The sequence below is a fragment of the Drosophila serrata genome, unplaced genomic scaffold, assembly GCF_035046125.1.
Source record: "Drosophila serrata isolate PLE 108 unplaced genomic scaffold, ASM3504612v1 contig_347, whole genome shotgun sequence".
NCBI classification, from domain to species: Eukaryota; Metazoa; Arthropoda; class Insecta; order Diptera; family Drosophilidae; genus Drosophila; species Drosophila serrata.
In genome coordinates this window covers 332291-402451 of record NW_028257245.1, presented here as the reverse complement: position 1 = coordinate 402451, position 70161 = coordinate 332291, and the positions used below count along the sequence as shown (strand labels likewise).

General features: G+C 33.0%; 2 protein-coding genes across 4 annotated transcripts; both read right to left on the bottom strand.

Moving 5' to 3' along the window:
- Positions 1-12060: 12060 nt before the first annotated feature.
- On the bottom strand, positions 12061-14234 carry LOC110179047 (endothelial lipase). The gene is made up of 4 exons (XM_086838499.1): positions 14032-14234; positions 13029-13183; positions 12494-12970; positions 12061-12434 (listed from the first exon to the last, which is right to left on the bottom strand). The coding sequence occupies exons 1-4, from the start codon at positions 14232-14234 to the stop codon at positions 12061-12063; spliced, it is 1209 nt and encodes a 402-aa protein (XP_086694625.1).
- Positions 14235-39596: 25362 nt separating this feature from the next.
- Positions 39597-43472, bottom strand: Idgf4 (Imaginal disc growth factor 4). 3 transcript variants are annotated; one of them, XM_020946397.2, is made up of 4 exons: positions 43261-43472; positions 41688-41811; positions 40468-41028; positions 39597-40394 (listed from the first exon to the last, which is right to left on the bottom strand). In XM_020946397.2, the coding sequence occupies exons 2-4, from the start codon at positions 41803-41805 to the stop codon at positions 39745-39747; spliced, it is 1329 nt and encodes a 442-aa protein (XP_020802056.1). In that variant the 5' UTR covers positions 41806-41811; positions 43261-43472; the 3' UTR covers positions 39597-39744. The 3 variants fall into 3 exon arrangements, with proteins under 3 accessions (XP_020802056.1, XP_020802057.1, XP_086694326.1); XM_020946398.2 differs by having other exon boundaries at positions 43257-43326; XM_086838200.1 differs by having other exon boundaries at positions 43152-43286.
- Between the last annotated feature and the right edge of the window lie 26689 nt (positions 43473-70161).

The window sequence follows — 70161 nt, the reverse complement described above, 5'->3', positions numbered from 1 at the left end:
AGGATTAGCAGATATTTACAGAAACTGTGGAAGTCTATTTTTTTATTTTTATAAATAAATTATATTTTAAATAAAGCAGGTATTCATATAAAAACATCTTCTTAAAATAAATACAATTTCATGAATTACTAATAACAATTTTTTAACTATTTTCAAGATCCTTTTCTCAGTAACAAAAAACCAATTTAATAATCTCTATTTTATTGCCTTGTTTATGGGTTTAAAATTTGATAAATAAATTATATATAGAAGATTATATCCTTGCCCATCGTCCTTATTCCCTGTGGGTGTATTGTATATTTGTATTTCATATATATATTTTTGTTTTGGGCATAAATGAAATATGCATAACGTAATATGCAGTTGGTAAAATGTCGGTTTTTGGTATTTGTTAAAGTATTTTGTCGACCTTTTCATATTATTGTTTTTACTTCCGATACACATTTTCCCCCCCTCTCTCTCTTGCTGACAATAAAAGTTTATTCCTCAATATTGCTGCATATTTAAAATATATTAATTTTCCAGCAAAAGATAGAGAGAGAGAGAGAGAGAGACGGAGAGTAAAATATATATAAATGTGCCAAATTCGTGAACAAAAACCCAGCAAGTTGCAATTGCAACTTTTTGTTGCGCACTTTTCATTAGATTTCCATTTGATTGTCGAACAAAAATATGTCCCTTCCTGTTTTTTTCTCTTCTTTTTATTTTTAGTCACATTCACATTTATATGTGAATGTATATTTCATGTCATATTTTTGCTAAATAAAAATACGCCAAAATTCTTAGGAATGGCCATAAAATTTCATATTTGGCAATTTACATTTAATTGGTTGAATTATGAGGCAATTTTGCTTAAGGCATTGAAATGTTTGTCGACACATTGATATTGAAGTTGATAATTTATTATTTATTTTTCTTTTGAGGTTAAAAAAAATATTTATTTAATAATAACAATTTAAATAGATATTTTTAATATTTTTGCTGGATATTTCATTCAAGAAGTTCTAGTAAAAATGCGTGCTAGGTGTCGTAAAGCTAAGAAAAATCAATGAAATTTTTAATGCTCTGCTTTTTAAATTTTTATTATTTTAAGGTATATTATTTATTAAGAATTTAAGCTTAAAAAAATTAATTTTTAAATAATTTAGTTAATGTTTTTATGGAACTTTCCTTTTCACCTTAAAGCACACTTGCTTTCCAGGATTTCCACGAACCACTTGTTGCTCTGCTTCTCTCACTCTCTCTCTCTCTCGCTTTCTCTCTTTCTTGGAACTCACCACACCTGTACCCAACTCCACCACACTGACAGAACACACGAAGCTGAGTCCTTTGACATTCATTTTCAGTTGCTTGGAACCATTGAAGCAGGCAACAAGCAGCCAGATGATAATTCCCGGAAATTCTCACAATGTTTTTCCCATGGTTGGGAAAAGCGTGTTAGAAAATCGAGCGGGGGAAAGTGGGGGGACTGCGACCCCCACAACGTAACAATGAAAATATAATTTTAGTGCCTAGTAAAAATCCATGGCTATGGATAAAAATGTTCGTTACGCTTCGCTTTTCCTTGCTCGATTTTCCTTTTGCTTAGTTATCCTTTGCGTGATACCAAAAAAAAAGGGGGACATGAAAAACTGCCAGCAAAATGTAACCAAAAAAAAATATTTATATGTATGCTGGTCATATTATTAAAAAAGAAAATCGAGGGGGGAAAACTATGAAAATTTAGCTGAAAATGATATCGAGGCAAGTCAAATTTAATTTCACGCTTTCCTAGTTTTTCGCTTATGCCCCTCAACCAGGAAAAGTATTATTACAAATGAAATTCTAATAAAACATGTGGGGAAAAAAGGTTTCTGGTGATGGAAAAGAGGGAAAACTCTAGAATTCAGAAAAAAAATTTATTTATTTAAAATATTTTAAAAGGAAAGAAGTATAATTGAACTTTTATAGGGAATTAAGATTTCTTTCTTCAAGAAAAAATAGAACAAAAGCTCACCTTTCTCTTATATTTAAAAAACGTTTTATTTTGTTTTCTAAATTTTTTAAAAATTCTCTTATAAGAAACTATGGAAAACTTGGCCTCATTGAAATAGTTTTTCCTTTAACCGAAATTTTTGGCAATTTCGCTGACGGAATTTGGCGAAAGTTGCGGATGAAAGTGAAACTAATTTTTATTTATGCGCGGCGTGGCAAGGACGAAAGGCTGCAGGATAAGTGCCTGGCAGGAGGCGGAGGCCTAACACAAAATTGCCCAGCATTATGCCAAAAGCAAATTGCAAACACAATGAGGAAGCAGGCAAAAGGACACTCTCACACACACATGTAGAATCCTGGCCGTAAACAATGAAATTTGTTGCTCACTTTTATGAGTTCCTTCCCCAGCCAAAAGGGGGTAAGGAGTGGGAGGACATCAACATACTCGCCTCTTTGGCTGTTGAGTCCTTTTAGCCAATTTTAGTGTCTTACAATTTTCCGCATTGTCTCCGTTCTGGCGCTTATCCTTCCTGCCCGCACTTTCCATGGCCACTTTCACGCCACTGTCATTTGCTAAGCTTAAGTTGTAGCAGCATTTTTGCCTGACTCTCTCACTCGCCGGTTTGGTTGTTGGTTAAAAGCATCCTTAGCGCCCAACCAGCAAAAAAAAAAAGGAAAAACAGGAAAAACCATATCAACTCGACAGGACAATGCGAGTGGTTGGAGAGCGCAGATTGAGCGCAGCAGGAGGCAAATCACATGTATTTTTGGAGATGGAAACGTGATGGATTATGGAAATCGAATGGGAAATATAATGTTTTGAAGTATTTTTATAATAAATATTAATAGTACGTTTAAGAAAGGGATGTGGAATTATACAGTTTCTTAGATAAATTAATTTTAAAATGTTTTTAACTGTCAAGATTACTCTTGGAACCTTTAAAATTATATATAAGCAACAGAACTTATAAAATATTCTGATGAAGAATATTAATAATTATTAAATATTTTAAATATAAAAATTTGTATCTTTCCCTAAGCTAAGTTAATTTTAAAATGTGTTTAACATTCAATAATACATTTTGAATTTTTTAAAATATATTAGCAACAGAACTCATAATATATTCTTAAGAAGTTTACTATTAATTATTAAATATTATAATGAATATTCAAATGTATATAATATTATATGTTTATATTTTATACAAAATATGATATATGATATTTTATAATAAATATTTACAGTAAGTTTAAGAAAGGAATGTGAAATAAGAGGTTTGATAATATATATTTGAATAGATAATTATTTATTATTAAATATTATAATGAGTATTCAAATTTATATCTTCCCCTGTCTAGATTTATCTCTTTTATGCTTTTTATATTTTCCCCTCTACCAAAGCTTTATGATACATTTTTATAATAAATATTTATATTTAATTAAAGAAAGAAATATGATATATACAATTTGTTAAATAAATTTTATATATATATATTTTAAAATGTGTTCAATAATTAATATTACTCTTGTAACCTATTAAATTATATAAAGAACAGGTTTAATAATATATATTTGAAAAAATAAGTATTAATTATTAAATATTCTAATAAATATTCATATTTATACTTTCCCCTGTCTAGATCTATCTCAATTATGCTTTTTATATATATATATATTTTTCCCTTCACCTTATCTTCATGCTTTCACTTATATTTTTTTATAATAAATAAATACAGTCAAATTAAGAAAAGCGATGTGGAATATAAAGTTCTTTATAAAAATTGGTTTTAAAATTTGTTAAAGGTGCAATATAACTTAAAATTATATTAAAAACAGGTTTAATAATACATATTTGAAAAAATAAATATGTATTATTAATTATTCTAACAAATATTCATATTTATATCTTCCCCTGTCTAGATCTATCACTATTATGATTTTTTTATATATATTTTCCCCTCCACCATTGCTCCATGCTTTTACTTATATTTTTTTTTATAATAAATAAATATAATCAGATTATAAAAATGATGTGGAATATAAGGTTCTTTATACAAATTAATTTTAATATTTTTTTAAAGATTCAATAATCCTCCGGGAACCTTTAAAATTATATTGAGAACAGGTTTAATAATACATATTCGAAAAAATAAATATGTATTATTAATTATTCTAACAAATACTCATATTTATATCTTCCCCTGTCTAGATCTATCACTCTTATGACTTTTTTAGATATATTTTCCCGTCCACCATATCATACCTTCACTAACCTCAACGCTCAGCACTCACCACTCTCTCTCTCTAGGCAGGGTCACGCCTCCTTTTAGGCTCTCAGGCCGATCCTGTGGAATCATTTCAGTTACTGTTTCCCGTTTCCAGTTCCCAGTTCCCAGCTTCCCAGCTCCCAGTCGTAATCTGCTGCGTTTAGTTTATTGCTCGCCATTTGTTGAAACAAAGGCAGGCGGGAGGAAATAGAAATAGTATTTATGATGTGCACCGCTTAAAAGTTATTAACTAAATTGTGTGCGCTTGAAATTGAATGCCGGTGTGAGGGGGGATTGGGGAAAGGGTCAGGGGACCAAGGATTCTTCTGTGCTTTTGTCCAGCCGCTCACGGAAATTTAATCACCTCAAGTGCTGGTGGAGCTCCTGGCAAAAAGGAAAAGCCAGAGTCAGGTGTCCAAATGGTCAGCATGGAAAAGTGCAAATGCAAAGGCAAATGATAATCAAGGAAAGCTGGGCAACACAATATTTTACAAAAAGGAGTCCCTAATGAGAAAATAGCGGCCTTAAGGAAAGCAACGCTGGATTTTTTTTTAACAGAGAAACATTTTGGGGGTTTACTCCTTTCACCACTTGAGTTTTCACTTGCACACCTAGAACTACCTATATTTTAGGTATTTTTTTTCTATTTGTTTGAGGGCTCACTGTATCCTTGCCCCCCTTGCAATTACAAACTCTGCCGCCATGGAGGCATGCCCCCCCTTGAGGGGTGGCCCATAACTTGTGTCATGCATCGCGGTCATATTGCAGCATGCCACACAGGGGCGGCACTCAGAAATGTTGCCAATGGTCAGCTGGGGAATTCACAACTCAAAGGAGAATGGAAAAAGGCTGAGAATACACTGGAAAATATTAAAAACAATGTTTAAAAATATTAAAAAAATATTTTACAAGATTTTTAAAGACCTTTTTTAAAACTTATTTAAAAGATTCTTACGAAAAGTGTGAAAGAAACTCGTGTCCAAATTTAATTACAGTTCACTCTCTATTTTAATATATTTATCTAAATACACTAAAAAATATTAAAATATTTATATATTAAAAATATGAAAGAATATTTTTTAAGATTTTTAAAGAGTTTTAATACTTAATTAAAAGCTTCTTTTGAAAAGAGTGATCTTACAACAAACTTTTCTCTTGCCTTACTTTATTAAAAGTTCACTACCTATTTTAATATATTTATCTATCTATTTTTTTAATGGAAAATATTTTAATATATTTTATTATATTTATTAATAAATATATTTAACATACATTATAATAATGTAAGCCCTGGACATTATAATTTCTTTCAGAAGTTTGGGAAGTTTTGCCCCAAACAACATACAAAATTAAGTATACGTACCATTGTCCCTCAGACCTCTGTTAATCTTTCCATTAAATATCTAAAAATAGTTTAGTGACTGATTTTGTAACTGGCAAAAATTAACACCCAATATAAATAAAAAACATTACGTATACGTAACATTGCCCCACACAACGTAGAATATTACGTATACGTACCATTGTCCTTCAGATCAGGGATCTATGAAAATATTTAAAAATAGTCTTACTTTTAGTGATTTATTATGTAACTGGCAAAAATTAAAACCCAATACAGAAAAATTACGAATACGTAACATATAAAACATCACGTATACGCACTATTGTCCTCTAAACCATGGATTATCTCTCCCTTAAATATCTAAAAATAGTCTTACTTTCTTTGTAATATTTTGTAACTGGAAAAAATTTGGAACCTAATATAAATAAAAAAAAATTATGTATACGTAACTAACATGGAATATCACGTATACGTACCGTTGTCCTCTTTTAAATATCAAAAAATTGTCTTACTTTCAGTGATTTATTTTGTACATATCTGGCAAAAATCAAAACCCAATATACATTTAAAAAAAATTACGTATATGATACGTAATATTTCCCTAACCAACATAGAATATCACGTATACGTACCATTGTCCTACAGACCCCGGATAATCTTCCGTTTGAATATTTAAGACCTTGTCTTTCTATTAGTGATTTATTATGTAACTTTAAAAAACTAAAATTATAAATTATAAATATAAAAAAATTACGTATACGTAACAAACATAGAATATCACGTATACGTACCGTTGTCGTCCAGATCGAGGATAATCTTTCCATTAAATATCTAAAATTTAGTTTTACTTTCAGTGATTTGTAACTGGCAAAAATTGACAGCAAACGATTATAGGAAAGGTTTTCGAATTTAAATTAATGATGTTTTGGCTTTGTTCTGAGTTCTTTTTTTTTGTTTTAATTTAAAAATATAGATTAATATCGATTCAAAGAATGCTAATATATAAAGCCATGGTTTATAAACTTGAGATTCCCCAAGTTATTTTTTCTTGTTTTCATATTTAATGTATGTTCTTATTATTTTTCCAAGTGCACTTTTTAGCTGGCCAACTTGCTGACTTGACCAAGTTCTTTTTGGCCTCCTTTTTTTTTGTGTTGCCGTCTGTCTCTTTTGGCGGATATGCGCTCTTAGCGAAAATTGCATTTGGCCAAATGAGTGGAAGAAGACCAAGATGGAAGGATGTTGATGCCCCCAGGAGGAGCCTGTGGACCAAAGTCCAAGACAGACTCTTAATATTTCATCTTTCATGCTCATTTGCACTTATGCGAGGGGAATCCACGCGAAGAAGTACAGGACGAATTACAATGGTTAGAGACACACTGAATATAATGAAAAATAGAAATTAAGAAATAGGAAAAACAGTATTACTACTGTACTCTTTATCAGTAATAAAAAGTACTGGAAAAAATTGTGAGTATTGAATAATGAAAGTTAATAATGTTTAAACACGAAAGGAAGCTTGATTCGGCACGCCGAAGTTTGTATTCCCTTTCAGATTAAATTAATACAATATAAATTATATATATTTATGTTATGCTTCCATTTCATTAACTGTTTTTCATTTTCGTCTATTTTTAACGATTGTTTGTATTACATCTATGTATGGTAGGCTGATTTTCATAAAATTTTAGAATATATATATATATAAATATGTTGAAATCTGGAAAAGTTCTAATTTTTTTCTTAAAATTTTCCTATCGTTCCTATGGCATCTATATATACGCATATATATATATACATGGTCCGATTTATATACTAGTAAAATTAAATAGAAGAATAACTCCATAGTTTCCATCAAATAGATTGCTCATAAATTTGTTATAAAATGAATCTCGCACATGTGCGCTTATAATTCCTAATTGGTTCTAACATCCCCGGAACGAAGTGACTGCTGCCAGTCAAGTCTCAGAAATGTGTTGTGTTACAAAAGTTGCAAGTCATTGTTTACAAGTGTTTAAAGTTAGTAACTGATCATACATACCTACTGGTTATAGGATCCCCAAATATTAATATTAAAATAAAAGGTCTTTTCTGTAATGATAATATTTTAACGGTCGATCAAAATTATATTTATATCCTAAAATAAAAATGTTTTACTCTCTATATTATCATATTATTCCTTAAGACTTTATCCTTTGCATAATTCCAATTTGTTATATTTTCCTATTGGCTATTTTATCATCTTGTCTTGTATTTTCTGCCTCTTTTTTTTGATCAATTTCCTTGACAAAATGTAGACAAATATGCCTTATAGCTATGTATATTTTTTATATTATTTATTTTTGTATAGATATTATAACCATTTTATTTGTTGGTAGACCACACACAGAGCCAAGTTAAATCGATATCTGATGTTAGTTTTTCTTTTTCTTTTTGAGCTGTGCAATTCTTCGGTGGCTCGCCTGTATTTCTCTTGGTTTTTTCCTGGATATTTTCCTCTATTTTCTCCTCTATGATTCTGCCGGGTTGCCCTTCCATTGACGACGTCTTCAGGCTGTTGGACGAAGGGCGAAGGACATGGAACCTTTTGCCGTTGGATGAGGAGGACGGCACCTGCTGCGAGTTATTTACAGCCACTGGAGGGCATTCCTTTCTTCTTTCTGACTTCCTTCACCTCATCGCTCCCGTTTTTCTATATATATATTTTTTTTTTTTAGAGCTGGATAGCAGGAGCAGAAGCAGGAGCAGCTCGTCCTTGTACAGCTATTACACATTGCCGGAAGCATTTGAATGTGTTTATGTGTAAGCGTCTATCGCTCAAGTTTGCCCGCAGCTGGCCCTCCATAACAGCAACTAAAATGTTTCCGTTATTAAGCTAAAGAAACACTTAACTTTGCGCCAGGATCAGCAAGGACGACGACGTCAAGTGCAATGAATATGCAGGTGGTAGCGGATAATAAGAGGGGAGATGTGAGAGGCGAGTGCGAGTGCTACGAACATGAAACTTTTGAGGTGTTTAAAACGTTAATTTGCTTTAGATTTTACAGGGAGTTACTCCTTTCTTCCCCACCGTCCAGGATATGCACCTGTGTGTGAGTGATTTTCGCATTAACGCTTGCCACTTTGGCGGTTCGAGTCAACGGAGCACAAAAAACTGCTGCCATTCTCTACTTATTTTTCCTTTTCCCTTCCTCTGCTTTTCTTTTATTTTATATATATTTATTTTTTTGCTGCTTTTGTTTGCTTGTTCAGAAATTAAGCGCAATGAAATTACTCACACACTCCCCCTTCCTCCACCAAGTGCATTTTTATTGAGTTTAAAGGGGAAAGTCTAGGAAAACTCTCAGTGGGCTTTAAGAATTAAATGCAAGGCATCGACAAGGAATTAAGTTTTAATTAATGAAATCATTTTGATTGGGTTTTCTTCATTAATATACTTTTTGTGCACATTTAAATGGGATTCTTAAAGGTTATAGTTATTTACTTTTAGTTTGTAGTTAAAGCTTACCTTAATTAAAGTCTGATTACTTTTTCCAAGTAATTTTAAATGCGTTGGTTATTTATATACCCTTCTAACGATATTATAATTTCAGTCAAAAGCCTAAAGGAGTCATTTCCGATCCTATAAATTATATATACTTGAGCAGCATCAATAGCAGAGTCGATTTAGGCATCTTTGGAAGAAAAAATAAATTTTTAAAAAATTTTCCAAAATTTAGTTAGGAGTTACATCGTTAAAACATTTAAAATTTGATTAAGTATTTTGTATTCTTAATGTTTTAAATTGAGTATGCAGTTTTATTAACCTAATAAAAAACTAATAAACAACAGCTATCTAAATTAAAATAATGCTTTTTTGACTTTATAAATTTCTCAAACTCTGTTAAAAAATAATTGTCAAAGAAAAATATCGATTCAAATAGTGCGAAGAGTTGAAGCTTAGTTATTATCGATTTCCGGATTCAATTCTTTTATTCTTTTGTAAACTTTAAGAGTATGTGAAATAAGCCTTGCAGAAGTTAGTTTACTTTCTAGTTTAAGTTTATAATTGCACAGGTAACGTTTTAGTTAATGAAAACTATAAATAATTACCTCATCAATCTGATAAACAATTTTATTAATTCTTTTACCATGCATATAAAGCCTGAATAATTTTCTTAATTATTTTATCATGGAAATTAACTTAATTTCTAGAAAAATAAATAAATATTAAGGTACAAATTAATCTGTGTATATTTTGTGTAGATATTAGATCGATTATGGAATATTTTGAAGCCAAATTAATTATTTTAAGTAAATTTTCCTAAGACTATAATTAAGTTTAAATTTTTCAACACCATTTCTGAAACTACATGTATATGATTTGTACATGATTGGTTGAACAATTTTCTTCATTATTTTACCATGCTAATTATACATAAGCATAAGCATAAAAGCTCCTAAATATATAACTCCTAAAAAGTATTTTCCGACTGATAAATATATGTTCTCCTTTCGACTTGAGTCAATTGGTAGTTTCACGAGTACTTAACAAAACCCGACTCCTTCTGCCACTTGACCAGGACTCACGTTCATTCGCATTCCTTGGCAGTCCTTTGCCCTTTCTCTCTCTCCTTCTTCTCCTCGAAATCAACTTTCATAATTAAATGGCAAGTCCGAGCTTCCTATTAGAACCTGGACTTGGTCCTTTTTCCACTCTCCTCCCACACACATACACAGACAGACACACACATACACACGTGCATGCATAAAACAATTTAACACTTAACGTGGCCAGGAGCTGAAATAAAAAGCGCATAACTCATGCGAGAAGTCGACGGTGGCTGAGACGCGGGCAGAGGCGACGACGGCGCCATAAATTTCAAAAACAGCTACAAAACAGGAAGCAGCCGGCGGAGCAACAAAAGCAACAACAACAACAATAACAACAACAACAACAACAACAACAATGGGGGAGAAAGAAGAAATGCTTTTTGAATAGATTCGATATCATTATACCCTTGTTGAGAGGTTAACTATGGTTCGATTTTACTTAAATTCCACACAATAGATTGAATGCATTAAATACATCAATACCTAAAATTTTAGATCAATATCTTAAAATGGATTTGAGTTATTTAAGATATTTGAAATGTTTTTAAAGATTTTTTATAGCATATTGGGTACAATATCTCTAAACCTTTAAAGAATAGCTCGACAGACTTAAATACATATATCAATCAATATCTTAAAAAAGCTGTTCAGTTATTTAAGATATTTTTATACGAATTTTTGATAAAATAACTTTATATTTTTATAGAATAACTAATAATCATAAAATATTATGTATTTAGAATTTCAGATTAATATATAAAACAGTAACTAAGCTATTTCAGTTATGCGAAAGGATTTCAGGAATTTTTGATGAACTTCATTATGGAATATCCCTTAAGCATTAAATATATATGTCTCTAGATTTTCTGATTAATATTGTAAATGGTCAGAGTTATTTTAGGTATACGAAAAGTTACTATAGAATTTTTAGTGTAATTTTTTTATATATTAAAAGAACATTTTGAAAGCCAAAGAAATGGGAACTCTCTTACGATTTCTTAAGATGTAAATAGTTACAATATAAAATTTAAAAACTGATATATAATAACTTTAAAGATTTTGTGTTATAAATTATTTTTAAAACCTCCCTTAAACATTTTTAAATTAACTTCTTAAGTATAAATTATTTACAGGGTCTCTGATGATATTATATATATTTCCCTTGAAAGGGTATTTACAATGTAGAAACACCAAGAACAACTCGAGTGGAATGTACTAGAGAAAGAGAGGGAGATACATAGAGAGAAAGAGAAGGCATGATTAAGACAGAGAGAGAGAGGGCGCGAGGGCGACCCGCAATGGACTGCAAAAATATTAACTACCTTTTAGCAAAAAGCGGGCCAAGCTGACGTCAAGTTTTGTAGAAAATTATGTTTTACAATGCGAAAATTGAATTCCAGTTTATTGTTTTCTGCTTTTACTTCAACCGCTGGGTTTTCCCTCTTACTCTCTTTTGTTGTTGTTGTTTTTCTTATTCGCTTTTCGCAGCATTTTTGTTTTTTACGATTAACTGTTAAATGCAGCCGACTTTTCACCAATTTTGTGGCTGCAAGTCAACGACTTTTCCATGTGTGCTCGGGTTTTTCGGGGTCTTTTCGATTTTCTTATTACTTTGCTGGTATTTATATTTAAATTAAATGAAAACGTTTTGTAGTAAAAACGATTTAAAACAAAAGTAAAATAGTTACACTTTTCTAATGTGTTAAATTTTGTTTATTTCCTAATTTGTAGCATATTTTCAGGCTTTGGGGCTGCGCTTTCCTCGTAGCCTTGGTGAAAATAAAAGAAAGCATACACTTGGGCTGCATTTTATTACAATGCCCTTATAACACTAACAAAAAACACACTAAAAACTAGAATTTATAAACTAACAAAAAACTATTTTAAGCACAGAGACTTCTGCTCCAGGTCCGCTGCCTCTTCCGCTCCCGCCGCCGCCTATTTGTCCAGAGGCGGAGCACAAGGGGGCGGCTTACGATCTGACCTTGACCCCTGCCGGTGGCCATGCGACCCACCCCACTTAACCAATTGGCCTGCCGGTGCTCCACATAAGGTTGCTGTGGTTCCGTGCGGAAGTAGAAGCTACCCTTTGCCCTCCTTTGCGAATGGATCCCAAAGCGGGCTCTCCGATTGCCATCACAATAGCCGGCGGAGAATTCGCGGTAGGAGCCACACTCATAACCCACAAAGGGATACTCCGGATCCATGGATTGGCGGAAGAAGATAGCCGCCGCCGAGTGACTGCAGGCAATGGGATCTAAGGGATATAGAAGATATATTAACTCTTAAATCGGAAAACTATATACTAGTACTCACTGGAGTTTTGCATATCCCGCAGATTGGCAAACATTTTGCAATTCGTTTGCGGTGCTCTTCCTCCATTTGGATAGAAATCAGCATGACCACACTTAAGACTTGTGCCCAGTGTTCCACCTGAAGTGTGAATCACCTGTACAAATTGAGCATCACCAGGATCCAATCTGTACTTGGGGGCCACCTCTGCGGGCAGGGAAAACAAAGGTCCTGCAGGATCCAAGCCAATGATCTGCTCCACCTTTCCCTCGAGCACAGCACCCGCATAGCCGGCAGCATGGGCACCTAGGCTATATCCTGCCAAGGTGACATTGCTGCGATGAAAGTGACTCGGCCGCAGTTCCTCCAAGGCCATGATAATGCCAGCCACAGTGAGACCCACATCGAAAATGGACATTGAGGCGCTTTTGTAGTCGTTCTGCGACAAATTTCCCCAATCCACCACGCAGACATTGTAATTGGAGGCAAAGAGGGTCCAAGCTGGGAAGGATATTATAGAGTTGAACTAGGAAGAAAGGAAGATGGATCTATATCTTACTAAGTAGCAACTCTTGCACCCAGTCCTTGCTGCCCTGATCATTCCAACCATGTAGAAATAAAGCCAACTTCTTCTTAGGATCCAAGCGACGAAAGCCACGTAAATCGCCAAGTTGCAAGTTGAAGTGAACTTCGTTGCCAAAGTCCTTGGCGGAACTGAAATAAATAGCAAAGATTTATATAAAATAAGATACATAAGCCGAAAGATTAAATAAAGTCCTTGACGGAACTGAAAGATATTAAAAGATTTATATAAAATAAGATACATAACACGAAAAGAGAGGTATGAGATTAAAAAAAGTTCATGGCGAAACTGAAAGATATTATAAGACCCATATAAAATAAGATACATAGCACGAAAGATGAGGAATTAGTTTCTTTAAGAAATTTTTTAGAAACAAACTGAAAGAAGCTTAAAAATTTAAGGTAAATTAAAAAAATAAATATTGAACATTTCTACAAGCAATTTTTAGAAAGAAAATCTATTGAACTATCCAGAAAACTTGCATTTACTTGAGCTACTAATAAAAAGTGAATTATTTGCCTTATATTTCCTAGACTGATATTATCTCTATATTGTTTTTATGACCTTGAAATCTTTATAGTTTGGTTCGGATAAAAGCAAAAACCATTAAAATTGCACTTACTTGAGCTTTGTCTTATATTTTCTAGACTGATTATATGCCTATATTATCTAAATTATCGCTATATCTTTATAGTTTATATTCTCAAAATTCAAACTAATAAAAATTACATATTTCATATTCCATTCCTCTCTTTATAATCTTAATATTATCTATATTCTATAAATCTTTATAAATCAAATTTTGTTTTTAAAAATCATAATAAACCGATACAAGAACTATTTCGATTCTGTAAGATCTTTTACATCAAAGATAGCAAATTTCTTTTAATAATCAGTTAATTCTTAGTTAATAACCATTTGAAAGCTTTAAATAAATAATTAAAATATGTTATTTAACCCTCTAAAACCTCCATCTCACATGGTTCGGCACTCGAAGACAATCCCATGGTTAAGATGTGCCCGTTCCAGGCTATTTCGAAGCATCGTCTCCTGGAGATACCGGAAGGCCTTCATCATGGGACTCCAACGGTGTAAAGCCTCGGTCGCCGGGACATGGCCGAGCAGGACGAAGAGCAGGCAGGAGAGGCCAAGGAGCTGCAGGCGGGACTCGTGACCGGGCATGCGGTCAGTGGATATACGAGAGCAGCCACCGGAAAGCTGGAAGATTTTGGATAACCTCCACACTCCACAAAAAAGCACGCCACCAAAAAAAAAAAGTAAAGAAAAACCGCCGAGGGGAGGGGAGAAGAGGAGGAGGAAGAATCTCGAGATAAAAAACGAAAGACACTCCGCTCTGGACCGCTTGGATGACTACTGACTACTGAAGAACCGAAGAACCCGAAGCGCTTGTAACTCCAACAGACCCGTGAAGATCCCAATGATCGTGATGCAAAAGGGCACTGAGAGAAATTGGGGGGTTAGCTCTTAAATATTATGAGATATTTATATGTATTATATAAAGAAAAATCATATCTTAAGGGAAATTGTGTTAGGCTTTTTATTAAAGAAAATATTTGCTTTATTAAGTATAACAATCTTTAAAAAAAATATATATTTAAATAATAATAGAAAAAAAAATCTATAGGTACACTAAACTAATAGCTAGCAATTTAAGATCATATATATAGTAAGAAAACTCAGATCTCCAAGATATATTTTCTAAGAAACTGTTAACGGCATTTTAGTAAAGAAAAGACTTGCTTTAAAAATTCGAATAATCTTCACATAAATATAAATAAAATAATAAATAAAGAAAGTATCTATAGATACATTAAATCAATACTTATCAATCTTAGAGCATATATAAAATAAGAAAAATTCAATCTCAAAGATATATATTTGTAGGAAATTGGGAAGGCTTTCTTTCCGAAAGAAACCTTTTCTTAAAAATTTAAATAATCTTCAAAAAATATAAAAAATGATAGTAATAAAAGGAAATATCTATATATACATACATTAAACCAATACTTAGCAATCATAGAGCATATATTATTAAAGAAAGTGCTGATCCCGAAGATATATTTTTATAGAAAATGTTGAAAGCTTTATACTTAAAAGGAAACTTGCTTTAAAAACTCTAATAATCTTTAAATAAATATATTTGTGTGGGAAATGTTGTAGGTTTTGTACTTAAGAGAACACTTGCTTAAAAAATTAAATAATCTTTAAATAAATATATTTTTGTACAAGGCTTTCTACAATAGAGAAAACTTGCTTAAAATAATCAAATAAGCTTAAAAAAATAACTAAATAAAATACTAATAAAATCAATTATCTATAGCTACATAAAATTCCTAATTAAAATAATATCTTTCTCCCCCCAATTTTCTCCCAGTGTAACTACCACTGATGACCCTGCTCTCTGGCGTTCTTGGCCGCCTGTTTGCACAAGTGAAAGTACAGAAAATAAAAGCTTGTAACGACTTTGGTATCTTTGAGACTTCGATTTCGATTTCTTTTGGTCCGGAGTTTGTCGGTTCTTTGGTATTTGGTTATCGGTATTCCGGTATGTATATGTATATCCACTCCACTGATCTTGACATAGAAGCCACATGCTGCAAACGGTAGCCACACACAAATTTTTCTGACTTGTCACGGTTACTCTTTGCCGGAATAGTTAACTTGGCCAGCTGAGCAAACCAAAAACAAAAAAAAAAAAAACGATAATAAAAGCGAAAGACAAGGCGTCGCATTCAGGCCTCATCTTGGATCGAATAGGTTTATTTTAGTGCAGCCATAAACTTTGAAGGGAGTTGATCTGGGGAGACGCTTTCTCAATGCACTTGGAGAAATAGAAAGGAATTTATTGGAATATATTAAAATATGAAGAGTAAAATATATAAATAAATGGAAAAAAGAAGAAGTGTAGTGGGATGTAAAAAAGACTAAAATATAGAAAATTAATATATAATATAGAAAAGGTCTTTCAGAATACAAAATATGGAAAATTAAATATATAACTAAATATAAATGGATAATAAAAAGGGCTATTATAAAAATGAAGATTAAAATATATAAATAAATGGAGAAGAGAAGTATAGTGGGATGCCAAAAAATAAATAATAAAATTTATGAATAAATAAATAAACATAGAATAAAAGAAGTCTATTAGGATACAAATAAATTAACGAAGAAAATGAATAAATGGAAAATAAAATATATATAAATAAAAATTAATAAATGGAAAATAAAGAAGTCTATTTAAAAATGAAGAATAGAATATATAAATAAATGAAGAAAACAAGAAGTGTATTGGATGCAAAAATGGATATTAAAATATATAAATAAATTAATGGAGAATACAAGTGTATTGGGATATAAAAAATAATATTGAACTATAGAACAAAAAATAAATAAGTGCAAAAAATTAAGAATAAAATATTAAAATAAATAAATGGAGAATAGAAAATAGAAAATAGAAGAAGTCTAAGGAGATTGAGGAAAAAATAACTAATTAAAAAAGTAATAGAGTAAAAGAAGTCTATTTGGATACAAAAATTGGAAATAAAATATTTGAATAATTAAGGTTAGAATATTAAAGTCTATATAAAAATTAAGAATAAAATATATAAGTAAATGGAGAATATAAAATGTGTTACGGAAACCAAAAAATGGGACTAAAAATATATATAAATAACAGCAGAATAAAATAAGTCTTTTGGGTTACAAAAATGCTAAATAAGATATATAAATAATATTCAAGACCATTTAATTTGTAATAATTTTAATGAATATTCTATTGATATTTAATATATCAACATATATAAACCAATATTGTTGATTATCCAGAAACATGTTAAAAATCTATAAAATTTGTTAGAGAATATTCTTAGAATTTTATTTTAAGATCTTAATTTTTTCCAGTGCACCCAAATGGCGGACAAACTTACAAACTTTGACCCAAAACGCGCTGTTTTTTATGTCGCGCTCATAAAGTATGTTCGGTTTACAAGAGATAAACCATAAAATAATGCCTCCCGCCTTCCCGCCCATTTGCCCCTTTGCTTTTTTTTGTCTTCTTCTGCGGAGCTTTCTAACCCATATGTGTTGAGCGTTAGAAAGAGAGAGAAGAACGCTAATGATGCGCAAGTAAAGTGCCAACCGAATTTCGTTGTCTTCGCTTTATTGTTTTTCATATTTCCAGAGAGAGATAGAGAGGGAAGAGGAAGCTCCAGATCGAATCTTTAGCCATTTCTGCTCTTTCTTCTGGCTTTGTTTTGATTTCTTCGCCGGCGATTTCTGCTGTCTTTTTTGTTATATATTTTTTTTTGTTGGCATTCGATTAATTTGCATATCTTTCAGTTCGCTTCACCTGCTGGCTGGCCTCAATGTCAACTTTATGCTCAATACTATCAATCCGGGCAAAAGATTTCGCAGAGTCAAAAAAGATGGAATGTATCTCCAAGTGGAGAATCAGAGAGAAGACAGAATAAGATTTAAATTAGTTTACAAAAATGAAATAGTAAAGAATTTAAAGAATGTAGAAATGCCTAAACGAAATCAAAGGGAATTTTAAGTATTTACAGAAAATCTAAAGGTGTTTAAATATTTCGAATATCTATTAAAAACTTTAATAATTAATTCAATAAGAAACCATCAATGGAATCCTGGCAGCAGGAAAAAAGAGATTTCCCTTTTGAATTTAATTCGATTCACTGGGAACAATCGTTTATCTTTTATAATTTAATATTCATGAATGATCAAGAAAGTTTTCTCGGCAGCCAGCCAGCTAAAGGCATTTTCCTGGCTCTTCCTTTCATGCACTTGGAAGTTTTCCTTGCCTTGCCTTTTGTTTTTTGGCCATTTTCTTCATGTGTCTCTCTATCATTAAGGCAGAGTGCGGCTTAATTGTTGCCACAGACAATGTGAGTGGATGAAGGGGGGTGGGGAAGGGGGGTGGGATGCTCTGGATGCCCCCCAATCATCAGTTGCTTTGCCTATTAAGCAGCATCATAATAATAATGTGTAACAACAACAGCAAAAGCATCAGCAACAACAACAGCTGCTGGCAATAACTTTTACATACAAGTATCTGTGTGGGGGAACACTGAGGAAAAACGGGGGGTGGTTTACTATATTTTTGCATAATCAGATATTATGTATTAAATATATTTATTATTTATTATTCCATTAAGTATTAAATATATTAAACTGTTAACTTATTTATTAAGTATTTGCTTACTTAATTTATATACATTATTATATAAAATATACAATTATTATGAAATTGCGTTAAGAACCGTATATATTAAGCAATTTATTTACTTATTTAAGCAGTTCTTTACTTTATTTAATTAAATTTTTATGTAAATGATACAACTACTATAACATTTTTTAATGTTTCTAGAACTTGCATTAAGTACTTTATACAATCAACTATTTATTTAAATATTTAAGCACTTCTTAAAAATTTTTTTTTAAGATTATTATATATATTATATAACTATTGTTTATTTTAGAGTGATCCTAGAACTTCCATTAATAACCTTATATATTTAGCAATTCATTGGTTAATTTAAGCATTTATTAACCTTTTTGTTTTACATTATTTATAAATATTATGCAGTTATTGATAAATTTTTAATATTCTTGGAACTTGCTTTAATTACCTTATATATTAAACTATTAATTTACTGTTGTTAAAGCATTTCCATACTTAATTTTCTTATATTTTCTCATATATATTATACAATTAATGTATACTCTTTAATGTTTTCAAAATGTGTATTAATTTCTTTATTTATTAAACTATTAATTTACTTATTTAAGCATTTTTTTACTAAGTTCTTTTTACATTTTTATATATGTTCCACAATTATAGTTAAATTTGTAGTGTTTTTAGAACTTGCATTAATCACCTTTTATGTTAAACCATTAATTTATTAATTAAAGCATTTTCCTATTTAATTTGTTTACATTTTTACAAATAATATACAGTAATAATTAACTTTTTAACGTTCTGAAAATGTTAATTGCTTTTTTTATATATTAAAGTATTAATTAGTTTGTTTAGGCAGTAAACTTTATAGTTAATTTTTTAATGTTCTTAGAACGTTAATTAATAACCTAAAATATTAAACTATTAATTTACTGTCTTAGCTCAATATATACTACATATTCTTTCATTTTCTTATATACATTATCCAATTATTAGCTTAAAACCTACATTCTTTTTCTCTGAGTGCACATATCTGGCTTCCATTTCATTTGTGTGTGAGTGTTTGGGGACGCATTCAAAGCAATTTCCACAATTTTCGTATTGTTTACTTAATTAATTCTGCACAAAGATTTTCAGTTGCGAGTATGTGTGTGTGGGTTTATAAGGATATGTGTGTGTGTGTGTGTGTGTGTTTGTGTGAGGGCCTCGCAGATGTTTTGTGGTTATTACAGCAAACCAACAAACACTCGTTCGTACATTCCCCCTTATCCTTTTTCCCCTTAACCGATACCCATTCGGGCAGACAAAACGCGTAATGAGTTTATAACATTTAATGAATCCACACACACAACCGGCGACGTCGCAGCAAGTACAACGCGGCGTATGCGTAATGTCGCCAGACGACACATTAAAGTCGCTTAAAAGTATGCAACTAGTTGGGGGACAATATCCTTTGCGCTTTATTAACTATTTAAATTATTAAAATTAAATGGGAGATATATTTTTGGTTTAAAAATTCTAATTTTGAAGAATTTTATAAACAAAATTTAGTTGATTAAAAAGTAAAATAGAATATTTTCAAGGACCGCTCCTTTGAGCTAGTGTGCAACTAGTTGGGGGACAATATCCTTTGCGCTTTATTCACTATTTAAAAATTAAAATTAAAGAGGAAATTTATGTTGGACTTTAAAATTAGAATTTAGAAGAATTTTATAAACAAATTGTAGTTGATTAAAAATCTAAATAAAGCTTTTTAAAGTATTTCCCCTTGTGAGTTCTTTATAATAAGCTGGCAATACAAATCCCAGCCATAGTTCCCTTGTTTTACTTCTTAGAAAGCCACGCCTTTGCAACGCCTCCTTTTAGCATTTGAGATCAGGATTCAGGCTCCTTTAGCAGCCAGTTTGAAGTTTGAAGTTAGCCATGTCAGTGAAGTTGAACTCTGCTCTTGTTTTTCCTATTTCCCGCTTCAATTTTCTTTATATTTTTCTCTCTAAGGGGCGGTAGGTGTGGCATCAGCAGCAGCATTGACTTTCGATTTGTTGTTGAAGCTGTTGTTGTAGCTGTTGTTGTGTATGTTGTTGTAGCTGTTTTTGTGTCTGTTGTTGTCTCTGTTGTTGTCTCTGTTGTAATGTCTGTTGTTTTTGTTGTTGGTATTGTTATTTTTGTTGTTGTCCTGTTGTATCTTTTGTTGTTATTGTTATCTTCCACGAAGGGAAACTATTTTACCGCTCAATTGATTTTGCAATTTATTTGCGCGCATTATGCGAAGCAGAGAGCCAAGGATATGGATGGGAGCAGCATAGGATGTACACTCACACGTGTCCTGGGCCTTGAAAATGGAGAACTTGGGAATGGGGATACAGGATACGGAATACAGGATACGGGATACGTTATACTGGTGGCATTTTCATTTCTATTTACTTCCAATAATCATCATCAATGTCAGTTTCGCTAGTACTAAAATAAAAATAAAAGCAAGCCAGGCAAACAATTTTTGTTTCCCCCCCCCACCCCCCCTTCCTCCAGTACTTTCTCTCACCATCTCTTTCTGTCGCTTCTGCAACAAAACGTCAACAGGATCATTGGCAAAAATTGACAGCAACAACAATGAAGCGGCGAAAGAGATGGCACCAAAGACATCAGAGAGAGATGGAGAGAAACGCATTGAGAGTTGAGAGTTGAGAGTTTATATCGATTGCTGGCAATTTCGTGAATTACAACAGACAAACACTACGGGGAATGGTAGGGGCAGAGGGTTCTGAGGGGGCGGAGTGAGTGTGGAAAGTTGGGTGGAGGGGGAATCACATGGGGGACACACTTGAGACACGTCGCCAGCGACGTGAGCATGCCGCTGTAGTTTCTCCCTTCGTGCAACTGCTGCCGCATGTCGCTTTTTGTTGCCACAGGTCCTATTATAGGCACTCGAGGAAAATGTGTTCTAGTTTTTAATAATTTGAAATAAATATATTAAAGTTATCAAACATTTAAGTTATGGGAATTACTAAAACATTTCCTTCAATTTCAAAAACATTATACATTACTACATTAATCACTTTAATATTGATTCCTGAACCATCTTTAGGCACTTCCTCTTAGCAGCTTCTTTTATTATTGCCTAAATTCTTAATAATCTCTAAATTTGTTAAAGGATAGTAATAATTCCCATTAATTTCTCACCGTGTAATTGTTGTTGTGGCTGTGTTGCCATGTCACTGGCGTTTGTTGAATTGCGAGAGTGGCGGCTGCTTGGAGGACAAGTAGTGTCGGGGTCACCAATTCAGGCAGGAGTCTCCAGTCCTCCCAGCACACAATCACACTCACATTCATACTCATACTCATACCCATACTCATACTCATACTCATACTCTCACTTAGACTCGGTAGTCAGGAGTCAGCATTGCATAGCGAGACGGTAATCAAAATATGCCCAGATACAGGCGACAAATGTTTATATTTTATAGAGAAACTTTTAAGTACTAAAATATATTGACTATACAGAAGACAAAATGTAAAATAGTATAAATATAATTAATAATATATGTTTATAAATAAATATACATTGCCGGAACATAATTGGTTCCTTTTGAAAGGGTAAAACGTTAAGATGAAAACCTTTTTGTTAATATCAAGAACAAGTATAAATTTATTCCTGTATTCCTTAAGTATTTAAGTTTTCCCTATAAATATCTATTAAATATAATAAAATACGGCTTAAGACATAATTTAAGTGAATATAAAATATAGCAATGGAAATATACGAACTTATTTAAACTTAATCAAAGAGTAACGGAGATAAGTAACTAACTTTCTCTTCAATTAAATTTATGTGCTAAGATATGCCTTTAACTTTTATTATTAAATTTATTTCTTATATTTTTTTGTTTTTATTAGATTAATTCTTGTTTTGTATATATATTTATTTGGTTTAAATAAAACCCATAGGTCTTGTAGCATTTTGAATAACTGTGGAAAAGAATGCAGCTGCCGTTTTTTGTGATTTTCCACTTGCTACTTGACTGCTGGCTCTAGTTCACTATTCCACCCCCTGATCTCCTCCCTTTAGGATCTCATTCCCTTCGGTTCCGCCATGTTCCACACACACCCGGAAACACACTCATGTAGTTGGAGACAAAACTAAAACAACGAATTACGTTAAATCAGTTTTTATACTCTAAGATATAGGGTTTATTGAATGCTTGAGATGCTTTATATTTTTTGCAAAATTGTTTTAAATATTTAAATGAATTTAAATTAAATGTTAGAAAAATGTTGATCATAAAACAGATTAAACAGAGATATAACCACAATTCTATGGAAGTTCTTATAATAGTTACTTCTTAGAACTTGAGTAATAACAATGCAAATTCAAACTAATAGAGTCATTTAAACATTTACTCTTCTCCTAGCTTTAATTTCTTTAAAATCTGTGAAGCTTTAATATAATAGCTTCATAAATAAGTGTATTTATTTAAAGGGTATACAATGTCTGGCCATTTTGTTGTTGAATTGTTATTGTTGCTTCACAGCGCCCTTTGCTGAATTGTTTGAATTGTCGCAGGTCCCTTATACTGTCCTCCGTGTTAACATCCTTTTTCCCCTTTCCCTTCATTTTTTTTGTTCTTTTTTTGTGCTTTTTGATACCACCCAACACACACCACCCACACACCACCCTTCACTCCAACATTTCGTTTTTTACGCTGACGCAGGAAAAGTGTTGCATACTTTTCGGCTGGCATTTGTTTTTATGCGCACGTTTCACGTTGCCCGTTATGTGCTTGATTGAAGTTTGTCTCAGCTTTTCCACCTCTCTGTTTTTCCACCTCCCCCCGCCCAGTAACCTGGCAGCTTATTTTCCCCCGGATCCTTTAAGTCTGCTTCTGGGCAGCTTGCAGTTCCTCTAAAGAGAGTATGAGGCTTGGAAGGATCCGACTTTAAATCTGAAAATCTTTAGATACAAACCTTTAAAATTTAAACAAACTAAAATTTAAAAAATTATTGAAATTTTATTAACCAAAAAAATTTCTTTTAAAATTGATGATGGCTTATGTCATGAAGGAGAATGTATTTTATTTTTTTTTTGGAGAAGCATCCTGGGTTTTGGGGGTTTTACTGGGGATTGGTGGCAGCTTAGCGACAAATCCGCTTGTCGGGACAAACACACACTAATACTAATACAAATACAAATACAAATACAAATGTACAAACATAAAACACACTCTACACACACACACACACACACACAGTGATGGCGACATGCGAATAAAAATTAACAACAAGAAGTAAGCAGCTCACGCGCTAAGCCCGCATAATTTGCACAAAATAACAAACAAACTGCCGGGCACAAGCACACACATAACATGCTTAAAAATAGATTACAATGGTATAAAGTTAACAATGCTAAGCACACACACTCCCACACTCACACACACATGGACCACGCCCCCTGGCTCTTATACAATCAAAAACTAGGGAGGGGGCTGGGGTCTGGTAAATAAATTCACTCGCGGGTCGCAGCAAACAAAAATTTGCAGCTTTCTATCGCATAAATAAAGTTTAAAATAAAGTGCGAATGAAGAAGAAAGCTAGGGGGAAAGCGTGTGGCTTTCCAAAGGGGTCTTTTGCAAAAGGGTCAGGGGGAAAAACCGCAAAGTTCACACGCAAAGGCGTGTGCCACGCCCCCACCTTACACACACACACACACACACGCGAGGACGGGTACCCAAGCAAACGTCATTTAAAAGTTATTTAGACGCTAGTTGGTGTTTATGTAAAAGTAGCTCTCGAGGCTACCAACAAACCAAAACAAAACAAAAAAAATCCTTGTAAACGGGCTAAAAAGTGGGAAAAATGGCGAAGGAACTTTGAGAAAACTCGGTGGGTTAAAAAAAAACGGGACTAATGGAATTAGGGATGGCAATGAAGATCGATATTCAAGGCATACAAATCGATTAGGCTTCGATAAGAAACGATATTTGTTGTTATTTAATTATAATTTTATAAGATTAGTGTTTTAAATAAGTATTAGTTATTTGTTTATGTTAAAGGAAATACTTATTTTGAGAAAACTTTATACTTTGATATAATAATAAAGATAAATTATTTATATGATATTTAATTTTGATAGGCAACATCTACAATCTACATCTACATTGGGGTTTGGTTTAAACAAAATCAGACACACATATATACCAACAAAAAGAACAATACCTATTATATACACACACACCAGCACAAACAGCAACAATTGAGAGGCAATTAAATCGATTAGGTTTCGATAGTAAACGATTTTTGTTTTTATTTAATTTCTTTCTTTGATTTCTTCTTAACATATTTCAGTGTTTTTAAATTTAAAGTCGTGTTAGTAATTATTTCACGATAAACTATACTTGTCTTTTCAATTAATTATATTTTTCGTTTTAATAATACCGATAAATTATCGATAGGTTATTTATTTTCGATTTGCAGCACCTACAACCAATTGCCTGTAAAAGTAAAAAGCAACTTTCGCTTGGGGGTTTTGTTTAAACAAACTCATACACACACATACCAGGACAAAGAGCAACACCTATACACACACATACACACACACCAGCATAAAGATTTACACATATACAAATACACACATAGCAGCACTCATATAGCGGCACGCGAGTGAGCACGCACATACAATGAACTAAACGCTACGTGCTGATTACTGCTAACGCAAGGATTTTCCACAAACACACACTCATACACACACATAGAGAAACACACACGCACACAACTGCAGCTGGAGGACAGCATCACAGGCAACAAAGCAATTTGCAGTCGAGTGCCAAAGCAGAGAAGATGAGATGAAATATTTAGCAAGCCAAGATATCGTTTAATTGGAAATGAATTAAAAATATTATTAAATTGTATTTGAAATAATATTTTAGAGATTCTTTTAAGGGTTTGTGGATAACAAATAATTGTTTTAAATTTACAAGCATCTCCTAAATTTTATTTATTACTTTTTCTTACATTAATTAACCTTTTAAAGCTTATTATTCATGATAAAAGAATAATCAATAATTTTTTCTTTCAAATTAACCCCATAGTCCATACAACCCCTCTTCGAATGCCTGTCCATTTCCCAGGGTATGTGAAAAAGGCGTCGCCAGAAATTACTGCAGGTCCTTATTGTTAGTTTAGTAGTTGTTTGCCAAGCATTTCACACGCGACACACGCAAAACACCCAAACAAACGCAAACAAGCCAACAAACAAACAACTTCAAAACACACACACGCAACACACACAACACACACACACACAGGGTTGGGACAGCTCTTAACAAAATATTTAGCAAAGCGAGTAAATTTTAATACCTGCCAAAGCAACAAGGCTCTCTCACCTTTTGGCGAAAATTTGAAAAATCAACAGAAAAACACAACAGAGACAGGCCGAAAAAGAAAAAAAGAGTTGTGTTGACCATTTTTCAGTTGACCGAAAATCAGCAAAGAATGTTTGGCTTAAAGATAGAAATATATTTACTCTACAAAAAATAATTAATAATGGAAGAGAAGAAAATTGAGTGTTTTAAAGGTTTAGAAGGATAAAGAAAAGATTTAATATCTAGCTATAAATATATTAAATAATTATAATTTTTATGATTATAGCAACTTGGAGATTAATTTTCAGATATTATAAAGATACATAAAGAAAAGATTTAAAAAATATGTTTTATAAATTTAAACAATAATTTTAACAAGTTTGAGATTTATTTCAAGATATTATAAAGATATATAAAAAAGTGTAATAAAATAAAGCTAAAAATATATTTAATAAAATTTAAACAATAATTTCAATAACTTGGAGATTAATTTTAACATATTTTGCTTTGCATAATAACTAAAAAACTTTATGATTAAAATTTTATTAGAGTTGCATTACCAAAATCAGTTAATTTCCTTCTTCAACTACATTCCTTAGTTTCTGAAATTCTCATCTTGCATTTTCTTAAAGGGATTTCAATTTCATTTAATGTTATATCCTTGAGGCAGAACAAAATGTTGCTTCTGTTGTCACATTTTGGTACTGAAATCTTAGCCAAAAGTCAGTCAAATGCAAACAGATGTGCCGGCGTGTTAGTCAAACACGTATATGAATACGGATTTATGTATCCTGGCACTTGCCTGGGATTTCTATCAATATATAATGACACTTGAAATCACTTAAATTAGCCTTTAGACCGCTCTCTCTCTCACTTTCCAAATGTGTGTGTGTTTATGTGAGTGGTATTGTCCTTAATAATAAGGCTTATAAATCACACATATACACAGGAGCTAGAGCAACAGCAGCCGCACATGGCACATCCTGTTTGCCTTTTGATGTTTTGGCATTTAATTTGTCACATTTTGGCGCCTGGCCTAGAAGTAGGGACCAGGGGCAGGCACATTAATTGGTAATTTGATACAATTTGCATTGCTTAGTTGCTGAATTATTTTAATTGGGTGTAATTTTACGGTCGCATTGATTGTCCTGACCGCAGGCCAGAATCTAACGAGCTCGTATGGTAAAGGCCAGTCAGTATTCTAACCTGACAGTCAATTGAGTTTATCCTTTCAGGAAAGTATCCTTTTTACTGGAAAATTAAGGAAATCCTTGCAGAAATGCCTTTAAATGGGGTCTGGTGGAGGGGTTTTGCCTGGAGGAATTGTTTGGTAGAGCACAGCTGAGTTATACTATTGATAAAGGGCCTTATTAAGTCTGTCTAGCTGTCCTTTAAAGAGAACAGGAAGTACTAACTTGGCTAACCATTAGATATCGGGTTACACTTTCCCATACAATGCTGTCATAGAAACATGCTTCAAGTTTGTTAATATGGAATATTTTATGATATGTGATTTCAAAGATAGTTGAAAATATATATTTCCATGTTGCTAATATGGCATGTTTTATGTCAGTCGATTTAAAAGATAGTTGGAATATATATTTTTTAGATACTTCAATATTTTACCTCTATATTCTTATTTATCAACAAAATACTGTTGCATTCTTTTAGGCCCTAAAAGGGCTTAACTCTCTCTTTTTCGCATTGTTTTTTGTCCCTTTCGTTTTCAGTTAGATTTTGGTTTTTTTCTGCCAATGTTGTTGTGCCTGGACAAGCGAGCAATTAGCTGTCATTTAGTCGACCATGGCTCTCTACCCCCCCCAACCCCTTTAAGCCATTTGGCAGCATTCAGCTAACCTCACCACTCAATTTCACCCTTTTCTTGTCACTCCTGCAATTGACGCTTTGGGGCGACATTGGCATACCGAAAGTCAGCGGGCCAACACACACACACACAATGCAGGCCTGTTAGCCAAAACATGAAGCATTCTAACCCTGAATCCCTTACCCCTTTTCCCTCGCTTTTCCCCTTTAGTTTTTCACCCTTTGCCCTTGGCCAGTTCCATTATATCGTCAAACGTCATTGACAGGCATTTAAAAAAGGACTCGGCGGATGCCTGAAAATCCTGTGCGTTCCACTTTTGTTATTTCTTTCTAGATGGTACAGTGGAAAGTCAATATAATTAATGGAAAAGGAGGGTTTTAAATCTACTTTTTAATTCAATACTTTTACTGATTGAAATGGTAATTAAAAGGTATTTTTAAATATAAATTGTGCAAGGAGTGAGAGATGATGAAAGCTTGAATCTTTTTTACTTCTAAGCTATTTAATTACATTTTATTATTAATACAAAAATATATATAATATATATAAACATAAATTTACTAAAAATACTAAAAACTACATATATTTTCTTACTATTTTTGGGGTTTTCTTAAACAACTTCAAGTATTTACTGTACCTCGAGTATCTGTATTGACATCTATCTGTATCTGTATCTGTATCGGTTTCTCTCTCAGTAAATGTATCAGTGGGAAATCATTATAATTAACGGATCTAGGGGATTCTAAACTAACTTTATAATATACTTTATTAAATTATTTAAATGGTATTTAAAATGTATTTTAAAATGAGAATTATTTAAGGAGCAAAAGCTTGAATCTTTCTTACTTCTAAGGTGTTTAAATACTTTTTATTATTATTAATACATTATAAAAAATATAAATAAACATAAATTAATTAAAAATATTAGTAAATACATATATTTTCTTACTATTTTTATGGTTTTTTTTTTAACAACTTCAAACCTTTACTGTACTTCTCGTATCTGTGTTGACATCTATCTGTATCTGTCTCTGTATCTGTATCTCTCTCAGCAATTGTATCTGTATCTCAGCCTCTTTGTGCGTATGTGTGTTACGGGGGTTCAACGAATCTGCATTTGAATGGCAGACATCGCTGAAGCACTGATTGATTGATTGACTGCATGATTTATTGGCTATTTAGTTGCGGCAGCAACAAATTAGTTGCATAAACCAAATCCTAAATGCTGCGTGACGTATATTTTACGTGTGTGTGTGTGTGTCTTTAAGCACTTAACAAACTTTTGCGTAGGCAAAGTTTACCCAAATTTGTGTGTGTGTGTGGCAAGGGGTTAGGAGGCGTAGTAAGGGGGCGGGGCACTCTGAACAAGCAATTGCAACTCATTAAGCGTTGCCTCCGCCGCAACGTCAAAGTTTGTAGCAGGTAACACAACACAACGAGGGGAGCTTGATGGGTTTTAAATATCATTAGGGAATGTATAAAATTAATTTACATTTTAATTAATTGTATTCAAGATTTTTTTAAGAGGTATAAACATTCTAAAAATAATTTTGTTAAGCTAGAAAAGTTTGTTTTTTTGCCTGTCAATGTATTAAAATTAATTATAGTTAATTAAAACAGATAAAGAAATAATAAAAACTATCTTAAAATGTAATTAATTGTATTGATAATTTTTTAAGATGTGTAAACATTCTAAAAACTACTTTGCTGAACTAAAAATATCTGTTTGTAAATTAATTGTAGTTAATTAAAACAGATAAAGAAATTTTAGAAATTAACTTAAGTATTAATTAATTGTATTGATAATTTTTTAAGAGGTAGAAACATTCCAGAAAAATATTTTTCCTAACCAGAAAAGTCTTTTTTTTTTGCCTGACAATGTTTTTAAATTAATTGTAGTTTATTAAAACGGATAAAGAAATGTTAAAAATTAACTTAAATTTCAATTAATTGTATTGATTATTTTTCCTAACTAGAAAAGTCTTTTTTGCCTGGCAATAATTGTAAATAAATTGTAGTTGACTAAAACAAGTTTAGAGTTGTTAAAAATTAACTTGAATTTTGATTAAATATATTAATAAATTGGTAAGAAGTTTAAAAAGTCTAAAAAATATTTAGCTGAACTAGAAATGTGTTATTGTCACACCAATATTTTAAAATTAATTTTAGTTCATTGAAAATGCATTAAATGTAATATTTAAGTGTTACGTATTTTTAAATTTATAATAAAACACTTGCTGAGACCATCACTAATTATTTGCTAATGTCACTATTAGTTTAAAATATGTATTAAAGTCTTAGAGTAAATGTTTAGTAAGTAAATGTATCTTTTAAATTGCATTTTGCCTAAAATATATGCCTTTAAAATTATAAATTACTACAAACAATTCAAACGCTTATATTATTTTCTTTTAAAATATATAAAAATAAAGATTTGTAAACATAAAAATATATATAAAAGTATTAATTAAACTATTCAATCTCCCCTCTCTAAGGTCTAGACAACGAGAACTAACATTTAGTAGAACAAAATCAGCTACAGCAATAACAACAAGTTGGTTCTTCCCATTTTTTTGTTGCTGTATTTGATTTTTTTTTTTTTTTGCTCACTAAACAAAACTTTTTGCTCTTCTAGGAGAACTATCCCTTTCCCCCCCCCCCCCACACTTTTCCGCACCTCCCTGGATACGCTTTTCCTCCGATTGTTGTGTAATTTGCACCTATCGATGCGATGCCCGAAGTTTTGCGAATCGAAAAACGCTGGAAAAACGAACTTTTTTAATGAAATGCCGAATGGTATGGGAAGGAGGATAGTCTTTGTTATTGAGGGAAATAGGAAATCGAACTGCCCCAACTGTCTGACAAGGCACAGGGAAAAATATATAGGGAAATCGTGGAAATTTTCAAATATAATTAGACATTAGCAAAGTTTTTGGAAAGTATCTTAATAAAGATTTTTACAAAATCAAGTTTTGTGCTTGAAATATATTTATTTTTAAAGGTTTTTATATTATTTTTAATATCATTTAAGTACTTGTTAAGTAATTCAAAGGAAACTATAGTTTTTCCCTGTGCTCTTATTTCATTTTCTTGCTGCTGGTGTTTTCCTTTGGCCAATAGACTTCACATTAAATTTCACTAATAAACCAAACAATGCGTGGCATTCAAAGGGAAGTCCAGGGGGCAGGAGGAGGCAAGGTAAACAAACAACAGATGAGAAATTGTTTAGGGGGAGTCCTGGAAAAGGAGGCGCGGAGGGAGAGGGAGGCAGGGGGGAGGGAGGCAGGAGGAGCAGCGTATCCTGTCAGTGGCAGTCGCCTGAATGGCGAGCCAAACGTGCAACACTCATACGTCATGTTGGACGAGAGACTGAGAGAGAGAGAGACGCGTGAGTGAGTGAAAGAGAGGAGGAATTATGGGGAAATTGGTGGGGGGGGTGTGCTGGGAAAATCCAAAGGGGGTTGGAAGGGGGGGGGGAAGAAGGGAAACTCAGCAGAGCAGCAACGAAACACGCACTATGTAATGGCATTTTTATGTTGCATCACGTACTGGTCATAAGTCATGTTTAGAGCACTGACTGCTGGTGCTCCTCGGAGCCACCTCCTCAACCCCCCTTTTGTCCTGGGTTTTCCACCAACCTCTCCCCCCGCTCACCCCCCCAACAAGTCAAATGAACTGTAGCTAAATTGGCCCTGTCCTGGTGAAAATGTCCAACTGTCAGTCAGTCGGCGGCGGGCAGCTTAAACGGATATTACAAGGTGTTGGCCAAACATTGACCGTACATGAGCTTAAAGCGAAATTAACTAACTAACTAACAGGGGGAGGAGGGGGATGATGTTCCTGGGGGGAAAATCGGGTGGAAAACCAGTGGAAAGCCCCCGCCTGAAGCCGCTTTTGCTGACAAACAAAAACAAAGTGCGACAGTTTTGCGGTGAAAGGAAATGCTGGCAGTGGAAAATCCAAGGCAGTTGCTTCAAAAACTTTTCATCTGTAATTAAAGTAAATTCAATTAAATTCGAAAGATATATACACAAAAGCTGTTTCAAAATTTGCTAATTGTTTGCAAATCAATTTTGCTTTTTAAGTGAATCATTTGTGAGTGAATCATAACACTTTATTTATTAACTGATACAGGTGCAGCATCCAAACAGGTGTGAAAAATAATATATATTAAATGAATAATTATTACAGGAAGAAATTAAGCAGTCTCTGAGTTAAACAACCATTTCATATATCATTAGCATTATTATATTATTTTAAGCTGTTTAGTGGTCTTTAAATATTTTAGACATATTTCAGTTAAGAGCCAAGAAATTACTGAACTTTAACTTGGTTTATTCTGCAAATTCTGTCCAAGATTTTCCCATAGTTTTCATGGCCAACTCATAGTTACTTCTACCCATTTTCTCTTAGCCACTTCATCAATTTTCCCTCGGTTACACCCACTGACTTGATTTCCCCCTACTATTTGCTTCCGCCCCTTCCTTCTGAAGCTTTTCCATTAAAGACAGTCGGCCTTCATGGCCATAACATAATGTTACAACCCCTTGCCATTTTCCTCTTACTAATTTTCCCCGGTTTTGATTTATTTGCCTCGACATTTAGACACAAAAGCCGCGAGTCGAGGGGCAACTGACAATCTGATGAGCTGGGTGGGTTTCATGTCCTTTCCCTCCTTTTTTTTTTTTGTTTGTTGGGGAGGCTGTGAAGGAGTCGAGGGCGTGGCAAAAAAGGAAATCATAAACTACACGGCCCAGCATCGACAATTGCCTGGGAAAACGAGGCGATAAATAATTTCCATGCTATGCTGCGGTTTGCTGTTGTTTCTTTCATAATTCCAAAAGGGGCTTTGATCAAACGTCAGGACCTAAGCCTATTGGCCACGCCCATTCTGAGAGAGGAGAGCAGTCACCGCCCACCACTTGAACTTCGAACTTGAGGGGGGTTTTTTGTTGTTATTTCTGTTATTTCTGCTTTTTATGATTTACGCAGACAACAAATTCCTTGTGTTCTTTGAGATACCCTGGAAAAGGGGAGAAGGGTGGATAGGGTAATGGAATAATGAATATAAAATGAATAATGAATATATAATAATAATAATAATAATAATAATAATTAATATAATAAATATATAATAAATATATAATGAATATACATATAATGAATATATAATAAAAATATAATGAATATATAATAAATATATAATAAATGAATAATAATGACATTTTGTGTGCTTTTATATGGACTAATTTGAATTATTTATTAAATATACATATATAAAATATATATTTTGGAAGCTGGGATTTATTTTTAATTCAAAGAAAATATTTATTACAAGAAATTATTTAAAAGGCAAGTATTTAAGCTTATAAATATAATGAAATAATAGTCAAAAACTTCATCCTAAACTTTCCTTTAATCTAAAACCAATTTCCCATTTAAATTTGATTTAAAAAATCTAGTTTAATTTATATAATATACAAAACTCCAGTCGAAAGTTTCTTTAAATCTTCTGATACTTTTCTATTAAAATTAAATTTTTTTAAATATAATATATATTTTAGAAGCTGGGATTTATTTATAATTCTAAGCAAATATTTATTACAAGAACTTATTAAATAAGGAAGTATCTTAGTTTATTAATCTATTAAAACAACTATGAAATGATAGTTAAAAACTTTGTCCGAAACTTTGTCACAAAATTCTTAAAGTTTGGAGAGACTTTCCTTTTTATTTACAATATAATTAGGTACAAATATTTATTCCAAGAACCAATTTAAATATTAAGTATCTAAGGTTATAAATCTTTGATAACAGCCTTAAAATAATAGCCAAGAACTTTATCCAAAACTTCCTTGCAGTCTGCAGATACTTTTCTATTTAGGTTAAATATTTAAAAACCTATTTTAATTTATATAATATTCAAAAACTTCACCCAAAAGTTGCTTTTAATCTTCAGATACTTTTCCATTTAAATTTAATTTTTAACACATTTTAAACACTTTAAAATTAATTTTAAAGTATAAAGAGTATCCTTGACTTCTATTCACCTAATTCCTTGATCTCCTTAAACTTTGAACCGAAACTCTTTGGTGAATTGTACAGCTCACACTCCTTTGGAGGCTTTTTGGTCCTGGAATTGGATTTGGACTTGAATATATAAAAGCAAAAGTCCATGGCTCTTTAGCTTGGTAAAGGTGTGTTGCCTCGAACTTGAATTCCATTTTGTGGCACGCTGATTAATGAATTTGATAAAAAGAGTTTTCCACATGGCCAATGAGAGAGAGAGAGAGTTTTCTAATTAACATGAGGAGCTGCTGCTGCCATATACAATATATATTAAAGGACATTTCCATTATGGAACCGGTGATTTGTGAGCTTTGATAAGCGCACCTTTGCCAGGGTTATGGGCTTCACCCAGCTATTGATTCAAGATGAAGTCGCCTTTTTTAATTAATTAAGTGGTTAGTTTGGAATTTTCCCGACAAAAGGGAAAGGGGAAAATGGAATGGGAATGGGAATGGTAAAGGTAAAGGGAACTAGGGGGCAGGACTCTTAGATAACCGGACAAATGCTGGAACAACTCCCAGGCAACTCCTTCTGATCAAGTGGGCCCCAAGGACTCGTAAACATGGCCAACACACCAAACGTGTCCTTACACACACACAGGCACACACTTGGACCGCTACGTGAGGTGTCGCCCATTTTTGAGTCGAGCCAAAAAAAAATTTTCACGCAGCATAATTTTTTTTTTTGTGTTTCCTTTAGTTCCTTTGCCATTTTCCTTCGCCATTTCCCCGCAGGCTCCGGCATGTGCGAAATGTAACACTTGCGGGATGAAAGCGGGAAAAGTCTGCTGCTGCTGTTGGAAAAGTCCAAGCAAACCGCAGGACAAAACGCTCTCCAAGGACGCCGCCCGATAAAGCTGACAGTGAATAATTCGACCGAACCGCCGGCATTCGCCAAAATACTTTTCGTCGACACTGTGTGAGTGCAATTTACCGTTTGCGGTAGTAAGAATTTATACGAATTTAAATAAATATATATTTTATAGCTTAGAAACATACTACAAAAATATGCCATTATATATGTATAGTTTTAATGCTAAAGGAAAATTAAACAGGATTGAATGGGAATATTTTTTAGAACTTACTTGGAAATCAGCATAAAATATGATGAAAATTTACATTATTTTGTTGTTTTTCAAGATTTTAGGATATTAATATTAATATTAATTAATATTAATCTAAATTGTTGTTATCATTTCCACTATTTATTTACTACTTAAATGGGATAAACGGGATTAGTTCCATGTCACAATAACTTCTCCTTTTCTTATAATTTTCTTTAAGTTCTTTATTCAAAACTATTTTATTTTAAACTGAAAAACATCTTGGTTAATGAACTTAGCTTATTTAAGCCTTACTTTCTTATTTATATAATTTTATATATTTATAAACACTATATTTTACGAGTAGTTCTATATTTCCTTATAACTTTTACTTGAGAAACATTATTTATTAAAAATTAATATTCACAAACAACCTTTTCTTTTCCATTTAAGAAAACCTTCTTATTTACCATTTTGCATCACTCCACTTAATTTTATTTATTAACAAGCCTAATTTATTTATTCTACCCTCCAATAAATATGTTAAAAAACAGTTGTTATTTTTTATGAGGTAGCTGAGCTCTCTTTTAAAGTCCTGCACTTGATTTTATATGCATTAATGAACTTTATTTATATATTTATTTATTTTTTCTGCGCCTCCATAAATACATAGCTTCACTCACTAATCCCCGCCGCATTCATTAACTTTCTCGAATAAAAAACAAAGAAAAAAAGGATGGGATCCTGCAGGGATCAACCATTCGGTATGATTGCCCCATGGGTTCTCGACAATTTGCATATGCTCAGACACGCACTCGCACACACATGATATCCTTGAATCCGTTGATGTCCTTAGTCCTGCATTTGCACGTATCTTGGTCATAAAATAGCCCCTCACCCACCCCCTTTGTCGCACCTTTCCAGCTGATTCAGCAAACGAATTTCGATGGCGTCATTTGCAGCAATTGCAGAATGTATCTACCGGATGCGAATGTATCTTTTGTGCCGCATTTACGCCCCAAGTAATTGTTATGAACTTCATTCCCGCTATCCAAGTGTTCCAAGTGTGCGTGCGTGTCCCGATAGGAGAGATTTTCCGAAACGGGGGAAATGGGGGAAAAATTCGGAATGGAAATGGCTATGGAAATGGGGCATGGCTTTTGGAGGCCGCCTTTCGGCAAATTGCTTTGATAATTGTTAACATCTCATGCGCGGCAGCTTAGGCAATCCTCTCCCCACCCCCCCTCGTTTATTTCAGGACACCAAACTATAACCTCCTTCTCCTCCTCCTCCATTCGGTGGCAATCTGGGCGTGGCACTTTACACGGCAACTTGTTATTTTGTGGTTGACTAATTGCATGTGTGTGTGTGTGTGTGCTAAGGGAGTCCCTGCTCCCTTGCCCAGAAATCATACTTTCTCCCCCATGCTTTGCCTCGTCCTCCATGTAAGTGGGACCTCGGTCACTGCAGAACATGAGCAGCAGGAGCAGAAGGAGGAGAAGGAGGAGGAATAGGAGGAGCAGGAGGAGCAGGAACAGGAGGAGCAGGAGCAGGAGCAGGAGCAGGAGGAGGGGGAGCAGCAGGAGCAGCAGGATCAGAGTCAGACCCCAAACCAGGAGGCACTTGCTCAGTGCCGACACGAGATTTATGCTGCCAGTGATATGCCCAAACAGCAGACTGAATGTGCACTGAGGAAAATTAAGGGGGAAGAAAGGTAAAAAAATAAATAAATAAAAAATTATAAATAATAATATAAAATAATATATGCTTAGATATTTATTTATATATTTAGTTAGCTTACCAATAATGAATGACAATTATTTGACTATATTAGACTTCAATTGTGAACTTAAGGTAATAATTTAGTTAAATAAGGAATTTAGATAAATCATTAAATATGTATATATCAATATTCAAATATATGCTCAGATTTATAATTAACTATTTGGTAAGCTTCCTATGCCAGTAATTTAACTAAATTATTACTTCAAATCCTTCTTTTCTTTGACATAATTTACTTAAATAAGAAAGGTAGAAAAATTATGATATATTTAAAAATTATATTATATATACATATATATTCAAATATATGCTCATATATTTACTTAAATATTTAGTAAGGTTACCAATAATAAATGACAATTATTTAACTAATTTGTTACTTAAGTCCTTCAATTCTTAGACCAAATTGTGTACTTAAGGTAATAATTTAGTTAAATAAGAAAGGCAGAAAAATAATTAAAATTAAATATATATATTACAATATATGGTCATATATTTATTAAAACATTTGATGTTTCCTAATAATAAAACCAGTTTTTTGACTAAATTATTACATTAAGTCTTTAAATTCTTAGACTAAATTGTGTGACTTTGAAGTAATAATTTACTTAAATAGAAAAGTAGGAAAATAATTAAATATATACATATTCATATATAAATGTATGTCTAATTATATCCAAATATATTCTCAGATATTTTTTTTATATATTTGGTCAGCTTCCCAATAATGAAACACAATTATTTTACTAAATACATACTTCAACTCCATCAATTCTTAAACCAAATTGTGAACTTGAAATAATAATTTAGTCAAATAAATCGCATTTATTATAAGTCATTAATTTAGTTCAATTGTAAGCTAATCTTTACACTTTACTTTGTAAATACCTTCTTATTAATTTTCTAAATAAATATCTAAATTATTCATTCTTAGTCATTAATTAATTGATTAATTAGTCTTCACTCTTTAAATACAATGCTAACAATTCTCTTAATATATATCTAATTTATTTATTCAGTTATTTTGAAAGTTTGTATATCATTTCTCCATTCGCTATATTTGGCTTAAAAAAAGTAAAATTAAAAATAATAAATCTTCTATTTTCTTGATTAATTTTAGCACAAAAGAGAGTTATAAAAATTATTCTTTAGGACAAAACAATTGGAGTTATGCAAGTGTCCTTCAAAAATCATAAATAAAATAAAATCAAATCCTTAAAAATATGTCTTAAAGTAAGTAAAGCAACTTCTAAATCTAAATTTAGTACAAAATAAAATTAAAAAGATAATTCTTTAAGGTTTAGTTGGTTATATGCAAGTGTCCTTAAAAAATGCAAGTGGATTTAAAATTCTTAAAAAGCTATCTAAAAGTATGTAAAGCAATTTAAAAATTTAATTTAATTTATAAATTAAATGCAAATTAAACTTAAATCAGTGCTAAAAGGGCTTTTTTAAAGAAGTAAAATAAGTTTTTTGCCTTATTTTTTAAACCCTCTTAGGTTTTTTTTATATCTCTAGCTCTCCTGATTATGAATCTTCCATCTTTTTTATATCCCATTACCTTTTCTCGCAGTGCTTTTCTGTTTCAATGGTGAGCCTCCCAAAAATCCAATGCGCTTTTCACAAAACCGAGAACTAAATCAACGGCAACCCAGAGTCCTTGCCTCAAATTCGTTGGCCGGAACAAGGGGGAGTCAGGAGCCAGGAGCCAGGAGCCAGGAGCCAGGGAGCCAGAAGAGCTACAGATGAGAGAAGGCGGCAGAGGAATGGCACTTCCTGGCCTGCCCGGTGAGCAGACAGTGCGTATGCGTGATGTGAGGGGAAAGGATCAGGAGCAGGGACCAGGGTGCAGGACTAGGACTAGGACTAGAACTAGGACTAAGAGCAGGGAGCAGTAGCCATAGCCGGGGCTCTAAAATATACTTCGCCAGCGCCCGGGTTATGGTTTTTGCGGTTGCATTTTGCAATTTTGCAAATGATAAAGTGATCCAAGCGAAGGCAACATGCAGCGGTGCCACCCAGCAGGATATCAGGAGTGGGAGCAGGAGCAGGACCTGGACAAGGAGGAGCAGCATCCCCCTTCGCTCTCTGTGGGTGTCAGCGGCAATGGTTCAAGTGGTCACAGCATGACCACCGCCCAAAGATGAATGAGCCATTGGCCACAATGCAATGGAAACTGTTGCTACATGACTGCAGTTGAAGCTGCATCAGTCCAGGGAAGAGGGGTAGGGGGATGCAAAAGGATTTCCCTCCCCGCTGGGAGAATAGGAGGTATCCTGTGGAGGAGGCCCGGCACAAACACCGCACATAAAACAATCAGACGGCGACCACAGGCTGACACGAAACGCCGGAAGGAGCAGCAAAATGAAGTCACAGTGCCCAAGCCAGCAATGGAATCTGAGAGCCAGGACACTGAGAGAAAAGCTTATACAATTTTATAAAAAATAAATTACAAAATACATAAAGCATAGTTCTATTTGTGAGCAATAAGAGTTAGAAACTAAATAAACAAGATTTAATATGATTACTTGCATGTTTTTATTTGTTGTTTGATATAAGATTTTTGTTGCAAAAATTTGTCCAGTGTTGGAAAATGTCCTGAAAGGCAAAGAAAAGTGGAACAGTACCAAAGGCAGAGGACAAAATTCATACATGAGTGCCATCATTTGGCCATCTAATCAGTTTATTTGCCATTGTAAGGGGGTGTGGCAAGTAATTGGAAGTTGTTGCACTCAATTGCAGTTAATGTGCGACAAATAATCGATTATGTATACGCATAGTGAGGGCTCACTGTGATGCAGTTAATGAGCTCAAAGGAGCCATAAAGTACACAATAAAAATGGAGCTTAAAGAGGTACTTTTTACTAATAATAAAAAGTAAAGTTTTGGGAAAGAATGATCTTATAATTAGGAGATACGAATTCAGATTTAATCTGGAAAAAAGTCTAGAAATTATGTAGGAAAAAAGAGTATTTGATAAAGATCCTTTAGAGATCCTTTAGATCCTAACTTAGAGCTAAGTTGGTGCCTAAACAGAGTTAAGGATAAAGGAAATATATCCTTTTACTTTTATATACTTTATAGTACAGTACTTTTTAAAGTACAATTTTTATAAATTTAAATACAAAAAGGCAATTAATAAAGAATTATTAAGAAATAATCTATTTTAAACCAAAAGAACCTCAAATTTAATGCAATAACCTGTAACCCCACCCCTTAATAATATCAATAAATAAATAAAACCTCTCTCTCCTTTGGTGTCAATGTTATTTTAATTTGCATTTTAAATGATTAAACAGATTATGCTTTGTCGTTTACAGGTAGGCAAAAAAAAACACTGTGAGAAAAGTGAGAGATAAGTGAAGGACTTAAAAATGTCTCAAATATGTGCATTCCTGGCTCTACAACTTGCTCTTGACACTGCGCAAAATGGGATACTTGTCGTGTCCAGTGCATCCTCCACGGAAATCATCAAAGCTCAGATCAACGACAGCAATGCCACCAAGACCCTCACGTTTCACATATTCCGCCTTGATGGCCGCCGTATCGGGATCCTCGTAACCAGTCCAGACTCCATTATCACCATTATCATCGGCAGAGCGATAGGCATAGCTGCCAAAACGCTTGGTGGGATCACCAACCTTCCGGAGTGGACCATCGGCACCCTTGAGATGCTGATTAGCCGGATTCGGGAGCTTGGCACAGACTTCGGGCCAACTGAGGAGGCCAGGAATTTGGGTTTGAGTTCCGGCAGGAGCCACACCATCGGCTTCCGCCACTGGAGGTAGACCGGTGAGGCCAGAATCCTTGGTCAATTTCCAGGCACGACCATAGGTGGCAATACCCACATTGATCTTGGCAGCAGGAGCACGATTTTGGGTCCAATACTTAACCTGATAATTGATATTGGACTCTGGATTGCGTTCATTCAACTCGTAGATGGGAGCTGGGAAATCGGCCACTTCGTTGTTACGTTCTGGGGTTTGGAAATCATAAGTGTGCAAGTTTACATAGTCCAAATTGTTGATAATAGCAGGGACATCAAAGAAGACTAAGGATGAAAATTATAAACAAAAATTAGAGAAGGTAAAATTTGGCATAGAAAAATATAAAGAAAAACCTACGCGATGAATTAACATTGGGCAGCACGCTGACTCCCAAAAGATAACCATCCGGACGGAAGGCATTCTTCAGTTCACGAACCAAAGCCGTAAACTCTTCCTTATGCTCTTCGGCCTTTTCATCGACCACAAAATCACCGGTGAAGATTTTCTTGAAACCCTTCCAGAATTTGCCAATGCCGCCATGTACCTTCTTGGCCTTATTCTTGGGGAATTGCCAGGCAAGATCGAGGCCATCAAAGCCGTAGGTTTTCACCAGCGAATGGGCGCTATTGATGAAGGGAATCCGAGCATTGCTGCTCTCCAAAAGAGTAAGATACTTGTTGTTATCCGGATCCACAATGTCCTTGTCACCACCCACACTCAGCAGGACCTTCAGGGCAGGATATTTCCGCTTCAAACCGGTGACCTGACGGAACAGGCTGCTACCCAAATCCAAATCCAACTTCTCATTGTTGCTCACCAACTTGTTGCTGGAGGGATTAATGCCAGCATAACCATAGATCAGGTGAGTGCAATAGGCCAAGGCGGGCTCCAGGTCACTCAGGATGAGCTTAGAGAGTCCTGGAAAAACAAGGAGAGAAATTACATATAATTTAACATTAAATTTTTATAGAAAAGCATGGTTTTACCATGAAGCTAAACTCTACAAAGCCTTTGTTTGTTAATATTTTCCATACTCAATATCAAATATCTTTCTTTCTTTTCTTAAAATTGTTAATTTTTTAAGTTAAAGTCGCATTTAAAGCTAATTTTCAAACAAATCTCGTACAAAATAAACACATTTCAACTTGAGCCGCGTTTGCGTCATCAATTAACGCCTTGAAGGTGGCACCTCCGCGAAACCTGAGTCACCGATATTCAATACCCTCGACGTCAATTTCAATTAGTTTAAGTTTCCAGACTGAGTGTGTGTGTGGGGGTTTTTTTCGCCCTCCCAAAACTGCAATTTACTTAAATTGGCCACGGTAACAGCTCTCTGCCCGATGATCTTGTGACCCGTTTTTTTGCCAATTATCAACAAAACAATTTGATGCTTTTAGCATGAGCCTATGAAAAGTGAAAATCATCTAATTGAGAGGTGGCTTCATTGTTCGTTTTATATATATAATCTTTATAGACTTTCTATATATATTTTTAATATATATTTTGTGTAGAGGAAGGAGAGGTACTTCCCCGATAACCCCGACGCTAGGCTTATCGTTATCAGGCTTAGGACTTACCCTCGCGAACAAAGCTGCTGCCATCGTAATAGCAGAGAAGATGATGTGAACCGGCGGCTGAGATCTGGCCAATGGCCAAAGATCCCACCAAAAGTGAGAGCAGGGCATAGAGCTTCATAATTTACTGGAAAGAGAAGAGGAATTTAAACAATTATAATAATAATAATTAAAAGTACAGCAAAAGTTAATGGGTAATGGGTCTGAAGTAATGTCAAGTCTGGGAATCTTCTGGAAGAAACTAGCTACCTCTAGACATACTTTAAGCAGGAATAATTAATAAATAAAATATTAAAAAATATTTAAAAATATATCTTAAGAAGCTCCTTAATTATTTAGGTACTTTAAGTAATATTTCACAAATTCTATACCTTTTTGAAGCAAGATCTTGATACATTTAAATATATAATAACCGATTAATCAACATTTATTTTAAAAGACAGTATGTCAAACAAGTTTAAGGGTAGGAAATTTTTTTAGGGGTAAGAAAACCAATAAAAAATTTAAATATAAATTATTAAAACAAGCTCTAGTTTAATATTCAATAAGGATAAGAGAACACATTAAATATTAGCTAGAAAATATTTCAAACAAAAACAAACTCTAGTTTAAGTGTAGGAAATTCTTTGAGGGTAAAAAAAAACATTTAATATAAACCAGAAAATATTTTAATAAACCTCTAGTTTAAAAGCAGGAAATTAATGAAGTATAAAAAAAAATTTTAAATATAAGAAAATAATTCAAACAAATATAAACTCAAGATTAAGCATAGGAAATTCATTAAGAGTAATAAAACACATGCAATTATAACACAAAATAAATTTTAAGTTATGCTTATTTATATTTATATTATTTATATAAGCTCCAGTTAAAGGGTAGTAAATTTATTAAGGGTAAAAAAAACATTCAAAAATGGCTAAAATTTTAAGTAAAATAAAACACCGGATTAGGGATGCAATACAGTAACAAAACACATTAATTATTAACTAATCATATTATTTTCTAACATTTTACTATATTGAAAAATCACTTAAGTAAATTTTGAATTGAAACTAAATAGAATTATTCTATTTATTGTTATCATATGATTTTCTAAAATTTTTCAATATTAAAAGACAAGTAAAATAATTGAAGTAAAATGATGAAGGACAAGTTAAATAAATTTTAAATTACAACTGAACAAAATTATTCAATAATATAGTTAATCAAATGATTTTTAAACATTTTCCCCTGTTAAAATCAAGTAAAATAAATGTTGAATTTAAATTAAACAAAATTATTCAATAATTAAAGCTCAAAACCAATTAAAAAAAGGTAACCACAAAAACCACAATTAATTTCCGAGAAACCCAAAGGTTAGATCGTATCAATGGGTCTGTAGGAATTATATATCAAAGAAAATATGTATTATAGTTCCAGTTTCAGTTCCATCAAAATGATATTGTCACAGCAAAAACAAATAAAAACCGAATGTGATTCCACAGAAACAAAAACAAAAACAACACAAAATAATAAAGATGTGAAGAAACTGATTTAACAGAAATTATAAATTATTTAAAAATTCAAATTCACCGACTTGTTGTGCTCGCATTAAACGCAAAACTGAAACTGAAGGTTTCCGAGGTGATCCAAAACTTTAAGTGAACTCGATGAGAATACGAAAACGGGGAACACGAATGAGGTGGGAAGGAGGAGGAGAAGGAGGATGGGAAGACAGAGACGGAGAAGCAGAGATGGAGAAGCAAAGAGACGTAGAGAGACGGAGAGCGAGGGCAAAGCAAACGCAGCGAGAATAAAAACTCGGCTTGGAAATATATAAAAAAAAAAATCGGAGTGAAATATAGACAGAGAACACATGCACTGCAAGAAATTATGATAAGTTCATTGAAGTACAAATTTTAATTTCATTAAAAACAAAAATCTGATAAAATAACATTTGAAAATAAAAAAAAATAGGTGGTAAACTTAAGAAACTAAATATAGTTATTACAAATTCTATAAAGTAAAATAAAATAAGGGAAATCTTAATTTATTAGGCACTCATTAATACTAGAACCAAGTGAAATAATTTTTTACCATCACCATAAAAATATTAATACATTTTCTTTTATTATTTTACTTCTTTTTATTAGATTCATTAAAAATATTATTAAATCCGAATTTAAATATAATACACAAATCTAAGTAACGAAATAATATAATTAACATTTTAATAAGTAAGAAAATTATTTAGAATGAATTTTTGGGGGGCTCATAAAGTATTAAAAAACACCTGCATTTAAAATTAAATTACAAATAATAGTCTTTTTTTCTATTATTTATCGTATTATTTACTTAGTATAGTTTCTCAAATTAAAAATACTTTAAATATTACAAGTTTGTTGAAGAACTCTAGGTAATTAAAAATATTTACATTGCAATTTTTATTAAATAAAAACATTATTTAATATTAATTAATCATAAAGCGTTTAAAAGCAGATGTATGGATTTTTTGCTATTCAAAATAATAGTATCCCTTTATTTTTATATATTTAAAAATATTACACATTTCTAAAATATTACGTAATTCGTTACCTATACAAAAATAAATGTTTTTCTTTCTCTCAGTAAGTTTTTCTTTCACGTGTAGGCTTGCCTAACTAAAAACAAAAATATTTGTAGAAGCTGCTAAGCGAGGGTTGACTTAAAAAAAACTATGATATTAATAATATTGACCTTTCTTAATAACTGAATTCTATATATGAATGTATGCATAAAGCTAGTAAGCCCTTTAACAAAATGTAAACAACATTCACATTTACTCAATAAAATTAATAACTATTCTTTATGGAAAATGAATCATTTATTGAAGATCACTTGAGATGGGTAAACTTTCAGTTTAGATCAACCTATTTACTTAGCTCTTAAAAGAGGTAGTTAAAGATGATTAAATGATTATTAGTACTATTAGTCATGTTACTAATTTATTAATGCAAAAATTCGCATATTTAGTTTGTAAATTAACATTTTTTAGGTATTTTAAAATTTAAATCGTATAATCTGTAATATCTTTAAAAAGTGTTTGTAAAAATTGTAATTACCTTTGATTTGAGCTTAGCTTTTCAAATGAAAATTACCATTTATTGATACTTTGTTGTAATTGTTTGCAAAACTGATACTTTTTCTAAAAGCTTATCAAGTATATATTAAAATAAATATATTTCTATATTTATATATACTGTGTCTTATCAGTAAAAAGTATAGCAAAATATCAACTCACTTCAGTGTTAAATTTTAAAGCTAGCAAAATCAAAGAAAAAATATATAAGATAGTCTTCAAGTTTTCCTTCAACTTAAATATACAAATAACTCGATAAAAACCCCAATTAAACCCTGTTTAACTACAAACGATTTTTCACGATTGTGTCTCAACTAAGGTTGACCTGCTCTCATTTGATTTTCGCACTCGTTGAGATTAAGTGTGTTTTTTATTTATTTATTTTGTGTTCCCCTGGCCGAGCCTGTTTTTTTTTTTTTGTATATGAGAGAGACGAGACTGTGATGTCATCATTACCGGGAATCGGCGAAGCAATTATACAATATTATACAATCAGGGCAACGCGTATATATCCCCATTAAAGCGACAGCGGCGGCTTATTTGTTTATTTCCAATTTATGTCTCTGTACATCCCGTGCCTTTCCGCAGAGGATCAAGCACTAAATAAATATACAAAAATATATATAAATATATAATGAAACTGACAGATGAATAAAATACAATATTATCGCGCATATAAATCGCAAATTGACAAAGTAAACGCGACTGGCCTTTGCTCTATTAATTTGTGTAAAAATTGATTTTAATAAATAAATAGTTTCCAATCCGAGTTCGAGTCTGAGTCCGAGTTCGAATCGCCTTCGATTTCGATTTCGTTGCCATTCGGTTCTCAAATGTTTACTCAAATGACTTTATCAATTTATGTCACCAGAGACAGAGCCAGAGAGGTCATAACCACACAGATAGAGATTTTTTTGATTCGGGTTTTGTTCGCTGTCTCGGCTTAGTTTTAATTTGTTCAGTCCCCACACAATTTTAGTGTTTATTTTGAGATTTATTAATACACAAATCTTCAAGGGATTTTCACTGGTTTTCTTGTTGTTTTTTGGGTTCGGTCTTTTTGGGTTGGGCCGGCTAATGGATGGTTTGAGTGTTTGGATTGAATGTCAACTGCGTTGAGATTGGGTTTGTCTATTACTTTTTGGGGTTTTTTATTTATTTTTATTTTAAACACCCATGAAGGGCACTGGGCTTGCTGATTTTATGGGTACTTTTGGTGGATTTTTAGTACTTTTTTATTTATTATTAAATAAACTTTATTATAAGTAATTAATGTAAGAAAATATATTACATATATTGAAATTAAGATAAAGTAGTTTTAAATATGATCAAGTCTAAAATATTCATAGAAAAGATTTAAAAAAAAAAATCGTAGGTAAATGAAACATAATTGTACAACTTAACTAAGTCTTCTTAAAAATTGTGTTATATATTGGGAAATAGAACCTTAAGCTTAATTAATATTTAAGCCCCAAAAGTATGCTGAAATAATTAAAATGCATTTTTTAATGAAGCAATACCTGACTTTCTTTTTCTGTATTTAATTTTAAGATATGCCTTTTAACATTTTAAACTATATCTATATCAATGAACCAATAATTGATTTATTATTACAAATTGTTTTGAAGAATTTAAATAAGATACTTAAACAATGGAAACAAAAAACAACAATTTCCTAACTTTAGGAGGCTGAATTTTATACACTCTTGCAGTTTGCAATTAAATATAAGAAAAAAAATCAGAAAAATCGATCATAACTAATCGATATTTAGTAATATTCTTATATTAAATTTTTTTCGACAAAAAAAAAAAAGCATCAATTTTAATTCGAAAAGCTTTGCTGAGAAAGTTTTTATTAGGTTAATAAATAGGCATTTTAAGTTTAAACTTTAAGAATACTAAATTAGTTGTTTTCAATATTTTTGATAATGTAAAATTTTATCTATTTATTTTGATAAATGGAGAACTGCGATTAGATGTCAATATGAACTAACTTAAAGATGAGCAGAATTATAGAATCGTGTTGGAAATCGATCATAACTAAGCTCAATATATTAGCATTCTTTATTTATCGATATATTATAGCACAATTTTTCTATAAATCAAAGCATTAAAAACTCATAACTAAGCCAAGATTTCTTTTTTTTTGTAAGTTGGAAAGCTTTTCTGAGTGTTTTATTGTATTAACAAATCTGCATACTCAATTTAAAATAGAAAAAACATTTAAATTGTTGAAAAATTTAAAGATAAAACCTTTTATAAAATTTTTAAAGAATCAGGTAATTTTTTCTGCCTGTTTGACTCATATTATAATCAGCTACGAGGGTAAAAAAGGGAAATTTAAATCAGTTAAATTAATGTTTTTTATTTAGCTAAAACTCTTCACTCTCTCAATTACTGCTTATTCTTTTATTTACATTAAATTTAATTCTTATTATTCCAAAGGTACTATTTATATCTACTTAGATTTTTTGTATTATTTTTCTACACATTTTCAATGCCCCAAAAGTATCTGCAAAAATGTAATTTAAATCTATTTTAATTTTCTAATACATCAATCTAATCAATTATGTTTTTTACTCATTTTTTTGTGCGCTAGTTAAACTCTTAATTTAATTTTAAAATCATATCAAAACTTAAAATACCCTGCAGCATTTTCTTACGTACCATAAACAATGTGTGCTTGATGGCCAGACAATGCGCAAATAATATAATTAATGGACCACATTTTGTCGCTGAATAGTTATCCTTGGGCAATGGGAATTTACACGGACCCATATATATATAGATATATATTATGTATTTATACATATACATATATACAGATATATATAGAAAGCAATTTATTTGCCACACAAATTCGCAAATATAGACGCATACATTCTACGATTTACAATATCCCCTGTATTTGATATACATATTTGCAATTGTAATTAAAACCACCTTAATCAAGTGCTCTGGGGGCGGACGGGCGTGGCAGGTCAAACAAACAATAATTAAGTAACAAAAATACTGCCTTTAGTAAATACAAAAAAAAAAAACAAAAACAAAAAGAGAATCTCAACAAAAAAAGGATAAACATTTGGGGCGACAATGAGAAATGATTTAACAATAAAATGCAATAAAATCCCTTTACTATATAGTGGCAGGAGGCGGAGTTCATTGAATTTTATTTATTTTTATTATTAAACGTGTAATCAGTGAGAAGTAAACAATTAAAAATGTTGATTTCACGCATTGGCCATTACCATTCGAGTTTTCACGCGACCTCGCTTTTCCCATTTTCCGCGCCTGTGTGTGGGTCTGTGGGTGTGTGTAATTTAAACCAATTAAACACTCACCAAATAAACAAGCAGCAACAAAAATTCCACCATTTTCCTGCTACCCTGCCTCGGACTTTTCCCAACATTTTAAGTATGATTTACAAAATGGCTGCGTGCCACAAAAATAAAGCCAACAGAGGTAAAAGGGGGAAAAAAGTGCATCATAAATAAATGTAAAACACAAATAAAACTTAACAGAAATGGGAAAACGAGAGGGACGGGGAAATGGAGGTGAAAACGATAATCGATGACTGTCGATAAATGAAAAATATGCGGAAAATGAACATTGAGCTGGGCACAAAGGAAAAGCTTCGACAATTGAGAAAAGAAATGTGAGACTTTATGAAAATGAAACAGTGTGATCCTCTCACACTCAAAGGAATTAAAAAATATAAAAATATAAGTACACAAATATCCGCTTGAAATGCCAAAGAAAAATGTTTTTTTTGTATATTTTATTTCAAGTGATTATATATCGCAATATACATATATATTTAGAAACGGAGAAAGGAAATAATTTGTCAGATTATAAGGACGCATTTGTTAATAGCTTACTTTTTTTTATTAAAGTTAAAAATAAGTTTTTTTAAAGAATTTACAAGAGTGATAAAAAAAAGAAACTTCAACCAATTGTAAAAGTATTAATAACAAATTGTAATTCATTCTTTTGTTATTTTATTTTTTATTATGAATAAAAGAATATAATGTTTATCCAGTGAAATATTAAAAGAAGATATTGTTATTATTCTAAATATAATTCCAAATCATTTTATTTAAAATCAGTGATTAAAAAGATAAATTTATTTATGATACATTTATTCATTTCTTTACAATAGTTATAAAGTTTAAAAACATAAATTTATAACTATTGTGATGAAATGATATAAACTTAAATTTATTAGAAAACTAAAATAAAAAAGAAACAGTTAATATAATATATATTTAAAGGCATTTTTATAATAAACCATAAAAAAATAGTTGCAAATTTGTTAAGTTCTTTATTTTTAAAACTATGATTTCATTACTTTATTTTTTTAACTGTCAAATCTGCTTTAAAGGGCTACAAATCGTACTTATTAAATCGTTTTTTTTATGCCACTCTCATTATTTAATAGTTAAACAAGCGACATGTAGTCATTTCCCCTAATGTGAGTAATAAAATTATTGTATTTTTAATTCTCTTGCTTTTGTGTGTTTGTCATAAATCGATTAATTAATGTTCTGTCCGTGGCTGTTAATTTTTTCTCTCTCATTTTTTTACATTGCTTTCAGTTGCATTTATTTTTTGTAACTTGCTCTAATTAAATGTGCAGCATATTTGAAATGTCCGGGACTGGCATTGAAATTAATCGTTTCATTCAACCCCGCCTTTTGTTTCATTATTATTTATACTTTTCGCAGCCGATTTTTCCAGGGCATTTTTCCGCCGCAAAGGAAAACGAAGGGGGAAATGGCGAAAGTCGACGAAAATATCGACTTGGAATTACAGCTGCTGTTTCTGTTGCTTTTGCTTTTGTTGTCCTGTCATAAATCCAGCGACAAAAATAAAAATTGCATAAGGAATAAGAATGCGAATAAAAAAGTGGACGGCAAAGGAAGCTCAAACACAAACACTCACATACAAAAAATTTTCCAAATAAAATTACGTGAAACAGACGCAGACGATGCTGGCGACAGCAGTTCGTGAATAAATATATATATTTTATATATATAGATATATATATCCAGGACATATATACGTTTATGTATTTTGCATGTCGCCTAACTTATATTTGTTTGTTTCGCTTCCTATTTTTTTTTGTGCCTCATATTTTTGAGCACTTTTTATATTTTTGTGACGTTTCGGGATCATTGCATGGCTGAAAAGCAACAGGAGAGAGGAAGGACTCTGGGTGGGTGTCCTGCAGAAGTTGAGCCTGGCATAAAGTCAATGATGCACAAAACTACGAGCAGCAGCAGAAGTGGCAGTGGCAACAATGAAACGGGAGGAAATCTCCGCCAGCTGGGGAATACCAAACCGGAAATGCCCTTCAAGGACAAAGTTTATCAAAATACGGGAAATTTGAAATAATTATATAAATATTTCTATTGAGAAAATATAGTTTTTTAAAGGGGAGTTAATAATTTTAATCACTTATGCAATGATTATAACAAATAACAGACCGGAAATGCCCATCAAAGAATGGTTCACGAAAAATGGGAAATTTGAAATAGGAAAAAGCTTAATGTTAATAAGGAAATTTACTATTATAAAATGAAGCAATATATAAAATATTATAACAAATGTTCACCAAAAACGGGAAATTAAAAGAAAGAAAAGTTCACCAAATTATAATTTTATTAAGAAAATTAACTATTTTAAGTAGGAGTATAAATAATTCTACGGAGGAAATATAGTATTGCAACTGGTAATTAATAATTTTACACACTTATGCAAAGCTTATAACAAATGTCAGACCGGAAATGACCGTCAAGTAAAAGATCACCGAAAACGTGAAATTTAAAATATAAATATAAATATAAATATAAATATATGATAATCTTATTGAGAAAAATCTTGTACTAGAAAGAGAGTTAATATTTCAATTATTTATCAAGATTAAATATAGTATTAAATACTAAACTTCAAATACCTTTAACAAGCACTGGGTGCTGGGGCCTTCGACTCGAAATGGGAGTAAATAACTTTAAGCATTTTTAAAGATTATAAAAAATGCCAGACCGGAAATAACATTCTTCGACTGTTTCACGAAACAATGGAAATTTGGAATATTAAAAAGCAAAATCTTATTGAGGAAATTAAATTTTATAAATGATATTTGTTAATTTTATACACTTATATAAGATTAAAACAAATGCTAGACCGGAAATGAAAAGTTTACGAAAAACGGAAAATTTGAAATTATTAAAATCCATAATCCTAATTAGAAAATTTAATATTATAAATTGTATTTAATAAGTCAACATTATTTTTTGAGATTAAAACAAAAAACGACCCTTGTAAAGGTTTAACAAAATTGGGAAGCTCAATTTAAATATATTTATTAAACACTTAAAAAGATATTATATTATAATTATTTATTTATATTAATTATTTATTTAAAAACTATCCTAAATACAAATCAATATTCCAACAATATTGGGATATATCTCTATGATTTCTTAGAATTTCTATACCTTTGATATAAGCCCGATTAAGTAATAATTTCAACTGTACTGTTGCAATCCTCGATTGTTATCCCTTTCCAGCCACATGGCAGGGTATTCGCCTCAAAGGATATGGCATCTGCATATGAACAGGGATCTGTGGAGAAGGAATCTGTGGAGCTGGGAGCAGGGACCATGGAGCGTGGAGTTCCACTCGTGAGCTGTTCTGGGCACGTGCACATTGCGCATACGCCTCATCGCACAAGGGAACGGGAAATTGCTTTATCATATATATAAATATAACATATAAACGTATGTGTATATAAATATGTGAAAAATATTGTTTAATGCCGGTACACCCTCCCCCCGAAAAAATAAAGGAGGCAATGGATCGACAATCGGGAATCGGTATCGGTATGGGATAATGGATTAGTCCTGCGAACGAAGAAGATCCACGCTCCAGTGAATGTCAATGTCTGGTCCTTAAGCAATTTTGATCGATGACTTTGGTTGGTGGCTCACGCACTAGACTGATTGACTGCGATTGACTGAGACTGAGAGACTGATGGACTTCGCAGTACAGGGGACTAAACAAATGATGTCGACTTTCCTGGCGCAAAAAGACAAAAGATTCCTCGCTGTGAAGGGAAAAAGTTTTCTCTTGCCCAGATTGCTTTACAAAGGGCAGAGGAAGTGGGTCAATGGATAGCACGCACAGATAAGCAAGCAATGTCGAAAGTTTTGATTGAAATTAATAATTTCCAATTGGCATTTTAGGCGGCAATTTCTGCTTATCGCCGCCCTTTTTGCCTGGCCCCAGAAGTTGTCAAGTCTGGCAATACATTCCTCTCCTGCCAGGCACAGTGGGTCAAAGGTTATTGTTTTCAGTTGGCTATTGGATGAAAAATATTATAAAATATAGCATAAATAATATTTTTGCCTGTGTGCCTTTTCCAACTATCTAAACTAAAGTCTAAATATCTTCTCATGCCTGAATGGCCATCTTTCCTCCTCCTTGACTGTCGCTGGAGTTCGAGCTGGAGTTCGAGTTGGATGAAAGTTTCCATCACCGAGGAGGGGAAACTGTGGAAAATTCAATGGAAAGCCAAGGGGGAAGCTCGGTTGTCGCTATAGCCGGATATCGAGTCAGCAATCCTCGCTCTCTCTCAGTCTCAGTCTCTGGCTGCCTGTTGTTGTTTATCGTGACATATTTGCGGGATGGAAAATCGGGGAAAACCATCGGGGTAGAGGACCTGCCTGCGGAAGTATGCTTTTCTTTGCCATGTTTCCTGTTGCCCCGGTTGCTAGTTGCATCCACATCTCGATTTCATTTGCCTGCTGCTTAGATGGCAATTCAAGGGGGAGAGAGAGATACACTACTGTCCGTAGTATAGGGCATTGAAAATTTCCAATCAAATTCAGTCAGCGTGAAACCAGAAATTTCCCTCGCTCCCCCGAACTCGATTCATGCTGCAGTTCTCAAGATCCTTAAGGGGGCGAAACTGCAGAAGCATTGCAGGAACCGCAGGAGCAAAAGTTTCACCAAAACCCAAGCAATGGTATTGGCAAAAAAAAAAAAAAAACACTTCAAAAAATGGTGCACTGCATAAATTTCCATTTTGCATTTTTCTCCAACCCTCTCCATTCAATGCTTTTCATCAGCGGGAAATTTTGTTTCGTTGCCTACGAGTTAACATAAAAACAAAAAGAGAAGAGAGTTGAAAGATCAAGCAATTATAAAGGGGTTAAACATGTGTTTAAGGAAGGTTAAGCATTCCTTAAACTTTAAACTAAATGTTTTTTATTAATATTAAATATTTTGATTTACCTTTTAATAACTGAAAAGTCCTGTCTATATTCCTTTCTTCAAGGATTAGCTATAACCTGATTTTTGGTAGCCAGAGATTCAACATATTTTTGAGGATGATTAAGCATTCCTTGAACTTTAAACTAAATGTTTTTTATTAATATTAAATATTTTGATTTATTTTTAATACCTGAAAAGGTCCTGTCTATATTCCTTTCTTCAAGGATTAGCTATAACCTGATTTTTGGTAGCCAGAGATTACCTTTTCCAGGCACTCAAAGTTCAATTGGCTTTGCCACATTTTCCCCCACGATTTTCCGTGCCTAAGCAGCTGCCGTTAGCAGGAAAACTCACACGCACTCTGCTGCTGCATGTTGCATGATGCTTGCTGCTTGTTGCATAGTTTTGCGGCTGCAAATGGCCGGATTAACCCATGAAACCAGACCTCTTCTTCGCTTTTGTTCTCGACTCGACTTTGAGTCCTTCAATTGAATTTGCACCGCCTTTCCGTGCGATTGATCGCACCCATCTTGAGATTTTTTCCCCTCCCCCCATCTAATTTCGGTTGCAAGTGCAACAAGAGTCTGTGGCCAACAGTGCGTATGCGCAATCAAAGGAAGGGAATAAGGCAAGGATCAAATGGAGCAAAAAAAAAAAGGAGAAAACTTAAGCAATGACCATTCATTCTGCACTGCACTTGCTCCTCGAAAAGATGCATTGCAATTGTTTCTCTATTCTATGCTCTTTTTTTTGTTATATTTTTTTCCATTTCCATTTCTTAGTTTCCATTTTTACGCTCCTTTTTTTTTGAGCTGGCGTTGGCAACGATTTTTCTTGCTCTGCTCCTTTGGCGGAGCCATTACTTTTGCTTTAACTTGCACTTAGCCGCTGACAAAGCAGCTGCAACTGGTTTGGGTTTGGGCAAGGACTAAAGGGGCGTGGCGGGATGTGGAAGGAGGAGGCAGGGGAATGTGCATCATTACTCTTGGCAAGGGACAGAGGAAAACTGCAGATGAGTTGACAAACTCCAGTTGCAGTGTATTGGCTGCCAGAGACAAATATTGCACATGTCATGCGACGTGAGCGAGTATGATGAGCACACACAAAAAACGGGTTAAGCACCTTTGGAAGACACACCCAAAAACTAACCAAAAACAAATTTGTATTATAATACTTATAATGTGCAAGTTTAAAGTGTAATTCCCTCTTATAAAACTAAGGACTAAAGGGGTATATAATCAATCTGGCTAGAAATTCCATTAGTAGCATCTGTTTCTGGCGAAGCATATTTCAGGCTGGATTTACTGTGACTAGTGTCCTTGCAATATCCTTCTTGCAATGCCTCGACTCCTACAGCGTTTGCCTTCTGAATTGACAACTCCAAAGAAGACGACTTTGGGCTATGACTTATTCATGTCAACCGCTGACAAACGGCGCCAGAGCTGCAGATGAAGCCCCTCCCAGATCTGGAGGGGAAGGGAAGGATATACCTGTGTATATATGTGTGTGTGTGTGTGCCTTCAATCAGGTGCAGGAGAGTTGTGGGTTGTGGATTGTGGGTGGTGCCAGGAATCACTTTTCCCCAATGCCATTTTGGCGTTGGCATACTAATGAACTGTCACACGCACAAAACCGCCTCAGTCTGCTTTCGAGGTTTTTGAGGTGATGTCCTGTCGCCCTTAGGGGCCCATGTCTGTCCTGCCTACCCCCTCCCCCCCCCCCTTTTCTGAATCTCAAGTGCCCCATATATCTTTCAGGCAGTTGGGCGCTTAAATTACAGTAAATCACAGCCAAACAAATTGAATTTTAAGTTGGCCATAGAAAAACCGCAATGCAGCCGCCTTCTGCAAGGAAAATCACTTGAGTGGTCGACGGGGAAAATCAACAGAGAGAGAGAGAGACAGAGAGAGAGGGGAGGAAATAGAAGTCCTTGCCAAAATGACGAAGCAAACTCCCTACCATCCCCCCCGCCCAGGTGTCTTTCATCTTCATCTTATTGTATTTTTGAAGGCAGTTTTCCCCCAAGAACCACCCGCCTTTTTTTCCCACCCACAACAGACATTAGGCTGACAAACAATGCGGCCATTCTACCCCCTTTTTTTTGCCCGGCGTGTTTTTGGCCAGATTGATGTCAGCCAGCCAACACTTGAAATTGCAGTCTTCCCCCCCAAAAAAAAGGAAGCTGAGGAAAATCAGTAGAAGCAGCAGAAGAAGCCGGAAAAGCAGCACTTGGCTATGCAAAAATACAAAAAAATACAAGGAACTAAACGAACATGAACCAAATAAAAAAAATACAAAAATATTACAAAATGTAGGAAAAATGCAAAGGAGCAAACTCGAACCGGAAGCGGAAGAGGCTCTGATTTTGACGCTGGTCCAGGTGACTAAGTGAAATTATAGAAGAAATTATGCAGCTAAGAGAAATACAGGTAATATCAGTTGGGTTAAGGGAAATATATAATATATTATTATTAAGTATTAAAAATATATATTAAAGTATTAAGTAGAGCTGAGAGAAATCATTGAATACAAAGGTTATATGTTTAACAGGTAAATAAAGTTTACTTCATAGGCTTATTTAACCTTTCTAAAAATCCACTAAATCTTGGAATCCTAGAAGTTATTTTTAATAATAATTATTATTATTTTAAGGAGACTTAAAATATTTTTTAGGGAATATCCTGCTGCACCCTTTTTGGTGTCTACTCCTTTATTCCTTGTTTTTTTTTTTTTTTTTGTCGCTTTTGGCCGGCGTTGACTAACGAACACTATCAGTTAAATCTTGAAATTGCACTTGGCAAGCGTTCAACATGCCGCACCTTCTTTTCCGTGGAAATACCCCCTTGGAAAATTCCTCATCGCTCCACTCACTCGCACCGCATTGGCGTGGTTGACATGCAAACGTGCAGGTCCTCTTAGCCAGGACACCACTTAGCCAAGCTGTCCAGGCAGGAGAGCTGGATTCTGGCTCCTGGATAGCTGAAGAGGCGGCATTCCAAATTGCTTCGCATTACACGCCGTTCAAGGCGCGAAGGATGCCCAGGATCTGCTTTTGTGCCTCCACAATTTTCATTTCATTCTTGAAGCTCCTTCTTTGCCTGTGTTACTTTTTTCGTATTCTTTGCTTTTTTTTTTTAACTGCTCGCCGCAGATGCTATCAATATTTATCTTGTCCCCGGAAAATGCCCGGCCTCTGCCACAATATTTTTCCTCAAGATTTCATATCATTTATCAGGCTCGACGACAAATTTGTCATTCTGAATCTGTCAATTTCTGCTTTATTAATATTATACGAGTGGCACGAGTACGAGGCCAGAGTCAGCTGGCCACGCCCTCCACCCTCCGCCCTCGCCCCTTTTTATGGGATTTTCACTTACAGAGATTTGATGAACCCACAAAGGACATCCACATCCTTCACAGTGGTCTCCTTTCCGCTTCCCGCTGAGAGCTGGCTGCGGTGGGCGAGGCTGTCAGGCGGTTGACTTGCGTTGACAGTTGTCTCAGTCTCTCAGTCTCAGATTCAGTTTCAGATTCACTTCCCACATGTGCTCATATATATATATATATATATATATAATATATATATGTGTGTTCTATATAGCCACCTGTGTGGGCGTTTGGGAGAGGGTGGGAGTGGCAGGATATCCGGCTGGAGGCACACCGATTTATTGCCTCCTTGCCAATGTTCGCATAATTCAGCAGATGAGTTTTTAGTTGACAGCCATGGGCGGTAGGCGGTCTTATGTCAGAGAGCGGGGGGGCGTGGCCACAAATTTTGGGCCATAAACTAATTGAGTTGGTAGCAAATAAGGCACAGTAAATTGTCTCAAGAGAGGGTTTTGGTAATAAATTAAGCCAGGTGAATCAGGGAATCAACTGGGGAATTTTTCTAGAGAATATATTTGAATAATAATTTTAGAATATAAGATTAATATATTTGAATAATTATTTTAAAATAACATTTAATATAATAATGTCATAATATTAATGACAGAATTAACTGGGAATTTTTATTGAAAAAATATTAAAATAAATATTTTGGAATAAAAATATTAATATATATAAAAAGAAGATAACATAATTTTATAACAATTTTTTTTTTAAATTAAGTTTTGAAGTCTTTTCTAGCTAATAAAGTTAGTTCTTGTAGTTGCAATCCCTTTTTTAATATTTTTTAGTTCTCTAAAATAAAAATTGAAGAATAAAAATATTAATAGATAAAGAAGATATAATATATTTATATAATAAATTATTTTTTATAAATAGTTTTTGAACTCTTTTCCGAGTAATGAAGCTAGCTCTTGTAGTTTTCATAAGTTTAAAAATATTTACAAGCTCTCTAAAATAAATATTTAGGAATAAAAATATGAATATATAAAAAGAATATAATAAATGTGTATAATAATTTCTTTATATAATTAGGTTTTTGAATTATTTTTCCGACTCATAAAGCAAGTTGCTGCAGTTGTCATAGGTTCTTTAATATTTACAAAATCTCTAAAATAAATATTAAGGATATATATATATGATATATAAAAATATATAAGAATATATATATACATATTTATAATAATTTTTTGACATAATTAAGTTTTAAATTCTTCCCCGATTAATAAAGCAAATTCTTGTAGTTGTCGTATGCTTTATAATATTTTTGAGCTTCCTTAGCTTGTTCTATTTCTTAAGCGATAACCCCCATAGATTTTTTCTAAATTATGTCATTTGCAAAAATATTAATATGTAAAAAGAACATTATCAATTAATATATATTAATTTATTTATATAATTAGGTTATGAATTATTTTTCTACTAATAAACAAGTTCTTCTAGTTGTCATTTATTTTGTATCATTTAAAAGCTCTCTAAGTTAGCACTCAAATTTTTATTTCCAATAATCTTTACCTATAACCCCCTTTGATATTTTATAAATTATGTAAATATCCCAAATATTAATATATAAAAAACTTACATAATTTACATGTATTAATTTCTTTGTATACTTCCGTTTTGAATTATTTTTTTGGCTAATATAGAAAGTTATAGCTTTTTCTTTTATTTTATAATATTTTAAAGATGCCTAAGCTTCCCCTATTTTTATTCTTATAATCTTTAGCCATAACCCCCTTTGCTATTTTCTAAATTATGTAAATTGCCAAACGATTCCTAATCAAATCGAGCAGAGAGCTGTGTGAAATATAATGCCATAAACAGACTTCTTGGCACAACCAACCTGAAAGTGTGTGTGTGTTTAAGGGAGCGTGAAGAGTGAATGTGTGATGACAAAAAATTGCAAAACATTTACGCCTGTGAGTTTTATTGATGGCATAAATAACAAAATAAAAGGCGACACCGGAACTGTTAATGGCAGGTGGGGAATGCATATGCCACAGTTTGGGGCCAAAAGGGACAAAAGGATCGAAAGGACACCCTCTCTGATTAAGGCCAGCTGCTGGTCTAATCTGGCCCCTTTGTCCTATGTCCTGCGCATATCAATTCCCTGTCTTAAATTGACATTTTTCCGGCATCGTTGCCTCAACTTTCCCTAATAACATAAACATGTCGCACACATTAGGACCAAGTCCTGCCAGGACGAGTCCTGCTCCTGCCTTTTTTTGCTTGTTGTGTTCTGTCGGTCATAAACCAATCAAAAAATAATTCAATGAATTTTTATTGCCGAATTATGTTAAAAGTGATTTGAATGCGACAAATGCGAGGGCCATTCAGGGCAGATAATGATGATGATGGCGGGGAAAAGAAAATAGCTAAAGCAGTCTTGAAAGAAAAACAGAAAAAGTTTAGGGAAAATAGTAGGTTTCTCTTAAAGCTTAAATTACATTTTTAAAGAATATACATATATATAAGTTATAAAATTAAATACTTTACTTTCTACCTTATTCACACATATCTCTAACGCATCCTTTTGCCAGGATTTTCTTGGGAAACTTTGACTGTGCTTTTCAATGAGGGATTTCCCTCAGCCAATTAAATTTTTGGAATCTCACTGACTGACTGACTGAAGGAAAAGAGCTGCCAAGGCAAACAACTTTAGGTAAGAGTTTTCCCTCCTCTTTTCCACAGCACTCCCCGTATATCATTAACAAACGCAACGAAAACGAAGCGAAGGACAACAACTAGGTATAATAGTTTACTCGGGGAAAAGTGTTGGGGAAAAGCGTTGGGGAAAAGCGTTGGGGAAAAGCGTTGGGGCAAAGCGTTGGGGAGTGGGGCAAATATTTTTGGTTTGGCAAAAAGTTGTGCCCGCTTGTTTTCTTGGTTGTTTTGGCAACAACTTTTGCTGTTGACAGTTGGCAGTGCAGTCGTCTTATCCCCTCCTAACTTACATATTTTCATGAACTAAAGCGAAGCTTGTGCAAATTAATTTAAGCGCCGCATGCAAAGGAAACTCGCACGCAAAAGGAGAGTCTTCTTCGCACCTGAGTTTTCCATAGCCTCTGATCAGGGTTCCTCCCCCCCCCATTTTCCCACCTGTCCAAGCTTTTCCTTTCGCACAATCTGGAAAAGAGAGTGCGTGACACGATAACAATGCGTTGAAATGGGAAATAATAATATACATACTTGAGATCGGATGAGGTGACAATGTAGGCATAGAATCTAAAGGGATCTAATCAGGAGAGCCTTTAGGGGTTCTTTTACATTTCATCTTTAATTTTATGCAATAAAAATTATATTTCTAAGGGTAAAAATAGTAAAAAGAAAATTAAAACTTATACTTAATAATATAATTGGTGTGTAAATACACTTGTAAAATAAATATAAAGTTGTCTATTAGTTATTTAATGACTTTCTCCTATTTTTTATATTTAAGCTAATATTTCTTGTAATAATTCTTAATTTTATAAGTCATATGGCATTATTACTATTTTATTTTATTATTTTAGTAATCCGATCCTTCGCAGTTCATTCTATAATAAAACAAATATGCCTTAAATCACACATAATATATATTAATTAATTTATTTTTATATAAGTACTTATATTTTAGCTAGTATTTCTATTCTATTAATTGAATTGTTATTATTATTATATTTCATATTTTATACATTTCTTAATTTCATGACTCTATTTTGTTTCTTATATTTTAGCTAGTATTTCTTAAAATCATTCTTACTTTTATAATATTTATTGAATTAATATTATTATTACATTTAATGATTTATATATTCCTTAAGTCCTACAAAATATAAGTAAATATTTTTATTGTTATTTTGTATTTGTATATTTAAGTTGATATTTCAAAGAATCCGTCTTATATTTATAATATTTATTGCATTATTATTATTATTTTATTTTATTATGTTACTAATCTTAAAAATCGTATAATGTACCAATCCTTAAAGGTATATTCTACAATAAAGCAAAATAAAGGAATATTGTATAATAAACTTTAATACATTCTTTAAATCTACAAATATTTATAAATATATGAATGATTCTAAAAAATAATACTTAAAATCATACTTAATTTGATCATATTTATTAAATTATTATTATTATTTTATTTTATGTTTTTAATAAGCTTAAAGATTACATACAGTACAAAACCCTATCAAGTATATTCTACAATTAAACAAAATGTGGGAAAATTATAAAACAAGTTTAATATATTGGTAAAATCACATACAATACACATATGTAAATTGTAAAATTGTTGTGGTTTTAAAATAAACAATTTAACTTACACTAGGAATTTTTATAAAAAGATTTCATTAGTTGTAAGTCTAATTATTTATTTTTTCAAAAGTTAAGGCAGAGATTCCATACTGTTCTCTTCTAGGAATGTTTTAAATTAATTCCTTTCCTTTTAATTTCTTCTTCCTATTCTTTATTCTTTAAATATTATATACAATATTAAATTGTTCACTAATAAATACACTTTCATTAAAAATTAAACCCAAAATACTTGACACTTTTCCTCGTTCTCCTCACCTCTCAAAAACATTACGTATACGCAATGTTGTCATCATACGCATCGCTGTCACAGAAACTAAAACGGAAGCGAGAACTGCTTATGCCGCTTTTGTTTGTCACTGACATGCCACGCCCACTTGGCACACTCAGCGACCCAAGAAAGTACAAAAAAGACAAGAAATGAAGCTAACTTCGGCACGCCGAAGTTTATATACCCTTGCAGATGGAACTTCTATGACTAGGAATCCATACAATATAAATTATATATATTTGTGTTAAACAAGAAAGGAAGCTAACTTCGGCACGCCGAAGTTTATATACCCTTGCCGATAGAACTTCTATGACTTGGAATCTCAACAATATAAATTATATTTATTTGTGTTAAAAAAAATGAAGTAATACCTGCTTTCATTTCATTCACCTATACATATTATATTTGCAGTTTTACATTCGCAGATTTGCATTTTTCCTCTACATCAAACAATCGTTTGTATGGCACCTATATAACATAGTCGTCCGATTTTCATGAAATTTGACACAAAATTTAAGACTAATACAAAATGGCTATACCTCAAATTTGATGAAAATCAGCTGAAAACTGAAAAAGTTATAAATTTAATTGTATTAATTTCTCGATCGTTCCTATGGGAGCTATATGATATAGTAGTCCGATTTTCATAAAATTTTATGCAAAATTGTAGAGTATAGTAAAATGGCTATCTCTCCAATTTGATCCAATTCTATTGAAAACTGAAAAAGTTAAAATTTTTTGTAAAAATTTTCCGATCATTCCTTTGGAAGCTATATGATATAGTCGTTCGATCCGGCCCGCTCCGACATATATACGAGTGAGAGCATATAGAAGGCTAACTACAAAGTTTCATTCCGGTAGCTTCAAAACTGAGAGACTAGTTTGCGTAGAAACGGACAGACGGACAGACGGACAGATGGACATGGCTAGATCGACTCGGCTGTTGATCCTGATCAAGAATATATATACTTTATGTAGTCGGAGGTGACTCCATCACTGCGTAACCTTCTGATTAAAATTATAATACCCTGCAAGGGTATAAAAAGGAAAATCGGAAAACTCGAAAAGTTTTCGCATATTTGCTTAGAAAAGTGTCTGCAATAAATCATATGCAGTCGCACACCTACCAAGGATGCTGCTGATTCTGCCAGGCTGCACTAAATGGGAAAAGTTCAACTTAATTAGCGTTTTTCGCGTGCAAAAAAGTTTTTCATTTCGTATGCTTTAATTTTTGATGGTTATTCGTATTAGCTCTATTTTTTTTCGCCTTCTTTGGTTAAATAAAATTGTCAATTGTTGAGACAACAACCAAGTGTAAATAACGGTAAAGTTATATATGATGATGGCAGGAAAACTACAACAAAACAACAACAAACAGCTAAAGGCAAATAAAAATAAGTTTTCACATCTACCCGTGCTTTTCTTTCTTGCCTCTTTCGCTTTCTATTTTACTTAAACTTGGCCAACAACTTAACATGGCCAATAGCAGGAGAATGTGTCTGTGTGTGTTTTCCACTGTGTATATGTGTGTGCATTCTTAGCTTGTGTTTGTGGCACTTACGCAGGACAATTGCATTTGGGTAACGGAAGTGAAAATTGCTTCAAATGGCTGCAGATCGGAAGTGGAAGTGGAAATGGCCGCCAGGCAAAATCGCTTCCACAGTTCAAGCAACTTGCTGTTGTGTATCCTTGAGAGAGTGTGTGCTGTCTAGGTTTATTTTTTTTAGCTAGGAAAAATAGCTAGGAAAAATAGGAAATACTTGAAATCAAATATTGTTTCATTACTTAATTTTGAAGTATAGAAATTATAGTTTCACCTAGATCATTTTAATCCTTTTAATTTCCTTATATTTCTAGCTAGTTTCTTATCCTTAGACACAGGCTCTAGCTCTCTCTACGTCAATAGCAATTGCAATACGTATCCTTGAGCTCTTTGGGCTAATGTGGCACCATTGTCTGCTGTTGTTGCTGTTATCCTGCGGCTGTTTGTTGGCACAAGGATGCCTGGCTGACTGGCTGCACCATTATACAGGCTCGCCCAAGCACAAGACACCAAAAACCAACAGTGGCAAGAACAAAATGCAACAAGGAGTAGCAGAGAGAAATCAAATAAATAAACATTCATGTGTAGGAATGTTGCATGCAACGAAATACCAGTTTGCCCCATTGTCCATGGACCCCAAGTCCAAGTCCGAGTCCAAGTTCGAGTTTAGTTTTTTGTTTCTTTGTGCCGCAAGGCTGCTGCTTCAAATGTTTTATAGGTGATAGAAAAATATTTTGCGAACGTGATGAGAATTTATCGTTTGCCATCGCAGGCAGGCAGCATCAAATGGACTAAGCAAAAAAAAAAACTGAACCGGAGTATCGGCAACAAATCAACGGCAAGAACCACATCGACTCGACCAGGACTTGGGCAAAAATATGGCATCCTTGGTCCTGGCAATGCCAGGCGCTTAAATAAACTGACTGTAAATGATATGAGGTTGCCGCCTGGCTGCCTCTTTCACATCTCTTTCCCCTAACCAAAAAGGACTCCAGGCAAAAGACACTACAGGATCGAAGATGAACTTCGCCTGAAGGCTTGTCGCCGCCTGCAATATTTCCGTTTGACGTGAACTCTCACTTAGGACGGGGAATATTGTTACAAAAAGTTTACAAAGTTTCAGAGACCATCGAAAATATTTTTAAAAATATTTAAAGTCATATTCTAGATCATAAATATATGTATAATATTTAAGTAAGTCATTAGACTTTGTTTCTTTTGAATTTAATTACGTTACAGTTTTATTTTTAACAACCTATATAATATAAAGACCATATTTATTTATTATTTTTATAAACTCAAGGAAAACCCACCCATTTCCCTCAGTGATTTCCCACTATTTTCTGAGTGACGTCTGCCTAGAACCTGGCACATCATTTGGTGAGGCAGGAAAAGGGAAGGTTAATTAATTTCAATTGAGTTTTCCTTTCCTCGCATTTTCCAAGCCACAGAGAGAGAGAGAGAGAGAGAGAGTGATGGAAAACCCTGGGCCCCAATAATGACTCCAAGACTCCAGCCACAGATTCCGGCAAAAGTCTTTATAGCCGCAATTCTTAGTTGCATTTTCCTACTTTTTCCTGCATTCATTTGCAATTAATTCCATTTTCAAGTATATATGTTCGATTTCCCAATTAATATTCATTTGTCTGGCCAAGAAAAATGAAAAGAAGAAAGAGTACTGTAAAGCCAGTTTGAGGACAAAACGTTTTTGGGCCAAAAACTGACACATTTGAAGAACTTAACAAACCGTAAGAAATGAACATTAAACAGGATATGGATGGGGCACTGCTCTCTATATCTTTGATTGTATTACAGCTCCAAAAGGGGTCCTTCCATTGAAGGTCGCTGGCAGGTCAACGTCTCAGCCAGCAATTCAAATAAAGTCCTCGGCAGCAGTGAACCTTTACAAATTGAAACGATGATCCTTCTGGGGGGACAAGACGACACATTTTTGACACTTGTGGTGGGTGTGGCACCAAAAGGGGGGTTAAGGGAATGTTGTTGACTTTTTGTTATTTGTTCGCTTGTTAACTTTAAACGCTGTAAATGGCTTTGAAAACTGCCAGGACATAGTTGGAGATACAGGATACAGATATAGCTGAGGAGAGAGAGTTGACTTAGAGATGGGTAAGTCATAAGAATAAGTATATAAGACAAGGTAGTTAAAAGGAAACCAAGGGACTAATATTATATTTAAATACTTTAAAAATTATACATAATATTTGTACATCCCTTGAGTTATTAATCTTCATCTTTTCGTGACTCACGACCTCTTCAAGTTCTACCATCTCTTGTAGGGAACTTTGCAATGTTTGTCCCAACCAACAAATTGGACACAAATAAAAATGCTATTGACACAGTTTGTCAAAATGCCAAAACTGTCCTTTGTCCTTCTGGGGTTTGTTCACCCCTCGACACCATCCTTCCCCTTCCTTGTGTGTGTGAGTGTCCAATGTGTTTTGTTTGGCCATCGAAATAAGCTTGATAGAGTTGTTATGGCTCCTGCCATTTGTGCTCATCGCTGTTGATTTGTTTTCTGGCTCCTCCGGGGAGAGAGTCCTGGGTCTCCATAGTCCTAGTTCCCATCTCGTTTCGGGTTAAAAGGGGCCAGGCCAAAAAAAATAAAAGGAAAAGTATCCCAAGTCCGGTCGAGTGTATTAAATGTTTGCTCCCAGCCTCTGTGACAATGACGAAGTGTTGACAAATGTGTTAAGGGATTTGCGGTTGAATGGACGATGGACCATTTGACCATCGCTGATTGTCAAGTCTATTGCTTTTGATTTCGATTTAAAAACAGCAAGTGAAAAAATCATTTTCTAGAGTCCATTTTATTGGTAATAGAAATGTAGTTTTGGTTTTAAAAACAAGATATTGCCAAGTAATGAAACACATTTATCATGGGAACATAAAGGAAATGAGTGGTATATTAAAGATGCATTTCAATAGTCTTAAGTCTCTCTTAAGTTCCTTCTTTATTTCATTTTTTATAAGGAATTTAAACCTTTTCTTTCATTATTTTTTATATTCCTAATCCACAACTAACAATTTAGATTAGAATCTCAAGTTTTGTGGCATGTAAGCACCTGAGAAATATTACATACACCGATGCCACGGAAAATGCCTGTCCCATTTTCCGTGGCCATTGGCCAAAACTGTATTTAACGCTCAACAAAGGCCGCATTAAGTGTCCTGGCGCCGCTGGCACAATGGGGACAGGAGACGAATCCTGAATTGGACAGAAAAGGAGGTGCATCAGGAGTAGGAGGAGCAACAAGGTCTGCCTGCATTGAATTGCATTTAATGCATGGCCAACATAATTTTAATGAGTTTTTGCTCTTAATCCGTTTGCAAGATGTTGTCAATGAGCCTGCGGCTCCTGTACCCATTCCTTCTTCACTTTGTTCCCGCCGCTTTTCCGCTTTTCCGCCCGGTTTTTTGTCCTGCCTTTCGGTGTTTTTTTTTTTTATCCTTTTTTTCGTTTTTTTTTTTTTTTTGTGAAATTCCTTCATAATGCGCTGCCAACGGCCTGTCAGCGTGTGAGTATGAGTGTATTTGTGCACTGAGAAGAATAATCATAAACTTACAGTGAAAATTTAAAAGAGAAAACTCAAAAATATAAAGCTTAGCTCCTACAGGGTTTATAGAATTTAAATATCTAAATTTATGCTTCATTTTTCCTCTATCTTTTTTCTTTCTGTGCCCGAGTATGTGCCCATGTTTTCTTTCTATCTGCGCTGCAACAATTTCCCTTGTGGCCCCCGGCATTTTCCACCGCCGCCGCCGCCGTCGCCTCTGCTCCGTTTGTTATAATTTTCCGCTCTTTGCAGCATTTTAATTTGATTCCAGCCACAAGGACTGTCATCGTTTTGCCCTACACACTCTCTCACTCACTTGTATTTCACGGGGAAAAGTCAGTTGGAAAATCTTTTGGGCAGTGTATAAATGTTTTCCCCGTGTGACACATTTTTCGCCATCCATTTGTGTCTTTTTTTTTACTTTACTTTTGGTAAGATTTGTCTATTATTTTCTGATGCTTTTGGGCATTATTGCAAGTTTTAATCTTGGTACTGTCCGTTGGCATTCCATACCTGATGATATGGGATATAGAAACTTGGAAGCAAAAGCCAGAATATCCCAAGATTGAAGCCAAATGCCGGCATCGAAATGATTGAAATGCCAATTAACCAATACATTTTGCTTGGAGCATTCCTTCCCCCACTTTTGACCCCGTTCCATGTGCACTGGGCGGTAAGGAATTCTCCTTCGAGCCAAATACGCAATCAAAGCGCATTTAAGGCAATGCTAGGAATTTTTGGCCATAACATTTGGGCCTTCCAGGAGATGGCCAAAACCGCCCCTCAGATCCTTGGAGGCTTGCGGTTGCCCGGCATCGAAATCAAAAGCAGAGCCAAAGGAATGCAAAGTCGAAGCAAGGATTACCCATTAATGGAAATTTATAAGGGTATTAAATAACTGAAAATGTATACAAAATTATTCCATTAAAATTATATTAATAAAATGCATTTGATAAGAGGAAATTTTAGTGAAAAAGACGATCAATTTAATAGAAGAACTAAAGGAAATTTCTTATAGTATTTCATATTATTATCTTCTATTTAAATTACTTATTTAAAATGTAATTAAATATTATTAAAGAAATTCAAATTGGATAGCAGGGGAAGGGTTTTAAATTATTGAAATTGTATAAAAAATATTACATTTAAATTATATTAATATCATGTTTTATAGGAGGAAATCCTAATGGAAAAAGTAATTAATTTACAAGAAAAATTAAGCGAAATTTCTTTTAGGATTACATATTACTATTCTCTATTTTAATTACTTAATTAAAATGCAAATAAATATTGTTAAAGTTAAATTATTCACTACTCCTTTTTCATAATTTTATTTAATTTATTTTTGCATTTTTAAGGAATTTTTTAAATGTATAATTATGTTATTATTTATATTCAAAAAACTTATGCAAACTTATCAATTTCATTCCCTTTCAGTACTCCATATTTTTCATTTCCGCTTTGTCTTCAATCCAAAAAACACACATCATTAAAATATTTAAGCATTTATAAAAACATTGAAATAAAATAAATTAATAAATGAGCTACACTGCTCGCAAATATTCTCTTTTGCCTTAACAAATACCGTTTGTAATCAGAGTCACCGCAAAATACACGGAAAAGAGTCCGTCTGGAAAAGTGTGGCGTACTTCACGCGGGGGGAGGCCAGCGCGGAAAATGTAAAATATTTTCAATTAATTCGTCGTCCCTGCCACACAGTTTTCAATTTCATTCCCCCTTAAAATTTGGCGCAAAAAAAATTAGAATATTTTCATTTGAATCTGTCTCGCTTTCATCTCTGAATGCGAGAGGGGAAAAACCCTTTTTCCACAGGCTTTCATTTAATTTTGGCCGCCTCTTGTTTGTGCAACACTTGAGCGGACCCCCATTCCCTTTGCTGATTTTCCTGATATCCCAACGTCGTCGTTGTCGTCTGGCGGGGAAACTAATAACTTTCTCCTTGGCTTTTCCGCTTTTTGTTTATTCATGAGTTTGATTTCTGTGGCCGGCCAAGACTTTTGTAACTTTTTGAGCCGCTCAGGTGAAAGTCTTGACGCACAAGGGTGGCGACAATAAGCCGGGAAAATCATTGGGAAAGGGGTTCAGCAGAAAGCATAATTATTTTATTTGTATTCGGTTTTGGTAAAATAAACATATTTTTCTTTTATTTCCTTAACTTTTTACCCTTTTCCCTTACTGATTCACTTGGGTTTAAAATGTAAAAGGGTTTAAGCAATTAATCAGTTGGAGGAAGTCGAAGAGAAATGGTTGAATTGGTATTATTTTGCTAAAAAAATTAATTAATAAATATTTTTCCATACATAAATATTTAATATTTCCAGTCTTAATCAAATCTTGAAGATATTTCACCAACTTGAACTTAAGAGCACAAAATACTACGCATACTCTAAAAGTTATTGTGGGAATTTCCAGCAAACTTGTAAAAGGATTTCTATTATTCCACATTCCCTGTTCCAGGATCCTATCGGACATCCTGTCGATGGTTGAAAATGTTTGCTGCTCTTTTAGGGCTTAGCCGGGGAATCCCCCAAGTGGATATCGAAATGGCCGCAATGCACTCCGCAAATCCCATCTGCCAGGACACATGTATATCAGTATATTTTGCATGACACCGAGAGCAGGAAAGCAAGATAATAGAGAGAAAGAGATAGAGAGAGTGTCAGAGAGAGATGGCTATAGAGAAGCGGGCATTACACAAAGGCCTTTGGCCGATAATGGAGCTTATCTTAGCTCGGATAACGCCAGCATAAAGCCATAGGCAAATACACAATTTGGTGGCCAAACAAACAGGCTTTCCGATCTGCATATACATATTTATAAATATATTTATAGGTGTGAGTGTGTGTGTTGTCATATACAGTGAGGAAAATGAGGGGGTTAATTAAAAAGGAGTGTGCAAAAAGATACATTAAAAAAGGATAGTTCTAAGGATCGAATTAATGCTAAATATAGTTCACATTGGGATAACACAATTCGTATGAAATTATATTATTACAATATTAATATATCAACAATTTTTAAGTTTCATATTCCATAAATAGGGCTTAATATATTTAAATATATTTATATTAATATAATAACCTAAACTACTTGGTGGTATTTAATACACAGGTACTTAATAAATGCATTTAACTTTAATATTTGATGAAGTTCTAAGCTTAAATCAAGTATAATTGTATAATTCTTTATATAGAAAATTCTTTTATATGTCTTGAAATATATATCTACTTATATTAAATATTTAAAAAGTTCCAAGCTGAATTATAATTTTATAATTTATATAGAAAATTCCTAAGGCTTTATATAATATTAGGTATTGTTATAAATTAACTTTATTTTTTTAAACATATCTATATATTTTTTTTTGAAAAATTTAATAAAGTTCTAAGCTGAAATCAATTATTATTATTCATATAGAAAATTACTTAATATGTCTTGAAATATTTACTTTTATTTATTAATTTTTAATATTTAATTTCTAAATATTTCTAAAAGTATATATCTGTATTTATTTGAACTATTTAATGTAGTTCTAAACTTATGTCAATTATAATTTTATAAATCATTACATAGAAAATTCCTATAGCTTCAAATAATATTAGTTCTTTGTATAACTTTACCATAATTTTATATTTCTTGATATATATGTCTATATTTATTTTTAATATTTAAATGTGTTCGAAGCTTAAATCAATTATAATTTTATAATTTGTAGAGAAAAAAACCGATGATTTAAAATAGTATGAGTTATTTTAGTTTAACTTAACTTGACCATATTCAACTTTACCATATTTCTACATTTCTTTTTTTAGAAAATTCCTAAGGCTTTAAATAAATTTTATTTTATATTATACATGTTCAATATTTTAATATTTCTTAAATTTTATATATATATTATATATTAAATGAAGTTCTAAACTGAAATCAATTATCAATTCTGTAATTCCCCATTGAAAAATTCCTTTGTCTTAAAATATTGTTATGTTATATTAATAAACTTAGAA

What these genes read in the sequence shown, in the direction of transcription:
- LOC110179047 (XM_086838499.1), bottom strand. Translation starts at nt 14,234, where the DNA reads ATGCCCGGTCACGAGTCCCGCCTGCAGCTCCTTGGCCTCTCCTGCCTG. An exon ending in GGTGCAAGAGTTGCTACTTA is followed by an intron (nt 12,971 to 13,028) that starts GTAAGATATAGA and finishes TATCCTTCCCAG; the next exon opens with CTTGGACCCTCTTTGCCTCC. An exon ending in GCGGGATATGCAAAACTCCA is followed by an intron (nt 12,435 to 12,493) that starts GTGAGTACTAGT and finishes TATATCCCTTAG; the next exon opens with ATCCCATTGCCTGCAGTCAC.
- Idgf4 (XM_020946397.2), bottom strand. Translation starts at nt 41,805, where the DNA reads ATGAAGCTCTATGCCCTGCTCTCACTTTTGGTGGGATCTTTGGCCATT. An exon ending in CAGCAGCTTTGTTCGCGAGG is followed by an intron (nt 41,029 to 41,687) that starts GTAAGTCCTAAG and finishes TTGTTTTTCCAG; the next exon opens with GACTCTCTAAGCTCATCCTG. An exon ending in GCCCAATGTTAATTCATCGC is followed by an intron (nt 40,395 to 40,467) that starts GTAGGTTTTTCT and finishes TTTCATCCTTAG; the next exon opens with TCTTCTTTGATGTCCCTGCT.